General features: G+C 38.4%; 2 pseudogenes; both read left to right on the forward strand.

Moving 5' to 3' along the window:
* Nucleotides 1–5,408: 5,408 nt before the first annotated feature.
* Nucleotides 5,409–6,263, forward strand: LOC124977534 (ribulose-phosphate 3-epimerase-like; annotated as a pseudogene).
* A 29,901-nt stretch (nucleotides 6,264–36,164) lies between these two features.
* LOC124976580 (retinoic acid receptor alpha-like) lies at nucleotides 36,165–37,708 on the forward strand (annotated as a pseudogene).
* The last annotated feature ends 34,381 nt before the right edge of the window (nucleotides 37,709–72,089 follow it).

Consider the following 72,089-nt stretch of genomic DNA (forward strand, 5'->3'; position numbering starts at 1 on the left):
CATATTTGGAAACTGACTAGTTTTCTTATTTACAACTGCTGTTTAAAACATATTTTTCCTTTGAGAGAATTTTGAGGATATCAATTTAATTCTGGAAACATGAATTGTAAACTCTCTGAGGACAGCATGTTTGAGCAATTACTAAATTCCTGATTCACAAGCAGTGCCTCTAATCTACATCCACAGTTACGGCAAATAGTCTGCACATTTTCATGGGCTGAATTCCTACTGTGATATTATTTATTTATGTAGACCCTACCTTGTTCCATAAAGGGTTTAAGGAGCCTTTTAAAATACAGGATAAAGCAAGCAAGACAGAAATTAGATCAAGGAAAAATGTGTGTAGGAAAGTAAATCGGTGCCAGGAGTAAGGTTAGTACTAAAAAATGCATGCCAAGAAGTCGCAGTTCCTCGCAAAATTCTAAATCTGGGAAACACATGTGTTCCTGACCCATCTAACAGGCAATTCAAAGGGGAAAATCATGTTCTGTTATGACAGGCAGTATCTGGGTGGTAAAATCAGAATAGTTATGTAGAAACCACATAAACATATTGATAGAGAAATGAAAGAGATTTATTATATGGTCTTCACAAAACATTATTTTAAGGTAATAAATATCTAAATGAAAAACTATCTCACCTAAAACTACTGCTGCATGGGTGAGGAGGATCACCTCATTATTCTGAAGATAAACTGACTTATTCATCTAAAAGAAGGAGAAATGGGCAGCCCACAAAGTTGCAAGATAATGATATTAATTTTAGTAATTAAGATCAAAGTGACAAAGTAATTGTTTCTTTCTCTGAATACTTTTTTTGAATAATTGATTTTAAACACACACACACACACATAATGCACTAGGTAGTAACTAATATGGCTTTGAAAGAAATAATGTAAAGAATTTTATTTAAGAAAAAAAAAGAATTTTATTTTTCTATGTTAAAACAATGAAAAAAATTTAGATCCATGTGGCCCCCAAACACCCTGTTAAACAGTGCACAATGAACCATAACAACAAAGGCAATAATTTCATTTCATTTTTTGGATGTGTACAAAACAGAAACTTGAAGTGAAGTGACTTTTCCAACTTACAACTTGATCTGAATCAAGCTTAAGTCTGACTCCAAAGCCTATACTTACTGTATTGCCTCTAATGAGTAAATTAACCAATACTATATGATAATATCATATTCAAGTTATAAAAGGACTTTGGTTGTGATATTAAGCTATAGGTGTACAAGATATTGCCATTGGGAAATTGGTGATGAGTACACAGGACTTCTCTGTAATACTTCTTGCAAAGGAATGTGAATTTTCAACCACCTCAAAATCAAAAAGTTTTAAAACCACAATCTTTCCACTATTTGACAATAATTTTTCCTTTTTGAGGTCATAGGAGGGTGGGGATTCTAGTCTTGAGTTTGATCTTCATTCTTTAGAGAAAAGATAAGGTGAGAATAAAAATACTGAGAAACAGGACTTTGTGAAAAGGGAAATAAAATCTGCAGAGAGTGGTGTAGGCATGGACAAATTTTATGCATCTAAATAATAAATCCAAAAGAAATATACTTGGATTTAAGATAAATAAGAAAAAACTTTCCAATATCCTTTCTCATAATGAGACTAAATATTTGAAGTGTTACAAACACTAGTCATCTGTCTTATACAAAGAGTGTTCCCCTAGTTGGAAGACAGGCACAGCACATAACCTCTTTCACAGTTCCATGATGTGACTGGAGTCGTGGAAGGAAACAAAATGGAATATGAATGCTGATTCTGTCATTTTCTGGGCATGAAATTGAACAAATCAAGTAAACTTCTTGTGCCCATGTTTTCTCATTTACAAATAAGGACAAGGAAGTGTTATTCTTTGTAAACTGCAAAAAGTACTAGTTTGTAGGAGGCCCTGCGCGTGCGCGCGGCGCCTCCTCCCCGGACGTGCACGGTAGCCCCAGCAACCTCGCGCGTGAGGCGGCGCGGCGCGGCAATAGCCGCGTGGGCGAGCCGGTGGCGGCCCAGCGGGGACTTTCCAGCCGGCGGAGGTGGCGACCGCTGGGCCCTTCCCCGCCTCCGCCATGGGGCTGCCCGGGGAGCAGGACGCTGTGGCCCGGGGCGGAGAACGCGCCCGGTGCCCATGAGCGGTCAGGCCAGTGGCTGCGCTTGCGCTGCGGCCGAGAACCTCCTGCGTGAGGCCTCGGAGGAGGAAGACGCAGAAACTCCGGGCTCCTGAGGGCGCCCACGCGAGACCGGCACTTCACCCTGCAGTTCAGCCTGCAAGACCTGCAAAGAGAAGCATGCAAGGAAGCATCCCCCAAAAGTAGAAAAAAGAAGTTGGTCATTCCCAGTCCGCCTCCAATTCTTTCCCGCGGTGTCCTCGCAGCAGGCGACACTAGTTATTATGACTAGTTCAAAGAGTTCACAAAAGACTTACTGCATTTCTATGAACATGTGAGAGAGAACTTAAAAACCAGAAAAATGAGCAAACTATCTAAAAGATGTAATGAGATATTAGAAGCCTGAAAACCAACTTTCCCCAAAGAAAGGTAATAAGCCATCCTTTACCCCTAGTCTGCCAAAGTATTTGATATTCCAAATACTTTGAGTATTTGAGTGCAAAATTCAGTTTCCTCCAATATACTGTCAAAACCCTGGGGTGATTTTATCATTGCATACCCATATTGCATAACGCCTAACACAAAGTAGGTGATCAAAAAGTATTTATATCTGCTGGAAAGGGTTTATATCTCTAGAAATCTAAAGTTTAAATTTCAACATAATGCAAAGGATGATATTTTTTTTAAACAACTGATTACTGTGGTGGATGCTGCAGTGCAAAGCCCAGCTCCCCACTTCAGTACTGAAGTACGCATCTCCAAGGCCACAGGAGTGTGGAGCGTTGGTGGAACCTCGCTTTCAGTTAAGTCTCTTCCTAAACTAAAGAGAACCACATCATCCAAAATCATGCCTCCTTTCCCCAGGTATAAAGACCCATCTTCAAGTCTAAATTTCGGCCAGTTCTAAAGGGCCATCCCATTTCCAGAGTGTTCTGTGGGCTCAGTTGAAATCTCTGTTGCAACTGCATTGAAGTTCAACTTCTTCCACCCAATCCTACCGCCTTCACTTGCCCATAGGTGTTGAACCCTACATTAATGCCCAGTAAATCCCTGCATGTAAATGTCCACCTCAGGTCAGTTTCCTGGGAAAACTTACCTGTCCTATAAAAAAAAAAACAGTTAATTCTACCACTTCTGTTTCCAAGGAGTTGGAGATGTTCATGAGACATGCATCCATTCTGGTTAAGTGCTCTTAAGGGTGAAACCATACTGGAGAATCAGGCCTGCCTGAGTGCCAGCAGGAATTTAATACTGATATGAGGAAGATAGTAATTATTATTATGCTTTTTTGAGAAAGCTTAGCTTTCATTAAATCTCCCCATTTTTTTCTTCCCATGACATATGTATATATATATGTTAAGAAGACACCCAAGTCCTAAATTTTCTAGCTGCATTTTATGGACAGTGTGAAAAAGTAATTAACAATCAAAAAGAATCAGATTTATGATGTATTTTTCACACTCTATCTCTGGGTCACTGGAGTATAACAGAGAAGCTACCAGTTTACTTTCCAAGCTGAGATATTTAGACTGTTACTTTACACATTGAATAAGTGTTAAAATGGACAGGAGCAGGTCATTTTTATTGCATTCTGAAAGAGAACTTTTAATTGGAAGGAATAGTTTACTAAATGCCACTTACCGAATTGATCTTAATCTGTACAGGCTTATACATAAATTTTACTTCTTTAGTTATATTAAAGAAGCATCAACACTTTTCTTCTAGTTAAATAGCACAAGTTGAAAAATATTTGATGTCATGGAACTAATGACCAGGGTACTTCACAATTTGTGTGTCATTTAAAGTCAACATATTTAGGATTCACTAAATTTAGTTCATTCGACCAACAAATGTCATTGAAGAATATTGGTGTATCAAAACTGTGCCAGTCTTAAGAATATGAAAATGGAAAGCATGTTTACTTCTACTTGCAAAGCATTCTACCTGACAGAGGTTTGCTTCCCTGTCAGTTCATTCAATAGAGTCTGTCAGGCAGTAATTTTGAGCCAGAAGGGAAAACGAACAAACCAAGCTTAGTGGACTGTGTGTCTTTTCATGACTTTTTAATATTCTTAATGAGAACCAAATCACCAGCTCTGGAACTTTATTCTCTCTCTAAAATTTTAGGGGCTGTCAATTAGACATGCCTCCAATCTCCTTAGCAGGAAAAATGAGGTAGGAAAACATATTTTTAACTTCACAGCCCTGATTGAATATTTTTAGCAAAATCAAGTTTGGGTTCCAACAGGGCAATTCAATGGTCTCCATGGCAAAAGAAACATAGAGTTTTTTTTTTAATAGCACAGTACATTAAAACATTAGAAATTGCTCCTATGCTTTATCTACTGGAAGATACACTTTCATTACACTTAATCATTACCTTTTCCATCTCTCTGCACAAATAAAATGTCAAGGGAAGAGATATCTTTTACATGCACCATCATGAACAAAATGAAGAAAGATTTCATTTCCATAAAATATGAATAAATTTTAATTTAACTGGACAGCGCTGCTGAAACTTAGCCCAATATTTAACACAGAAATATGATCAGATGAGATAAGATGGATGAAAATGCTTGGTAAACCCAAAGAATTAGCAAAGATACATAATCATTACTAATCAGCTATGTGACAATTTTCGTGATGCCAAATAAGAGACTTTATGCTTTGGCAAGTGCTATAAAACCCGTCACGTGAAATCCTGTGTACCCAAGTCTGAGAATGATTGATGCTGACAAATTATAGGTCCCTCCTGAATAGTCTTCAAAGAGTGACATATTTTCAAAACAAGTAGGAACCACTCAGCTTTGGAGATGACAAAAACATATAATATGTGCTGTTAATTGCTGACATTTATGTAGAGTTGACACCAGATAACACTTATCATAGCAATTACTAATAGCAATTTGCATATCCAGAGCCCATAATGAAATTTCACTAAGTTTGATTTTTAAAAATGTATTATCAACTCTCATGTTGATGTCTCTTTTATTAACATAAAGTATACTACAGAGCTTCTCGACATCTTTTACTACATGTATAAAAGATGTTAGTGTTTGTACCCAGTCACTCCTGGGCACTATAAGGAAAGAGCGGATCCACATCTTAGTACACCTAAAACAAAGCAGGACATCAACTGAGCCTCATCAGTTTTTCAGAGATCACATGTTCTAGTTTACTCATAATTCACCAATCCATACTAAGCAAAGTGCGAGTCCCAGTATTTACAATTGGGGTAAAATCTCATTCTAAAAACTATCTCAGGGGGTAACTAGCACTACGGGGGCAGCACCATGGCGTCGGGCTGCAAGATTGGCCCATCCATCCTCAACAGTGACCTGGCCAATTTAGGGGCCAAGTGCCTCCAGATGCTAGACTGGGGCAGATTATCTGCACCTGGATGTAATGGATAGGCATCCTGCTCTGCAGTGAGGTGTATCCTGAATCCTGACCTTCCCCCTTCCCCCTTAGTTTTCATAGAAGGAACAGATGTCATTAAGGCATTTTGTTCCCAACATCACCTTTGGTCACCCTATGGTAGAAAGTCTCGAAAGCAGCTAGGCCAGGACCCTTTCTTTGACATGCACATGATGGTGTCCAAGCCGGAACAGTGGGTAAAGCCAATGGCTGTAGCAGGAGTCAATCAATATACCTTTCATCTCGAGGCTACTGAGAACCCAGGGGCTCTGATTAAAGACATCCGGGAAAATGGGATGAAGGTAGGCCTTGCCATCAAACCAGGAACTACAGTTGAGTATTTGGCACCATGGGCTAATCAAATAGATATGGCCTTGATTATGACAGTGGAACCTGGGTTTGGAGGGCAGAAATTCATGGAAGATATGATGCCAAAGGTTCATTGGTTGAGGACCCAGTTCCCATCTTTGGATATAGAGGTCGATGGTGGAGTAGGTCCTGACACTGTCCATAAACGTGCAGAGGCAGGAGCTAACATGATTGTGTCTGGCAGTGCCATTATGAGGAGTGAAGACCCCAGATCTGTGATCAACTTACTAAGAAATGTTTGCTCAGAAGCTGCTCAGAAACGGTCTCTTGATCGATGAACTCACAAGAAACCCTGTGTTTGTGCTCATGAAACCTTTTTACTGGAAAACAGGAATATTGACTATCAAATCATATCCAGTTGAGGCAATACTGCTTTTCTGAGCAATTATTCATTCCAATGATTAAAATCTGTGCAGAATGTTCTAAGAGGTTAAAAATTGGTGTGTACAACATTCTTTAGTGATCAAATTTAGAGGTTAGTGTGGTGGAAAACTGTTTTTACTAGAACTGATTTTTATAAAGAGTTAAAGTATGGGCTGTATTAAGGTTACGAAAAAGAAATGTGTCAACACCTAAGGTGATGTTAGCTACTATGAAAATTTTTTTTCTGTTTTTAAAAATAATGTTCTATTGTTTTCCAGCTGTTTTCCAAAAGCAAAGGAAGCCCTTATATTTTTCCTTATTCACGTCATTTTTTATTTGTTTATATGCTTGATAATATGAGTAGTGTGGAGCTAAAAAATACAAGCTTGGGCAGGACGGCATACTGTTGTCTTGGATCTGAAACATTTATGTTTCACTTATCACCTTAGATTGAATTCATTAAAAACTATAAAGATGATGTCCTGTGAAGCCCAGGGATTCTAAAATACAATCATAGATTTTCATCAAGGTATTTTGTTGAAGCACGTTATTCACTGATTCTTTTCTATTCTTGGTTTTCTTAATCTCATCCAGCTTTCTTAAGGACATTAAATAATGCTGTTGTGTTAGCTTTGCATAGATAATAAGCAAAGCCTTGGGTTTCCATTGGGCTGAATCCTGGCTCTGCCCTTCTAGCTGTTTGATCTTAGCATATCACCCAACCTTTTCACACTGCTAATTCATTTGCACATTGACTATAATAACCATGCAGAATTATGTTGGAGATTAAAAAAGATAATTGTTGATAAAAAAAAACTATCTCAAACTATTTCCATGTCTTTTTTAGTTAATTACAATGAACTATACAACAAACGATTCATGACGTTGTCAGTACTTGTTATCTATAACACAACACCTTCACTTTGTTGTTCTGTTGGGAAACACAGTGATGCTCCCACCAGAAAAATCTGGAGAGCAAGGAGTGTTAAGCTGGTCAGCCACTTCAGCAACTGCAAAGTGAAGATTTATTGCTTAATCCAGAAAAAAACAGCTCTTCCTTCCCACAGTGGGTCCAATAATGTGGGAGGATTTCCTGGGGACCATCTGGAGAAACTGTCTGAAGCTATATGAAGTCCATTCCAAGAAAATCCTATCCTGGAGGGAGGAGCAAGGAGACACCCACAGCGACCTTGGAGGGAGGGGCTGTTCCAGAACCAGGGACTGGAGGGGTGTTCCCAGAGCTAGAGGAGGCCACAGTGTCCACAAGAGGAGGGCCACTTTAAATATTTTCCAGGCGGGGTGGCACACCACCATCCTGTGCCACAGCCTGTCCGAGAGGGAGCATCCAGATCTCCTTCCATCCCTGCTCCCACACTTAGAGCTGGCAGATGGAGGAGGACATGTGTGTGAAACAGAAGCTTCTTCCTTAGGGGCCCTACAGGCCTTAGGTCCTTCAGGGAGAAATATTTCGTATTAAGTCACATTAAGAGTTTTGACCATTACTGGACATTGGACATTCTGGTTTCTGAGTTAAAACTATTTGTACCTTAATATGACTGTAGGACTTTCTCTTATGTAGAAATTGCGGGACCAAGATGGCAGACTAGAGGGAGGCTGCGTTCCTTGTTGCTCCATAATGCGGGTTTCAAGCAGAGTATATCTGTTTCTCGGTGAGGCAGTTTTTGCTGTTTATCGATCCCCTGGTGTTTGCCTATTTGTCTGCTGTGATGACCTGCAATCTGCCAGCATATCGACGCCTTTTTTGAGAGCAGATTGCTCACTGTCAGGCGTCTATCATCCGCCATTTGCCTGCCTCTCGCCTGTCCATCGCCTGCCTTACACCTATCCATCACCCACCGCCCGAGGTTCACCTCCCGATGGTCCGACAACAGTCAGCAAACTGATCACCAACTGCCAGTGGAGCACCAGCTGCCTGCTGTTGCCTGGAAGTTCACTGTCACAGTACCTGCAGGTTTGATTACACGTGGCTACTGCCATTTTGAGACAACAGCCAGGCCCCGTAGGACCCCTAGCCGGCCTGACTGAGCCCCATCTCCAGGATCCCTCAGCCTGACTGATCACTCCCTGCCTCTGGGGCCCTCACATCGACTGACTGCTCCCTGCTGCCAGGACCCCCAGACCAACTGACTGCGCCCTATCACCGGGACCCCAGACTGACTGATTGCACCCGGCATCCAGGATCCCACAACCACACCAAACACACCGAACCTCCAGGACCCCTGCCAAACCAACTGCATCCAGTCTCCAGGACCTCCAGCTGACCACATCCACCCCTGAGCTGCAGCTGCCCATTTGCCAACACATTTCGAAGCCAGAGTGACCATCTTGGATATCCTGGAAGCCGGAGCTCCAATCTTTGGGTGGGACAAATCCCATCCTGAGACGCCTGCTGGAGACTTGAAGCTCATTGTCAGGTACCTCTCATGCATCAGGCTACTGACACTGGGAGGTTTCATTACTATATGACTGTTATACAGTAGATTTTCTTTTTTCTCCTTTTTAAAAAAATTTAAGTTTTTATTTCTTTACTTTTCTTGCTCTCTTTTCCTTTTGTTTACCTGTTCCCTCAGAGTCTCTTTCTCCCTTTTTTTGCATGCTAACATCCGATTTCTTTTGATTATACTCTCACCCTTTCTATTTTCTAGAACTTCTGTATATTCTTTTATTATTCCATTAACAGCCACATTCTACATCCCTCTGCATCCTCTTCATCCTCCATTCGAAACTGCAGACCTTATTGCAAACCTGTTTGTTTTACTGAAGATAATATTTGAACTCATTTTGTTTATTATGACAATTTTGTTATTGTCCCCATAGGGGCTTTTTGGTCTAGGATTGCATAGTGTCTGATTTGGGTACTGCTAATATTGATCTCCCCTTAAAGAAAGGGTTTTGGAAACCTATAGGGCCACTATAAGCCTATAGGGGGAAATCTGCAATACCCCAGATCTGCACTGCTAGAGGGGTAGATACATGAACAACATGAAAAAACAAGGGAAGAAAATGATCCAAACAAATCTAGATTCTATAGTAATAGAATCCAATGACAGTATGTTAGACGAAATGTCAGAAAAGGACTTCAGATTATACATGATTAAGATGATTCGCGAAGCAAAGGATGAGATAAGAGAGCAAATGCAGGCAATGAATGATAATACCAATAAGCTGAAAGAGCACCTGCAGGAAGCAAAAGATCATTTCAACAAAGAGATAGAGATTCTCAAAAAAAAAACCAAACGGAAATCCTTGAAATGAAGGAGACAATAAACCAAATAAAAAACTCAATGGAAAGCACCACCAACAGACTAGACCACTTGGAAGACAGAACCTCAGACAATGAAGACAAAATATTTGATCTTGAAAATAAAGTTGCCCAAACAGAGAAGATGGTAAGAAATCATGAACAGAATCTCCAAGAACTGTGGGACATCATAAAAAGACCAAATTTAAGAATTATTGGGATTGAGGAAGGCACAGAGATACAAACCAAAGGAATGAACAACTTATTCAATGAAATAATATCAGAAAATTTCCCAAGCCTGAACAATGAAATGGAAAATCAAATACAAGAGGCTTACAGAATACCAAATGCACAGAATCACAACAAATCCACACCAAGGCACATTATAATGAAAATGCCTAACATTCAAAATAAAGATAGGATTTTGAAGGCCGCGAGAGAAAAGCATCAGATTACATATAGGGGGAGACCAATACGGATAGCAGCCAACTTCTCAACCCAGACTCTAAAAGCTAGAAGGGCCTGGAACAACGTATTTCAAACTCTGAAAGAACATGGTTGCCAACCAAGAATCCTATACCCAGCAAAACTAACCTTCATATTAGAAATTGCTAGGAAAGACCTGACCAGATTTCATCCAGGGAACAGAAAGATCCCTCCAGGAAGAACATTTTAAAGGCACATACAAAATTTGTATTTTGACCATTCATATATACATGGAGCAGGACTTCCCATTTTTGTGGTTGTACATGATGTAGAGTTGCACTGGTCATGTATTCATATGTGAACATAGGAAAGTTATGACTGATTCATTTTACTGTCTTTCCCATTCCCATCCACTCTCTTTTCCCCCTACTTGGTCCTATCCAATCCAGTGAACCTCCCCTATCACTACCCACTGCCCTGTCTATTGTGAGTCAGCATCAGCACCCCAGAGAGAACATTTGATTTTGGTTTTAGGGGACTGGCTTATTTTACCTAGCAAGATAGTCTCCAGTTCCATCCATTTACTGGCAAATGCCATAATTTATTCTTCTTTATGGCTGAGTAATATTTCATTGTGTATATAATGTTAGCCAGATGTTAGGGGCAGTTTTGGTTCATCGATAACTCCCAGAAAAACGCTCCACAGATACAGGTCTCACACGAGGAACTTTATTTTATGCGGATGATTCACATCCGCTCAGGGAAAAGGGAAGAAGGAAAAGAAGAAGATGGCGCAGGGTTTCTCCTCAGATATCGGAATTTCGCAGGCTGGGAGGAACCAATCATGGAGGAGAATTATTACAGACTGACTGATGGACCAATGACATATTAGAACGTGATGTGGGAGGCAGGAAGATTACGGCAACGTAAGCTGGAAATTCCTGTAACGGGAGAGGCGGGCGTAACGCAGATTGACGGGTGGTTGGGAGGCCAAATTCCTTACATATAACTTATTTTCATTATCCAGGTTGAAGAGCACCTGAATTGGTTCCATATCTTAGCTATTGTGAATTAGGCTGCTATAAACACTGATGAGGCTGCGTCACTATAGTATGCTGATTTTAAGTTCTTTGAGATATATGCTGAGGAGTGAGATAATTGGGTCAAATAATGGTTCTACTCCAAGTTTTCTGAGGAATCTCAATTTCCAGAATGGTTGCACCAGTTTGCAATCCCACCAGCAATGTATGAGTGTATCTTTATCCCCATATCCTCACCAGCATTTATTGTTGCTTGTTTTCTTGATAATTGCCATTCTGACTAGAGTAAGATGGAATCTCAGTGTAGTTTTAATTTGCATTTCTCTTAATTGCAAGTGATATTGAAATTTTTCATATATTTTTGACCATTCATATTTCTTCTGTGAAGTACCTGTTCAGTTCCTTTGTCACTTATTGATTTTTCTTTTTCTTTTCTTTTTTTTTTTTTTTGTGTGTGTGTGTTAAGTTTTTTGAGTTCTTTATATATCCTAGAGATTAATATACATGATGTACAGGTGGCAAAGATTTTCTCACATTCTGTAGGCTCTCTCTTCACATTCTTAAGTGTTTCCTTTGCTGTAAAGAAGCTTTTTAGTTTGATACCATCCCAGTTCTTGACTCTTGATTTTGCTTCTCATGCTTTAGGAGTCTTTTTTTTTTTTTTTTTTTTTGAAGATTCATTTTATTAACAGTTACTACAAACAGTAAGACAGCTCAGTTAGCTAACCAAGTACAAAATCAACATACACAAATCAGTAGTTTACATATATTCAAACAATTTTTGGAAGATTTAATGGAAGAAAAGATTTCATATATAACAGTAATAAAAAATATATTAATATGTTTGTCAATAAAAATGTGAGACCTGTTAAAAGTAAAAATTAAAATACCACTGAAGGCAAAAAAATAGCCTTTCTACAAATAGAAGGACCATATTTTTGTGTAAATTAATTTGTAAATTTAACAAAATCTCAATGAAAACTTAACAGTTTTAAGCTATATCACCTGATGCTAAATTTAGTGAAAAAAATAAACATAGAAGTGGGACCAGCACTAAAACACATTAAGGCATTTTTAAAAGCCTAAATAATTTTAGAGTATCATTCTGGTTTATTAGCAAAACAGAATGCCCAGAAGTAAGTACACTCAGATACATATAGAAATTGAATGTATAAAGAGGACATAATCTCAAATCACTGAGGAAAAAGAAGTAATCAATAAATGTTATAAGGATAAATAAAGTAATATCCCTGTCTTACTTCATGTACCATGATAAATTCCATATGTACCAAAAATATTTTTAAATAACACAATCATTAAATAATAAGAAGAAAACTTGAAATTTTTTTCTTTACAAATCTGGAGTTAGCAAGAACTATCTAAATTTTCATGACTCAAAATCCCCAAGTCATAAATTATTTCACTGGTACTTTTTGTTACATAAAAATCAATTTTTTATGGAAAGAAACTTTTAAAAAAGACAACTAAGGGAGACATTTACAGCTCATATCACAAAGAGTTATCCTTTCTAACATGTAAATTGACAAAATCATAACCCTTTCAAAACATATAAAAAGGAAAAAAAATTTGCTATTAATAAACAACAAGCTAGTTAACTTCCCTAAAGAGAAATGTAAATTAAAACAGCAGATGAGAGACCTCTCTCTCCATTGGCAAAAATCCAGTTAGTTAACATACTCTATTGATAGGACTCTGGAGGGGAAAGCATTTTCTCATGCATTCTGACAGTGGTGTGTTAAAGTCACCCAGAATTATTGTGTTGTGGTCTGTTTCATTCCTGGAATTGAGAAGGATTTGTTTGATGTACATGGATGTGCCATTGTTTGGAGCATAAATATTTATGATTGTTATGTCTTCCTGATTTATGCTTCCCTTAAGCAATATGAAATGTCCTTCTTTATCCCTTCTGACTAACTTTGGCTTGAAGTCCACTTTATCTGATATGAGGATGGAAACCCCCACTTTATTACTGAGTCCTTGTGTGTGGTATGTTTACTCCCATCCTTCCACCTTTAGTCTGTGGATTGTCTTTTTCTATGAGGTGAGTCTCTTGAAGGGGGCATGTTATTGGGTCTTTCTTTTTAATCCAAACTACCAGTCTATGTCTTTTGATTGATGAGTTTAGGCCATTAACATTTGGGGTTATTATTGAGATTTTATTTGTATTCCCAGTCATTTTGGCTTATTTTTGGTTTTTAACTTGTCTTGGTTTCTCCTTTGATTGGCTTTACCTTTAGTGTAGTTCCTCCCTTTGCTGACCTACATTGTTGTTTTTCATTTTCTCCTCATGGAATATTCTGCTGAGAATGTTCTGTAGCATTCTATTTAATTAATTCTAATAGGCTTTCTATTTGTAAATTCTTTTAACTTTTGTTTATCATGGAAGGATTTTATGTCATCTTCAAAACTGAAGGTTAGTTTTGCTGGGTATAAGATTCTGGTTGGCAACCATGTTCTTTCAGAGCTTGAAATATGCTTTTCCAGGCCCTTGCTTTAGGAGTCTTTTGAAAAATTTGGTTCCTAAGCCACCATAATGGAGAGTTGTGCTGACTTTTTCCTCTAGTAGGTGCAGGGTCTCTGGTCTAATGCCTAGGTTCTTGATCTGCTTTGACTTGAGTTTTGTGCAAGGTGAGAATGATTTACTTTCATTTTGCTGAATATGGATTTCCAGTTTTCCCAGAACCATTTGTTGAATAGGTTATCTTTTCTCCAATGTATGCTTATGACACCTTTGTCTAATATGTCATAACTCTATTTATGTGATTTGTCTCTCTGTATTCATGTCTGTTTTGGTACCAATACCATGCTGGTTTTGTTACTATAGCTCTGCAGTATACTTTAATGTCTGGTATTGTGATGCCTCCTGCTTCACTTTTCTTGCTGAGAATTGCTTTGGCTATGCTAGGCCTCTTATTTTTCCAAATGAATTAATGACTACTTTTTCCATTTCTATGAAGAATGTCATTGAAATTTTAATAGGGTTGCACTAAATCTGTATAGCACTTTTGGTAGTATGGCCATTTTGACAATATTAATTCTGCCTATCCAAGAACATGGGAGATATTTCCATCTTCTAAGGTCTTCTTCAACTTTTTTCTTTAGTGTTCTGCAGTTTTCATTGTAGAGGTCTTTCATCACTTTTGCTAGATTGATTTCCAAATGTTTTATATTTTTTCAAGGCTATTGTAAATGGGACAGTTTTCCCAATTTCTCCTTCAGGCCATTCATCACTGGGGTATAGGAATGCAACGGATTTTCGGGTAGTAATTTTATATCCTGCTACTTTGCTGAATTCATTTATGAGTTCTAGAAGCTTTCTGGTGGAGTTTGTTTTCTGGTTTTTAGATAGATTATATATATTTAATGGATAGTATGCACACACACAAAAATAGCCAGCCTAGTGGATGTAAATTGGTATCTCATTGTGATTCACATTTCTCTTATCATTAGTGATGTTAAGGATTTTTCATATGCCTATTGGTCATATGTGTATCTTCTTTAGGGAAATGTGTATTGAAATTCATAAAGCAAAAGATATTATAGGGATTAGAAAAAAGGGAAGGGGGAAAGAAAGGGAGAGAGACAAGAGGGAGATAAGGAAAGAAAACTTTTTTGGGGGGTTGTTCTTAATAAGAACCACATCTGTCTAGCAGTATAAAACAGTTCACATTTGAAATCTTTTTTTGTGGGGGAGGGTGGTAGGACAGGGTCTGTGTCTCTCCTTACAAAGGGGAAAAAAAAACAACCTAACTACTTTGTAATCCTGTTAAGCTCTGTGATTTTGGAGTCATACAACCACACAGATAATTAGAGGTACAGGGAACCTTAACATGTCAGAAGATAAGGAGCTCTATTGCCCCAAACACTAGCCATCAATCTCATGTGGCTCTCAAGCACTTAGAATGTGGCTAATCCTGACTAAGAGGTTCTGTAACTATAAAATTTACATTAGGTTTTGAAGACGGAATTTCAAAATAATACATTCCAATTATTTTTAAATTGATTATACTTTGAAATTATAATATTCTATATTCTAGATCTATTGAGTTCAATAAACTATATAATTAAATTTCATTCCACCTGTTTCTTATACCTCTTCTCATGTGACTATTGAAAAATTCTAAATGACATACATAGATTTGATTTATGACTTACATTATACTTCTGTTGGGCTGTGCTGATCTAAATAATTGTGATTAAGTAGACCACTTCTATGAATGTAGAGACTTAAGTGAACTTAAAAACAAGAAATTTTCTACATAACTCAAAATTATTTTTCAATAGCAAACTATTTTCATTACTATTATATTACGAGAATTGTCCAAAAATCTCTGCCTGCTGGATTTCATAGGCATTTCTTTGCCTTTTCAGAACTAAATTTCTGGAACCTCTTTAGACTGTGGATCCCAAGCAAGGAAGTAATAATGTTTCAAATATATGAATAATACAGATAACTGATATAGAAATAATATGTGAAATAACTAAAGAACTTCTGCCAATAAATAAGAAAACATGGAAAAATGAAACCAGCACAGGAGAGGAAACTAAATGACCAATAGACTAATAAAAAAGAAACCATACACCAAACTAACACACCAAATTTTAATGTCAAGAATTCTCCCACTCCAAGACCTTCACATTTAATATTTCCTCCATTCCCAAATGTCCACATAACTTACATCCTCATTTCACTCAGGTCTCTGCTCAAATGTCACTTCTAGGATGGTTTTCCTAGTCTAGAAAGGCCCACCCATCCCACCACCCCATCTCTGTGCCTTACTATCCCTCACCCTACTTTGCATCCTCCATGGCCTTATCACTACCCCGACCCCACCTGTCTGCTATATTATATATGTGTTGTAGAGAGTCTTGTGTCTCCCCAACTGGACTAGAGGCTTCAAAAGGAAAAAGACATTTTTATTGCAACATTACTAGGCCTAAGATGCTGAATTCCCATATTAGCTACACAATAAAAGGTCAAAATATATTCTAGCCAGGTGTTGGCAAAGATGTGGGGAAAGAGGAACTTCCAATCTGCTGGGGAGAGTGCAAACGGCTGTTACATCTGAAAGATGCCAGTGGACAAAATCTACTCAGGTGTACATGCCCAGGGCACAATAATCACCCTTCCAGGAATATATTCTAAAGACTTCAGCACAAGTGCTGGTGGAGGAGGGATACACAATGACACAAAGGCATTAAGGTAAAGCTTCATAGCACACACACAAGAAATAGTGCCTATTCATAATAGAAATACATAAGCATAAATGAATGAATGGTACGCAGGCAGCTCTAAAGGCCTACCCCTCCCCTAGGTGAAAGACACCACAGAAGGTCAAGAGTATTTATCTCCTGAAAGATAATTATAACGATTTGAAGCAAATCAGCCATGACATTAAATTTATGTAACAAAATGTGTTACATTACTCTCTGCATTATTTAAAATATTTTATAATTTTATTACTGTAAAATCAGACAAATCAGTGAGTTCTCCTTTTCCCTGTGAAAGCAAGTTTCTGATAAGAAATAAAAAATAATTACAAGTTATACTATTTCAATCAGAGACTGGTAATACATTTTCCTTCAGCCTGTTATCTGAGAAATGCTATAAAATCTCCAAACCCAATATTAACAAGATTTTTGTCTTCAAGATATATTTTGCAAACAACAATCAACTTTTGACTTGGAGAAGTTTCTCCAAACTTTCTTCTTATTTGAAATATCTACTTCGGTTACAATTTTATTTCACTGTTTTCTGCAATAATAATATCTTCCTATAAGCACTGTAAAGCTGAAAATAAATGTATTCCTGAGGTAATCCTCCCTGGACTCAGATTCCTAGTTAAAACATGTTAAACATGTTACTCTGTGTGGTCCTGTTTTTAATTAGAGGAGTAGGAATTTACTGACAAAGACTCCCCACTCCCCAACCTCCCCTCTACACATATATTTAAATAAATAAATAAATGATGACTTTTTTAAAAACACAGGAGGTAGGACATTTTAAAAACCTATAAAATACCTATAAATGTTCATCAAGCCAGTACCAACAGACTTCATACCTCTGTGCCCTGCATTGCAACACAAACTGAGAAATCTGAAATTCTTTCGAAATTCACCCTTCACCTCTCAGATGCACACTGGTGGTGTTAGCTTTCACATTTCCTACTCAGTGGATGGCTCATCCAATCTCCATCTCTCTCCTTTCACCTTACCCTCCTTGCTCCTACTTCAAATTCAGTGTCCCTAAGCTGGGGCATCTCTCCCCAGTTGGAGCAATCTGAATCCAAGGCAATATATTTAAGTTCTCACATAATTGGTTGAATTGTGAAAATTTTTTACCATCTGTATTTTAAAATCTATCACATGGGAAATAAGCAGATGGATTATATGAGCAGCTACTGATTTAATGATTGTGCTAATTGTGTCGAATCACAAAGCTCTTCTAGATCCTTCTCCAACCATTCCATCAAATCTTATTATAAAGCAACTTTCTGAGTTTGAGAACAGTTCTAAAAGAAATAATTCTTCTAAAAGCTCTTGCTGTCCCCTAAGTTAGGAAAGAATAAATGCATATCCCTTTCACATATGAGGTTGACTACACAACACTTAGAAAAAGAAGGTGAGGGATTTCATTCATAAAATTCCTTTTTAAAATGTGATTGCTATATTTGAAAAAAATAATGATTGTCAGGTACTCTGACTATAATGTTTTGTGTAAACATCTTTTTTTTTTTTTTAAAGTTTGTGAACTAATCAGACTGGTCTTCAAACCCTGGAAGGAGACCTCATGTGAGAAGCTCTCCAACCTCATGCAGCACTGCCACAGGGAAGAAATCTCCCCTCATGAATATTCAGTGAACACCACCAAGTGCTGCAACAGACTGAGACAGAGAAGGAGAAAGACAAATGGTCCATCAAATCAGAAGAAAACCTCTTTCCATGATTTATGAAAAAGAGAAATATTGAATCTGGTGCGTTATAAGGTTTTATGTCTTTTAAGTCAGCCCATGAATAGCTCTTTTCCTCTGGAATATTCCAATTTGCTTTTTCCTTTTGTAATACTGCTTTTAAGCATTAACAATCAGTTGTGGATGCCAAAATTATTGGGTATTTAAAATATTCCAATATGTATGTCAGCACATCCAGGAAAGACTCCAGGAAAGAGGCGCTACTAACTGAGCAGTACTGCTGGGGCCACTACCTGCCATTCTTCCTTCTGCTTAGGCATACTGCCCACCCTGTCTCATTTTCAACTATTTAGCCAATGTCCTTAAAGTCTTTTCAACATTATCAAGTGATGTACAGAAATTAGACTGAATTAGATCTATTTTTTGTTTTACTGAGCACTTATTCTGTGCCAGTCTGAACATATACATAGGATCTTACATCTATCCTCATATAAAGTACCCAGTGTCATTGTAAAGCAGATACATTAAGGTCTCCATTTTACAGATGAAAAATTGGAGTTCAGTGAGGACCTACTCAAAGTCACACTGCTGGTGAATGGCAGAGACTGGATGTGTGAACAAGTCAGACTCCAAATCTTGAACTGGAAAGCACACTGCCTCCCGCACTTTGCAGACTGCGTGCATTAGGGCCTTTACCATGGCACTCTATCAGCAGCTATGCTCTTCTAGGCTCAGAGCCTTCCCTCCATGCTTTAGTCACATATGATACCCTTCTTACTCTTTGGGACAAAGCAGAGTTACTAGCCTAAAGTATTCAAGTTAGCTCTATAGTTAGTCCCCAGGAACCCAATCATAACTGACCAGTTGAGAAACCCAGGCGAATCAGAAAACCATACCTTTCACAATCCACTAAGAAGAGAGTGGTCAAAAATACCATAGAAAGGGGACAGCAAGGGATAAATGAACTATATCCACTAGAATTATATAAAAAGATAAATTAGAAGACCAAATTATTTAGCATCCGCATTTGACCACATTTAAAAGAGCTGCTACAAAACAAGTGCCTTGGATAGGAAAAAATCTACTTCAAAAATGTTTGCCAATAAAATTTTTAGGACAAAAAGTGAAGAATACTGGAATAAATAAGAACAGGATTTCAAAATAGGAAAAATATCTAACTGCATAAACTTAACATAATGCCAAATATATCCTTATCCAAATTTGTCTTTCATTTATCTTACTTACCAACCACCTTCAAAATATAATGAAAGTTCAGCCACAAAATCAACTTAGAAAGGAGAATTACCTGGCCTAACTGCATAGATTGATTTAATAGCAAAGTACTTTCCAGCAAAGACATTTATATGCTATCTGGAAGAACTTTCAGCTCTTCATTTTATATTTTACCAGCAATTGATTTATTATAGGGAAAAGATTCAATCTTTCCTCTTACTCTCAGCAAGAAGTGTCAGCAATATTATTTTTTAAAAAAAGAAAAGATATGATTCTGTTACTGTAGTATGCTAATTTTAAATCCTTTGGGTATAAATTGAGGAGTGGGATAAATGGGTCAAAAGGTGGGTACATTCCAAGTTTTCTGAGGATTCTCCACACTGCTTTCCAGAGTGACTGCACCAATTTGCAACTCCACCTGCAATGTAAAAGTGTGCCTTTTTCCCCACATCCATGCCAACATCTATTATTGTTTCTGTTCTTGATAATAGTCATTCTAATTGAGTGAGATGAATCTTAGAGAGTTGTTTCAATTTGCATTTCTCTAATTACTAGAGATATTGAATGTAAAAATTTTTTGAAAAAGAAAAGATAGACCTTATTTGGTGTGATCCAGTAGGAAATTAGCTTCAACGGTTTCCACTGAATCTGTCAGGGTATGGTATTCACCTTCTGAATACGCTTATCTCCTTCCTCTTTTTGGCCTGTTTCTGCTGCCCCGCAAGAACTCTGGCCCATAATCCTGCTCTAGAAACTACCAGCTTTGGAACCTAACTCGTTCTTCTGCTCTTATACACACTTGGTTTAGGTGTTCACTGCCTAACGCTTAACCTGGAACATCAGGTCCTTTATAGAAGAACCTATTGACTTTTGTTTTTCCAGAACCAGCACAAAATTAGCACTTAAAAAATAACTGTTAACTGGATGATGGAATATTGTAGGAGTTCCAAATGACTTGGATGGAGAACACAATTTTAGGTCATCAAAGGTCCTTGACACCAAATAAAATGAGACAATTTAAAGATGGAGGTTTGACTGATGGGTTTTCTTCCCCTTCTTTGGTGCAATAGGGTTCGTTTGTTTCCTATCACTTTCTAGAAGAATTTAAACATTAGGCTGGTTACTCAGAAGGAAGCTTCTTTTGAGATTGTCAGTTATTTGGGTTCCAGTTTTAATGGGTCACTAGTTCAAATGTTAAAGACTAAGAAAAAAAATAATTGAACTTGAAGAAAAAGTAGAAAGAAGAAAATACCTCTCTTGGGCCTAACATGTGCAAAGCCCTGGGTTCAATCCCCAGTACCAAAAAAAAAAAGAAAGAAAGAAAAGACCTCTTGAAGAAACAAGTAGTTCACCTACATTAAAAGGAAGAAATGGGGTAGGATAATATACAAGAGTGAGGGAGTACAAGGGGACCTTGGAAGTCCTGAAGTAGTCCAAGGAAAGTAGTCCAGGAAAGGTGAAGGTCACAGCCTCATAGGAGCTGGGCAAGCAGACTGGCAAGTGACCATTAGGCCCAGAAACTAACAAAGGAGCAGAATGTTTCAGTATTCAGAATGTCTAGCCTATATTCAGCAAGAATGCCCCATTGCCCTTGCCAAGCAATGACATTAACTGTTCTTTTTTTTTTTTTTTTTTTTTTCTTGAAGGTGGACACAATACCTTTATTTTATTTTTATGTGGTGCTGGGGATTAAACCCAGGGCCTCACGCATGCTAGGTGAGTGCTCTACCACTGAGCCACAACCCTAGCCCTTAAGTTCTGTGGTCAGAACTTCACTTGATTTTTAACCAGTACCTCAACCACTGATTGCCCTGTATGGAAAGTTTTCAACCCTCATTAACACAAATATCCCCCATAAAGGTGGTGGGACCCTGGACATTTGGTGTGTGGGGACAATTATCTGTACTTAAGGAAGAATGAAATGAGCAATGGGTAATAGGATCCCCCATTCCAAAATCACAAAACACTGAACCACCTATTCTCAATGACAGGTACTTGAGGCTTCAGTAGTAACAATTTCTTTGTAGCTCCCTAGTGGGGTTGCTCAGAAAATGTGGGAGCTCAAATGCATATGCTATCTTTTATTCCTTCCTAAAATGTCACCATGCTAGAACCAAAAGAAGAGGAGAGAGGATAACAACAGACAGGAGATAATTTTGGAAGATGGCAATTGGATGGACTAGTGGTAACTGACTTATTCAAGCAGAGAAATTAATATTGGAAAGCCAATAACAAGTAAGCTGGTTGAAGCTCCAGAATCCTAGGAAGTATGCAGAATTTGAGACACTGCTTACTACAGAGGGAGAAGTGTGAGGGGCAAAGCTGAAAACAAGAACATGGTTAAAAATCTAAATAGAGAGCTGTTATTTACCAAGATCCCTTTTCCCACCCCACGCAGCCAGCCAACTTCCCCTATCCTGCCTCATGAGGAAAATGGAGGTTCACTCTAGATAAATCAAACCAAGGATTCCCTTTTCCCTATCAACTCCTAGAACACTAGGAGTCAGGAAATTGTGGAATCCCTTCATGGGGTTGATCAGTTTAAATGAAAAAAAAAAAAAAGCTGATATCATGAGATCTGGTGTCTTTTGCAAAGTAAACTACTAGATCTTTTTGCCCAGCAAACAAGCCCAGCCAGTTCTTTACCTCAAATTATTGCTTCCCTCTTAGATATAAACAGTAAGTCACCCATCACTAGCCTTTTGAGGAAAGCCTCAGTGTGAAAGAGTCCTAAACAAACAACAAAAAAAAAAAAATTAAAGGGAACTCAGTAAAGAGAAAATAAAGAGAGAAAAAGAAGTCAAAGAGGGCATCTCTGCCTTGTTCCAGTTTTTAGGGGAAACGCTTTCAGTTTTTCACCATTTAGAATGGTATTGGCCATGGGCTTAGCGTAGATTGCCTTTATAATGTTAAGGAATGTTCCCACTACCCCAATTTTTTCTAGTGTTTTGAGCATGAAGGGATGCTGTATTTTATCGAATGCTTTTTCTGCATCTATTGAAATAATCATGTGATTCTTAACTTTAAGTCTGTTGATATGGTGAATGACATTTATTGATTTCCGTATGTTGAACCAACCTTGCATCCCTGGGATAAAACCCACTTGATTGTGGTGCACTATCTTTTTAATATATATTTGTATGCGATTTGCTAAAATTCTGTTGAGAATTTTTGCATCGATGTTCATTAAGGATATTGGTCTGAAATTTTCCTTCCTCAATGTGTCTCTGTCTGGTTTAGGTATCAGGGTGATATTGGCTTCATAGAACGAGTTTGGGAGAGTTCCCTCCTCTTCTATTTCATGGAATAGTTTGAGGAGTATTGGAATGAGCTCTTCTTTAAAGGTTTTGTAGAACTCGGCTGAGAACCCATCTGGTCCCGGACTTTTCTTTGTTGGTAGGCTTTTGATGACCTCTTCTATTTCATTGCTTGAAATTGGTTTATTTAAGTTGTGTATGTCCTCCTCGTTCAGTTTAGGTAATTCATAAGTCTCTAGAAATTTGTTGATGTCTTCGAGGTTTTCTGTTTTGTTGGAGTATAGATTTTCAAAATAGCTTCTAATTATGTTTTGTATTTCACTTGTGTCTGTTGTGATGTTTCCTTGTTCATTCCGAATTTTAGTAATTTGAGTTTTCTCCCTCTTTCTTTTTGTTAGTGTGGCTAAGGGTTTATCAAGTTTATTTATTTTTTCAAAGAACCAACTATTTATTTTGTTAATTTTTCCAATTTTTTCTTTTGTTTTGATTTCATTGATTTCGGCTCTGATTTTAACTATTTCCTGTCTTCTACTACTTTTGGTATTGGTCTGCTCTTCTTTTTCTAGCGCTTTAAGCTGTAGTGTTAAGGCGTTTATTTGTTGATTTCTACTTCTTTTTTTGAATGCACCCCATGAAATAAATCTTCCTCTAAGTACTGCTTTCATAGTGTCCCAGAGATTTTGATATGATGTGTCTTTGTTCTCGTTTACTTCTAAGAATTTTTTTAGTTCCCTCCTGATGTCTTCTGTTATCCATTCATCATATAATAGTGTATTATTTAATCTCCAGGTATTGGAGAAGTTTCTGTTTTTTATTCTGTCATTTATTTCTAATTTCAATCCATTATGATCTGATAGAGTACAAGGTAGTATCTCTATCTTCTTGTATTTGCTAACAGTAGCTTTGTGGCATAATATATGGTCTATTTTAGAGAAGGATCCATGTGCTGCTGAGAAGAAAGTGTATTCATTCTTTGTTGGATGGTATATTCTATATATGTCCGTTAAGTCTAAGTTGTTGATTGTGTTGTTGAAATCTGTAGTTTCTTTATTCAATTTTTGTTTGGACGATCTATCCAGTGGTGAGAGAGGTGTGTTAAAATCGCCTAGTATTATTGTGTTGTGGTCTATTTGATTTCTGGAATTGAGAAGGACTTGTTTGACGTACATGGATGAGCCAATGTTCGGGGCATACATATTTATGATTGTTATGTCTTGCTGATTTATGCTTCCCTTAAGCAGTATGTAATGTCCTTTATCCCTTCTGACTAGTTTTGGCTTGAAGTCCACATTATCTGAAATGAGGATGGATACTCCAGCTTTTTTGCTGTGTCCGTGTGCATGGTATGTTTTTCCCCATCCTTTCACCTTTAGTTTATGGGTGTCTCTTTCTATGAGATGAGTCTCTTGCAGGCAGCATATTGTTGGATTTTTCTTTTTAATCCAATCTGCCAGTCTATGTCTTTTTATTGATGAGTTCAGGCCATTAACATTCAGGGTTATTATTGTGATATGATTTGTATTCCCAGTCATTTGACTCATTTTTGTTTTTGACATGATTTGGTTTCTCCTTTATTTGGCTATTCCTTTAGGCTAGCACCTCCTGTTGCTGATTTGCATCATTGTTTTTCATCTCTTCCTCATGGAATATTTTGCTGAGAATGTTCTGTAATGCTGGCTTTCTTTTTGTAAATTCCTTTAGCTTTTGTTTATCATGGAAGGATCTTATTTCATCGTCAAATTTGAAGGTAAGTTTTGCTGGGTATAAGATTCTTGGTTGGCATCCGTTTTCTTTCAGGGTTTGGTATATGTTGTTCCAGGCCCTTCTAGCTTTTAGGGTCTGGATTGAAAAATCTGCTGATATTCTCATTGGTTTTCCTCTGAATGTAATTTGATTCTTTTCTCTCGTGGCCTTTAAAATTCTGTCTTTGTTTTGTATGTTAGGTATTTTCATAATAATGTGCCTTGGTGTGGGTCTGTTGTAATTTTGTATGTTTGGAGTTCTATAAGCCTCTTGTACTTGGTTTTCCATTTCATTCTTCAAATTTGGGAAATTTTCTGATATTATTTCATTGAATAGATTGTTCATTCCTTTGGTTTGTTTCTCTAAGCCTTCCTCAATCCCAATAATTCTTAAATTTGGCCTTTTCATGATATCCCATAATTCTTGTAGATTCTGTTCATGATTTCTTACCATCTTCTCTGTTTGGCCAACTTTGTTTTCAAGATTAAATAATTTGTCTTCAATGTCTGAGGTCTGTCTTCCAGGTGTTCTATCCTATTGGTTATGCTTTCTATGGAGTTTTTAACTTGGTTTATTGTTTCCTTCATTTCAAGTATTTCAGTTTGCTTTTTTTTCAGTATCTCTAACTCTTTATTGAAATGATCTCTTGCTTCCCGTATTTGGTCTTTTAACTGTTGATTGGTGCGATCATTTAATGCCTGCATTTGCTCTTTCATCTCCTCCTTCAATGCCTGCATTTGCTCTTTCATCTCCTCATTTGCTTCCCTGATCGTTTTAATTACGTACATTCTGAACTCCCTTTCTGACATTTCTTCTGCTGTGCTGTCATTGGGTTTTATTGATTTAGTATCTAGGTTTGTTTGGGACATTTTCTTCCCTTGTTTTCTCATATTGGTCAGCTGTCAGTGGGACCCTGAGATATTGCAGATTTCTGCTATTGGCTTATAGTGTCCCAGTAGATTTCCAGTGTATCACCTCCCAGCCTTCAGTAGCCTGATGTCTTGGAGGAATTTGATAATGCAGTGCATCCGAAGAAAGCTGCCCCTAACCCCCTACTGGTTGCAGGGTTTGGAGCTGGCTCTGTGCAGAAAGGCTCTCACTGGGGGCCTGCACCGTGCAGCTGGCCATGTGGAAGGAGCCCACCACCGGAGTGTGGAAGGCTACCTGGGGAAGACTCTAGCTGCCCTGCCCTGCTCTGATAAGCCACCCCTATCTGTGCCTGCCACCCGGGCCGAGCTTTACCCAGTGGGCAGACTCACCTGTGGCTCTATTTCAGTCCGAGTCTCTCAATGCCTCCCCTTCTTAACTCCTGGGTTCTGGAGCGACTGGGGGTGCAGTCACCCTCTAGGCCGCCATCTTGGATCCCCCCATGAAAAGAGCCTGTGGCCGGAGTGGGCAGAGCCGCCTGAAGAGATCTCTGGCTGCCCTGCCCTGATCCCAGAGGCTGCTTGCGGATCGAAGCTCTCTGTTGGTTCGGGGACTTGTGGCTGGTTCTATGTAGAAAGCCTCTCACTGGACGGTCTGGTCTGAGAAGCTAGCCTTGAAAGGCACCTCCCACTGCAGGGGTCCAGGCTACTTGGGGAAGTCTCTGGCTGCCCTATCCTGGTCCCTGAAGCTGCTTGCGTGCCGGAGTACGCTGCGCTGCGCTGGCTCCAGGACTTGGAGCTTGTTCTGGTCAGAAAGGCTCTCACTAGTGGGCCGGTTCCGTTCCGAGAACCTGGAGAAGCTGGCTGTGTGGGCGGGGCCCACCTCCAGAGTGCTTGAAACTTTAAAAAAGAAGAAACTTTAAAATTTTAGCAAAAGAGCTGGGAGTTTTAAAAAGCTTTTTTTTTTTTTTTTTTTTTTTTTTTTTTGCCTATTTCTTCCAAAAGGTTTGAAACCAGCAAAACATGAACAATAGGAATAAGATCACTGGAAATGACAGAGAGAACAGAGAAAAAAAAACTATTAAAGAAATAATTCCCAGAATTAAAGAATATGGGTTTTCAAACTGCAAGATTACACTTGGTGTCAAGGATTATTTTGTACTTTTAGATCTACCGTAACGTCTAGATCCTGATAGCTTTAGATTAAAAGATTCCATTCAAAATTTAAGCATTGCAAAAGGATCAGGTTTTTCAACAACCATACTTAGAAGCTGAATGACACTGTCTTTAAATATGACAGAAAATTGTGTCCAATTTAGGATTCTATATCCAGCCAAACTATCAGGTATGAAAATAAACAAAACATTTTAAAATATATAAGCTTTCAAAAAATAAATTACCTTCCATGCATCATCCTCAGAAGCTACAGGAGAGTGTACTTCACTAAAACAAATTGTTTATTATGTTCTCTTGGTTTCCTTGTAATACCTGCAGTGGTATCTTCTCTTTCATCTTATCAATTTGTGTTCACTCACTTCTTCCCTCCTCCCCCCATCCCTGTCTCTCTCTGACTCTTGCTAGAGGTCTATTTTATTAATGTTTACAACAAATCAACTTTTACTTCATTAATTTTATTTGGTTTTTTTCCCTTATTTTTCTCTCTAAGTTCTGCTTTCTCTTCTTTTTTGAGATTTGTAAGGCAGAAATTTGTAACACTGGTATTAAAACTTTCTTCTTCCCTAATATGTGTATTTAAAGGTTGAACCTTTCCTCTGGACTATTGTTAGCTGTATCCCACAGCTTTTGATATACATTTCCATAATCATTCATTTAAAAATATTTTCCAGTTCCTCAATGTGATGTCTTTTCTGATCCATGGTGTTATGGTTTGGATCTGGATTGTGCCCCAAAGGTTTATGTGTCATAGATTAGTTCCCCAAGGCAGCAGGGTTCAGAGTCGGGCCCCTGGGAAGTGACTGGTTCATGAGGACTCTGACCTCATTGAGAAATTCTTCATTTGAATGAACTACTGGGAAGTGGTAGAAAATGTAGGCGGTGGGTCCTAGTAGAAGGGAGTAGGTCCTTGGAGGCATGCCCTGGGGACTATATCTTGTTTCTAAATCCTTCCTCTTTTTTTCTCTCTCCTCCTTCCTCTCCCCCTCCTCCTCCTTCCTCCTCTTCCTTCTCTTCCTCTTCCTCTTTCCTCCTCTTCCTTCCTCTTCCTCCTTCCTCCTTCCATCTTCCTTCCTTCCTTCTTTCTTCCTCTCCGTCTCTACCACCCCCCCACACATACACACACACGCACACTGCCTACCTGCCAGGAGCTGAGTGGCTTTCATCTGCCATGCCTTCTGCCATGATGTTCTGCCTCACATCAGGCCCAAAACAATGGAGCCCGCTGACCATGGATTAAAACCTCTGAAACTGTGAGTCAAAATAAATCTTTCCTCCTGCAAGTTGTTTTTCTCAGGGTTTTCTTTTTTTTTCCACAGCAGTGAAAAGCTGACTAACATACATAGGTTACTTAGAAGAGTATTATTTAATTTCCAAATAATGAGAGATTCCTCTGGTATCTTATTATTATTGATTTCCAATTTAATTCATTATGGTCAGAAAGTCTGTAAAATTTCAATCTTTTAAAATCTATTTGGACTTAGGACTGGGAATATGTTTTGATGATCTGAGAAATTCCTTGTGCATTTCAAAATAATGTCTGTTCTGCCATTTTCAGCATCAGTGCCCTATGTCAATTAGGCCATGTTAGTAAATAGTATTTTTCAGATCTTCTCTCCTCTTACTTATTTTTGTCTACTTGGAGAGAGTCATTACAAATTTTTAAGTGGGGCTGGGGTTGTGGTTTAGCGGTAAAACACTTGCCTAGCACATGTGAGGCATTGGGTTGGATCCTCAGCACCACATTAAATAAATAAATAAATAAATAAATAAATAAATAAATAAATAAATGTATTGTGTCCATCTACAACTTTAAAAACACTAAAAATAATCTTTAATTCATATTGTATTTAGTTGCTGTCCCATCTTCAAATAGTTGTTTTTCATATTTTATTCAGTTTATCATGGGTAACTATAAATTAATTTGATACAAGCTGCTCCCTCATCATCAGAAGCAATAAGCTAAGTTTTGATTTTGAGTAAAATTTTTATATTCTAAAGTTTGACTCAGATTTGCAACTTTGCTGTCTCATTCTCCATAACCTGCTTCTGCCACAATCCCCTTCCCACGACATCATGAAAGGATCCAATACCAAGGTACATCATTTTAATTACTGGATTTTAAGAACTACTTTCTTTGCATTTTACCTCTGTGAAAAGTATCATATTGCCCTTTAACCAAAATATCTTCAAAGGTATTTTTGAAAATAGATGAATAGATGAAAGCCCCTTCTGCTTTGTCTTCTGTTCTCCTGACATGGGATCCTGGATTGAGGGAGGGTTTCCCTTTCTCCTTGGGAGCAGGGTGTACCATGGACATCACCCCAGATCTAAACCAAGCCCCCTGCCGGCCCCATGCCTGCCCCTGCCCGCCCTGTTCCAGGTGGGGCGTCTGAGACTCGCCAATCTCGCCCAGTCCCCCAGTGGAAATTCTCTCATTTCACTATACGGCCCAATTTCCACCTCATCTCTCTAAAGGGAAAAGGAAGCAATTATGAGAGCACATAAAAGATAAGAAGACCCTGTCCAATTGTGGAAAATATCTTCTAGAAATCCCAGAAAATAGCAAGTTCATAACCATAACAGGGGTTGGTCATGAAAGGACTACAAGGTAATATAAGAGATCAATGTCTGGTAATCAGAAACATTGAAAAGGCAGTGCTGAGATTTAAAGGGGGGAATTCTGGAGAGAAATAAGAACTGCCTGCTACTTTGGATCTATGCACTCATGCTGCACATTACAAAAATTCAAAACCATAAATCTCAAAAATCCCATATCATAAGTTATATCACCATCATAAAATGCAATTTTGCCAAAACATCTACTTTATCTGGCAGTATCCTAAAAGCTCGTAAAATATTTGAGTTGCAGACAGATATTTTTCCTAAAAATTGAAAATAACTTCATAACTCTGAGTTACTTTTTAGAGGAAGTAGAAGTAAAACATTTGCTACCTGTAGGGAAAAAAATATATATCTGTCCTATCCTCATCCCTCTGAAAAGCTTTCTTCCTAGCTGAGGGTGCTTCACAGGAGTACACAGCGAGGAGTAAGCTCTTAGCACATTTTATTACACCACATCCACTCTACAATGTTCTAAAGAGAGCAAAGAAGGGATAAGAAGTAGTCTAACTTGAAAAAAATCACACTAACTTCTTTCATGATGCTAATGAAAAGAGAAAAATAAATAGAAAAATCAGAGGGTGTGGTTCAACAGAGAACACTAGTAAATTCAGAACCTTAGAATTACCATATTAACTCTGTTACTGTCACAGTACATGATCAAGTCATTATCAATGTTTACATTTTTAATCCAATAATTAAAGATATAGATAGAGTATGAAACATGGGCTATTTCCTATCTCCAGTTCCTACCAGGTCCTGATACCACCCCTCCATTCTTCCCATGAAGACTTCTGAAAGTCTTGAAGAAGTTCAACTTTTTCATAATTTTGCCAAAATTGAGACTGGTAGACAATCTCTTCAAAAAAAAAAAAAAACCTATCTTAACCACAACCATCTCTTCCCTAGTCATTATCACTAGTTCTGTATTATATTTTCTCGTAGCACTTAGGTCAAAAATTATCTATTTTTTTATTATTTAGACTATAACTCCATGAGGGAATGCACTTTGTTTGGTTTCCTGTTGTGTCCCCAACACTCTGAAGTCATACCTCACCTAGCCTAGTAGAAACTGAACACACTCATTAAATGAATGAATAAATCTACTGGAATCCAGAAGGAATACATACTGAAGTAGAGTGAATGAATTCAGTATTTCTCAAACTAGGATCTTGAATTATCTGGTAATCCACTACAAGTGCAATCACACTAACCAGACCTCTCTGACCAGACCTAAAGACATTCACTGTACACTGTGACCATTCCATAACACTCCATTCCTCTCCTGGTAGTGTATGCAGCTGGATGACTTCTATGAGAAAAATTCAGTATTTTTGCAACTATTTCAGTTCTCTCTAGCCTACTCACATGGTTCAACATATTTAAGGATTCACACACTGGGCACTTAAAGTAAAAGTGGGATGGGTTCAATATAGTAGGAAAGTGGTTATAAAGAAACAAAAAAAAAAATTACGTCATGATGCATGAATTAACATAACCTATGAATTCCACTCTGGTTCTCAAAACAGGAGACCATCTAGGTACAGGGACATTCCCTCTCCTGGGTTGTACCTTGGCAGTTTGTATTCCCTTTTTTCTTTAGCAGGTAGAAGTATAAGACATCATCACAAATGAATGGATATAATGCCAACGGCAGCCTCATGCCATGAATGAGGTACACACACACACACACACACACACACACACACGCACTCTGGTCTGTTAGAGCAAAACTAGCCTCTCACTGACCCCTCTACCTTAGAGCCTTTTTTATGTCTGTGACCCAGGCAGAGGATAGCGTACCCACAACCTTCTACTGACTCAATTACTTTTTTCTAACTGAAAGGAATACATTTAATAAATTAGATTGTGTGTGTACATCCTGTTAAATTATTGTTTGATTTTTGAGCTAAAGTATATTTGGCGGGGGGGCAGGTACCACGGATTGAACTTAGGGGCACTCGACCACTAAGTCACATCCTCAGCCCTTATAGACTTATAAGGGCTGACTTATAAGGGCTCACTGAGTTGCTTAGGACCTTGCTAAATTGCTGAGGCTGACTTTGAACTCACAATCCTCCTGCCTTAGCCTCCCAAGTCGCTGGGAGTATAGGCATGTGTCCCCACACCCAGCCCAAAGTATATTCTTGAACTAAACTTGGGATATTATTATTGTCTCCATTTCCCTTTATTTTTTTCTTAATGGGGGAAAAAATCCATTTGTGAGGAAAAATGTTCATTCATAGGATGAAATCCAGTACAACTGTTTTTTAAACCCAACATCCAAAAATAGATTACCATATCAAAACTTTCCAAGTATATTGTCTATTGTTGCCATATAGCAAGCAGTAGTTTAGATATGCTGAAACCAATAGAATCTGTAAGTTATAAGTCAGTATACATTTAATGTGCTTACAATTTAGTTTCATCAAAAAAAAATTATGTCACATTAAATTAACTTTATTGATTTTTCTGGGGAGGTGTGTGTATTTATTCTGCTAATTTTCCTTGGTTTTAGATTTGTACATTTTGAGAAATAACATCATAAAAGCATTTCAAGTCAATGCTGGGGACTTATAAGAAATCAATTCTTTAACAGGGTCTCATACATTACTAATGTTTGCAAAATACAGATGATGATGCCATTTTAGGCTTAAATCCCATTTGGGAAAAGCATATATTTATTCTTCTCACATGTAGCATGAAAATAGAATGATCAGTGATGAACCCATTCTTCACTGTGGAACATAGCCCTTCTTTCTACCCAAAAGAAAACTGAAATACTGTCCCTATACCCACTATCTATCCCTTACTCAGAGACCTTCATACAAACCAAACAGTAAAACAGGCAGCTGACCCCTAGACAAAAGTGCTGACTTTTGAGGAAGCAAACCGCTGTTAAACTATCCATGTACTCCTACCCAGCTCTACCTCCACCTCCGCATACCGTCTTCCTACACACAGGGGGATTGAACTCCCAGAATAGCTCATCATTCTAAAATATTTATGTTCTCAAAAATAAACTTTTACAAAGGCAGCAATGCAGGACAGACCCTGGTCAATGGTGCTAGGGAAAGGCTGCAGCTTTTGCACAGCCTGTTGCCTTAAAGAATCAGACAAATACACACTGAATCAGAAGATGATCACAGCTGCCCCAGATAAATACCTAGACCACTGAGAACAGGGCTACATGCATCAACTTCCCTTGATGCTATCTGAGAGGAGGCTTTGACTGACACCTAGATCTGGGGAGGAGATCCAGTGGTAGAAACTGAAAGAAAAACAACAAAAGTAACATTGAACCTATCTTTTAAAACTTAAAAATAAAATAATCTTAAAGATGGAAAGGAAGAACTGTTTTCTGAAAAATCATTTGCTATGGAAACCAAATTAACATCCTAGAAAACTTTGATAATAAGGATATAGGGTACATCACAAGGTGAGAGTATGCTGAAGTGAAAAATGAGTAAGATTAACAGGAAAATATGAAAAAACAAAAATGAAAATGCACATATGAGGTAAGAAAATGAATAAGGCAATGAGGGTTTAAATGTACACTAGAGAAGAATTTATCCTGGAGAAAAACACATTAGTAATATGAACTACAAAACTGAAAATTCTTCCATAAGACAAAGGACAGGGACAAATAGCTGGAAACAATAAAGGCATGTTAGATAGTGAGGATGGAGAAAAAAACTCCAAATCAAAAACTATAGATAGACCCTAAGAGGAAATCAAAACAAGTGGCACAGACATGATAATTCAAGGAAAAAACAATTTAGCTGAAATGTATACATAACTGAAGATCTCATCATACTCCAAGTAAAATTAATAATGGACACATCCTGGCAATTTTTTAAATTGTAATCAAGTATCGAATAAGCATTTATGCAAAGAAATGAGTTAGTTACAAGTAAATACACAATAATATGCACAAATAAATAAATGTACACAGTTAAAACAATAGATAAATGTCTACATCATTTTAAGAAAGAAAAACTATCCTATACTACTCAGGCAGTGTATCATTAACATGTGAAGAAAACAGAAACACAGTCTCAGAAATGCCAGGTCTCATAAAATGTAACAATCAGGGACCTAAAATTACTTGTAATCCACTACCCCATAAAAGGTGAATAAAAATTAAAAGTTTAAGAATGTGGATGGGGGTAAAAGAAAAATTGGTGTGTGGTCCAACACACTTCACATTTATAAGGGGATGTTCATCATTTAACCCAGCTACTGCTGGTAAAGACAAACTTGCCAGTAGAGAGACTTTTAGTCTGCAAATACAAACTTCACCTCAGACTTTCACCCCTCCTATGGACATAATGCTTCCCTGGTGGTAATGATCCATAGCTTCTTGTCTACAATGTCAAAATCCAAGAAACTCTGAAACAGAGACACTTCATTATAAATTACTTGGTGGCAAAGTAAACTGATGCATGTTATTGATTGCTTTTAATCCCATCATTTTACTGCATAAATACAGATTACAACCTATTGCCACATACCTTGCTGAATTATATGTACTATTATCCTTTCTGAAATCCAAAATCATTTGCAACTCCAGAACACATTGCAAGATTGCAAATAAGAGATCATGAAACTCAAATAGATCAGCTCATATGAATGGTTCATTTTACAGCAAGCCCAGCCAGTTTATTCATTAATACCATACCCTGCCTCTCAGGACACTCTGAACTCCCAAGAGAACTGATTTTTTTTTGTTGTTATGAGCACCAATATCTTCAGTTTTAGAAGACATTCAGGGAGAAGGAGTTATGCCTGCCTCTCCTTCATGAAAACCTACCCTACTCGCACATGCTGGAGCTGGAGGATGGCTACTTGAGCCCCTTTGATAGGCGAAATGTTTCACCTCCGTGGCTCACTTCTTAACTATCTGTTTTTACACACCTTTGTCTCATATTTAACAATTATTATTATATCCAATCCACTAAGTCCTTGACCTTTAGCCTTGGCCATCTGACCCTAGGGAAAAGGCAGGTCTAATACAAGAAGTGTATCCTGCCAGATCTGTAGTGTACTCCAAGTATCTGGACAATCTAGGAGAGCAGTCAGTGGAGAACAGTGCTGAAATTTTGAACCCCTGATAGCATATTAATGTTTATCTAGGCTTTACTTCAACAATGAGGAGGAGAACCCTGGTTACAGATGAACCCTTAAACTTTCCCTCTATCCTAACAGTGTTGGAATTCTTTTTTAATCTCTAGCTCCAAATGTGTTGGCTCTGACTTACTCATTCTCAATCAATATTATTCACTTCTGATTTACCTTCGGTTATTGACCCAATTTTTTTTCTATGTGTTTTGGAGGTTTTAAAACTTCTTCTCAGCCAAAATACAAAATTAAATTTGCCTGTGCTCAGTGCTTCTCAGTCATAGGTAAGTCCTACTCTGTCTGTTGGGATTAGAACAAGCACTAGGACAAAAAAAAAAAAGAATTAAATAAAGTAACAGTTTATCTTTCTCTGCTAAAAGAAGTCTAATGATATACCATCCAAGATTAGTAATGCCATTCCATGGTCAAGAGGAAACCAAATGTCTTCTATCTGTAGGTTCTACTCTCTAATCATAAAACTTCCATCCTCTAGGTCATCTCATAGACAAAGATGACTGCTAGAACAACAGAGTTCACACACACCTTCCAGGCAGCAGAAGGAAGAAAAACAGAAAGTCAAAGAGGATGCAGATCTCAGCTTCTAACGAAGTTAGGAAGGCCAACTCAAAAGTCAACACCCACTCTCTCACAACTCAGTTACATTCAGCTAGCCACAAGGAAGACTAATCTGGCCAGCTGCCAGATATACACATACACACAAGCACATACATAAACACAGGATTTTGTTTGTTGGAAAAAGGAGTAATTAGACAGGTCAACTAGTAGTCTACTAGCAGGTTCTGCCATAGTCAACTACAAAGATGCCTCCATCCCAGCAGTAGGAAAACAGGTATTAATCCGAGTAAAACACCCACCTCTCAATTCATCCTTCTTCCAGATTCATACAAAGTACTGAGGAAGGTAAATTACTTAAATCACAATTTTCTCCTAATAAGTAAATAAAAGGCAAGAGATATGTTTGGGTAGGTTGAAAAAGATAATTGTATCTTTTTAGACATTTTACTATGAGTCATACATAAAGAGTTTGTGGGTGAAAGATCTATCGTCAACATCCAGGAAAGCTGCACATGGTCCTAGCCGTGACAGCTCGCTGCATTAGTCTGTCTTCTCCACTGCAGGACTTCTTGCCTTCTGCACTTTAGGCTTCTGGCCATTTGAGATGCTGCCCACACGGTGCTTCCCTGGAGTGTGGCAGCACTGGTCAGTGTTCCTGTGTGTTTGCCTCCTCCAGTGCAGATGACATCCTCTTGGCATTGTGACAGTGGGGTTCTTGGCAGCATCAGCTGAATGTCCAACACAATACTTCTTCAAAGTTTTGAGATATTTTTAAATAAATTAAAAATTTAAACTCAGAAAACACCTAACTTCATAGAACAAGATCACTAAATCCTCAAACCATAGTGTTTTATAGCAACTAGAAAAGAGTGGGAAGGGGTCTGAGAAATCTCTTCACCAAATTCACATGAGTTTGCAGATTTTTTAATTATCCAGCCCCTAGAAGACTCAACACATATAAACAGGCAATGTTAAAACATGTTATTCAAAAGTTGTACATGTTATGTATTTAAAAGTTATTTATTTCATCTTGTTTTATTATAAAACTATAAAATAAAATAATTAAAAAATAAGAGGCAGGTATGAAAACATCTATTAAAAACAATTAGCTCCACATGTGACTCACCATGGCTGCTGCCATCACCCCGCGCCCCCCAGCCGCGGCCCCCCGGACAGCTCCTCTCCCGGGACCCCACAACCCTGACGCCAAGCAGCGCCCAGGCGCCAGGTTAGGACAGACACCGTGCCCGCTGACTCAACAGACGTGTTGTGTCCCCCTGCTTCGAGCACCACAGGCCATGCCCCACCCCCAGCCGCCTAGCCGGGACCCATCAAGGAGTGGCAACCCTTTTGGTACCCTGAAGACCAACTCTGAACCTTCCCAGGAAAGTGACAGTTCACAGAACTGCTGACCAAAGGACTGAGTCTTGGGATATCCTCCAACCCTCCTGGCCTCCGACTAGGGTGGGTGCTCCAGAAGGTTGACATTGGTTTGAACATTGGACAGCAGCTTCAGGACAGAAGAGGGGGGTGGGCTGACCACCCAAACCCCCTCTAGGCTCAGGTACAATGTCCCAAGGAGGGGCAGCCTGAAGCCTGCCACAGCACCTGCCAGACTGTCTGCCTGTCCTTCTGACCTGCTGCTTGGCATGGCCAGCAACAGCAGCTCCCGCCCAACACCTGGGGGAGGGCACCTAAATGGGTACCCAGTGCCTCCCTACGCCTTCTTCTTCCCTCCTACGCTGAGTGGACTCTCCCCACCAGGTCCTCTGACCACTCTCCAGCACCAGCTTCCAGTTAGCGGATACAGCACACCATCCCCAGCCACCATCGAGACCCAGAGCAGCAGTTCCAACGAGATAGTGCCCAGCCCTCCCTCACCACCCCCTCTGCCTCACATCTACAAGCCTTGCTTTGTCTGTCAAGACAAATCCTCAGGCTGCCACTATGGAGTCAGGGCTGCAAGGGCTTCTTCCACCACAGTATCCAGAAGAACATGGTGTACACGTCACTGGGACAAGAACTGCATCATCAACAAGGTGACCCGGAACCGCTGCCAGTACTGCCAGCTGCAGAAGTGCTTCGAAGTGGGCATGTCCCGGGAGTCTGTGAGGAACGACTGAAACAAGAAGAAGAAGGAGGTGCCCAAGCCCAAGTACTCCAAGAGCTACACCTTGACGCCTGAGGTGGGGGAGCTCATTGAGAAGGTGTGCAAGGCCCACCAGGAAAACTTCCCTGCCCTCTGCCAGCTGAGCAAATATACTATGAATGACAGCTCAGAACAGCGTGTGTCTCTGGACATTGACCTCTGGGACAAGTTCTGTGAACTCTCCACCAAGTGCATCATTAAGACTGTGGAGTTCGCCAAGCAGCTGCCCAGTTTTACCACCCTCACCATTGCCGACCAGATCACCCTCCTCAAGGCTGCCTGTCTGGACATCCTGATCCTGGGGATCTGCACATGGTACACACCTGAGCAGGACACAATGACCTTCTCGGACGGGCTGACCCTGAATTGAACCCAGATGCACAACGCTGGCTTCGTCCCCCTCACGGACCTGGTCTTTGCCTTCACCAACCAGCTGCTGTCCCTGGAGATGGATGATGCTAAGACTGGTCTGCTCAGTGCCATCTGCCTCATCTGCGGAGACCAGCAGGACCTGGAGCAGCCAGACAGGGTAGACATGCTGCAGGAACCACTGCTTGAGGCGCTGAAGGTCTATGTGCGGAAACGGAGGCCCAGCCGTCCCCACATGTTCCCCAACATGCTGATGAAGATCACGGACCTGTGAAGCATCAGTGCCAAGGGGGCTGAGCGAGTGATCACCCTGAAGATGGAGATCCCAGGCTCCATGCCACCTCTTATCCAGGAAATGCTGGAGAACTCAGAGGGCTTGGACACTCTGAGCGGACAGCTGGGGGAAGGGACAGGGGTGGCCTGGCCCCCCGACCAGGCAGCTGTAGCCCCAGCCTCAACCCCAGCTCCAACAGAAGCAGCCCAGCCACCACTTGCCATGACCACCACACCCCTTGGACACAGCCCTGGCCCCATGTCCCGGCTCTCTCTGCCTCCTACCAACCATGCAACCCTGCCAGCCCTGACCCCTTCGGCCTCCCAGACAGAACTGGGGACCTTCCCAGGGGACAGGAGGGAGGAGGCAGCAACTTTTTGGACAAAGGCCTGGGCTTGTGATGGACTGCCCTGCTCTGCAGCCTGTGCTGATGTCAGGGGCCGGGCAGTGAGCTGAGAGAAGACCCAGGCCTGGACCGTGTGTTTGTGGAGACAGCCCTGGCCACCTTGCCATGTCTTCATCACCAGCAATGCCGGGACCTGGCTCCCCATCCTCCGAACTCAAGCCATTGCTCCCTGCTTGGAAACCTGCCCCTGCCTCAGTTGGTGACAGAGGGGTTGCCGGGTGGGGGGTTCCCCCTGTTATACCCTGCCATACCAACACCCAGGTATTAATTCTCACTGGTTTTGTTTTTTAATTTTTTTGTTTTGATTTTTTTAATAAGAATTTTCATTTTAAGCACATTTATACTGAAGGAATTTGTGCTGTGTATTGGGGGGAGCTGGATCCAGAACTGGAGGCGGGTGGGTCCTGGGGGAGGGGAGTGGCTCAGAAGAGCTCCCCCTCTCGCTCCGTGTCCCTGTCCCTCCAGCCCTCCTCCTCAGCCTTCCTCTTCAGTTATCTCTTTAATACTGTTATGTACTAACTTTCCAAGGCCTGTCTTCCCCTCAGCAGGGGGAGCATCCAGCCCCCTTTTCCCTTTGCCTAACTGCTGGGTGTGCAACCCTTAGGGGGGGGTCCTGGCCTTTGGCATCTGCCTCCACCCAATGGAAGTGGGGTAGGGGGAAGGGCTGGGGTCCCTGGGGACATGTAGAGTGAGTGCTCTACAATGTCTCTGTCTGGGCCCACATCATCCAAGCCCCCAGACCCACTGTGAAGGGGCCAGCCAGTGGTCTGAGTTGCCCCTGCCCCCAGCCTCACAGCCACCGGCACCCCCAAGGGGCCCCTGGACACACACACACACACACACACACACACACACACACACACGTGCTTGCGCAACAATTGACGGGCTGATACACTTAGCCTGAGTTCCTCCATTTCCCTGGCCTGTCCCCCAATCCTGGCTTGCCCCACACCTGTGCTCCCTTCTTTTCCTGCAGGACAGGTATATGGGGAATCCCCTTCCCTTACCCCTGCACCTCTGGACTGGGAGAGCTGGCTCTGCCCAGCCCTCCTGGCCCCGGGGCTGGGGACTCATCCCCGGAGCCTGCTGGCGCACCTGCTACTGTTGGACTTTCCACTGAGATCTACTGGATAAAGAATAAAGTTATATTTATTCTAAAAAAAAAAAAATTATATTATAAAATAACCTATTTTCAGTCTATAGATTTACCAACTCTTGAATTGCATATAAATGAAACTATATTCTTTCCCTTTGCATAATGTTTTCAAGAATTGTATCTCAATTATATCTCAAAATATTGTTCTGTTAATGACTTCCTGGTTAAAATAGACTTGAGGCCAAGCTCAAATGGGGTGGGAGGGTTTAAGCGTGGGATGGGGCAAGGGAAAGCTGTTTTGATATAAACAAAACTAATGCACTTTGGGGGTGTTTTAGTATTTTTCTGGGGATAGAAGGTGTGGGTATTGGGATGTCCCTGTAGATTAGTTCCAGAATGGGATATCTGTACATAATGTATTAGCAGGCTTGTTTGACTCCTGTAAACCTCTTCAAGAGTAACCTGTTACTACAAGTCCTGTTTGGAAACCCCACTTACAAATCCCGGTTTTGATAAGTGTCAGTGCAGCAGACATTTGACTCTCATGATTGTATCTCCTTTTCATGATTACTGTACCAACCCATGTCTTTTTGGGGAGGGATGAAAAGATATTTGAAACTAAAATGCTTAGAAATTAAAAATATGTATATTGTTATTTTAAAATCAATTAAGTAATGATATAAACTGATTTAAAAGAAACAATCTACAACAAATTTAAGACAGTTAAAAGCAAAATTATGATTAAAAGAAAACTTCAGGAGAAAACTAGCAAGAAATGCCACAGAAACACTTATTAATTTCAGATAACTCAAGGCCCAAAAGGACTAAATGTTAAGGAAAGTTTTATTGAAGAAAGTACAAGTACAATAAAGATGACATGAACTGTTAACAAGCACTAGAACTCAAGGAAAACTGTGAGAATTATACAACTCTCTCAATCTCTAATCAACCAAGTAGAGAAAAGGACACATTCAAAGCAATTAATAAGACTAAATTCATGAACATATATCATAACCTCAGTCCTTCTCAGAGAATAAATCTGCATTGTACAGTGAAACAATATAAAAGCAATCATATTCTAAACCATAAAGACAAACTTAAGAAATTCCAAAAAGGAGAAACTGAACTGGCCATATTTTCTGAATAGAAAACAATAAAGCTAGAATTTAATAATAAAAGTATGAGCAAAAACAAAAGTCATTTGGGAAAAAGATTAATGTCTCCATATAAAAACTAGAGTGAATAAGAAATTCAATCCCCAAACAGATTACTCAGAAATTAAAAAGACTTCACTGTTTTATCAAAACCTAAGGTATATGACAAAACTTATACTCAGAAGCAAATGTAACCTTTTTTTTTTTTTTTTTTTTTTTTTTTGCAGTACTGGGGATCGAACTCAGGACCTTGTGCTTGCGAGGCAAGCACTCTACCAGTTGAGCTATCTCCCCAGCCCTTGTAACCTTAAATTTATGTTTTGATTTAATTATAAAGAAGGAAAATAAATTAAGCATACAAATAAAATATCTAAATAAAGAAAACAATGAAAATGAAATAATAAAATAAACATAAAAGTCAATTTAAAAAGAAATACAGAAATAACTTAGAAAATAAACTCAAGACCTGGTTTTTCTTTTTTAATTTTTTTATTTTAGTTGTTGATGAACCTTTATTTTATTCATTTATTCACATGCAGTTCTGAGAATTAAGCCCAGTGCCTCACACGTGAGGCAAGTCTCTACCACTGAGCCCCAACCTGGTTTTTCAATAAACAAAATGTACATATCCTTGGCAAATTTATTTAAGAAAGAAAACAAATGAGATAGTATGAGAATAGAGAGTCAACCAATACAGAAAAAACTAGAAAAACTAAGAGAAATGGCATATAATATTGTAAGATATTATAAATATGTGATAAACTAGTAAAAGAGAATTTCTCAACATACTATTTACCAAACCCAAAATCAACATCATCCCTAATTGTAAAACACTAGAAACAATCCCACTGTAAACATGAGAATTTTGCTATCTCCCTTACTATTTAACATTGTTCTAAAAATATCAGCTAATAAAATGAGCACGAAACAGAAATGAGATAAAATTATTGAAAAGTTAGACACAAAATTATTGTTAATTGCAAGTAATATTATCAAATACCTAGGAGAAAAAAAAACAGAGAAACAACTGTAAATTTCATAAAGTTGATGATAGATAGTTATGGCCAGGTAAAATACATATACTAATATTAATAGCATTCCTATATATCAGAAATAAGGGACTACAATTGATAAGGAGAGAAATTTTGCCCTCATAATAGGAAAAATATATTTTTAAACACCTAGAAATGAAATAATAAGAACAACAACCACAGATGACATTTATTGAACCTGAAAAGAAACAGAGAAAGAATGGCCAGAGAAACAGAATTGAGGTGGTTTATTTTAGGGATTTTTTTTTCTTTCATAAAAGAGGTCATGAGAAGGTGAATAAGCCTTGAAAATGACATGTTACATGTACCTGGGAGATGTTATGGTTTGTCCCCAGGGTTGATATGCTAGAGGCTTGGTTCCCCATGTGGAGATGTTAAGTTGCAGGGTCTTTAGTAAGTGGGCCCTAAGGAGAAGTAGTCAAGCCTTCGAGGTATTCCTTGGAAGGGATTAATATAGTAGTTCTCATAGGAACACTGTTACTATCTGGCTTCATCTTGCTATATGATCTCTCCCTCTTGCACACTCTCCACCATTGTGATGCCATGAACCATGAGGTTATGCAGCCAGGGAGGCCCTCACCAGAGTCAGTTCCATGGTGTTTGAACCATCAGCATCAAAAGCAGCAAGCCTGCTGAATTCAGACTGAGATATCAAAAGAACTTTTTCCTTCATGATTGAGCCAGCCTCAGGTATTTTGTTATAAGTTATGGAAAACAGACTAATACAGGAGGGAGAGCTGAGTTGCCAAAACTCATATAAGTTAAATTTATTAATTTATCTCCCCAGATTCCTGTTCACTTTACACATTTTACTAATATTTGTTCATTCTCCCTGACATGATCTTGTGCCATGGCAAATTATAGTCAAGGAAATACTATTACCTTGTTTGTCTAATTGTGTGAAAACCAGAATAAAAGAAAGTAATTTGACTATATCTACATCAATAAAGTAATTGGAACAAGTATTCACATATTCATTTGTCAATTACACATAAAAATTTATTGCATCAAACATGCAAATAATGGTTTCTTCAACATGCACTGCTAGTGTGAATTTGGTCAAAATAAAATATATAGTAGAAGATGAACATTTTCTTTGCAAAATTATACATGGAAGAGAGTAGATGGAAAAAAATATTTTTGAAATTTTTGCTTTTCTGGTGTTGTTTCCACAAGAATATCAAAGATGGCCATGGTGGACTATGATTTATTCATTCAGTCCCATCAGGAAAAGTTGCCTTTGCAAATGTGAGTATAGATCACATCAAATCACTTCAGTTTGGGCCCAGTAGATATGCATAGAATCAAGATTTCATGAAAATAAAGAAAAATTTATCAGTGTTATTATGTACCAGCCACTAAGCTATTAGCAGTAGGATCTGTACAGATAGAAGGCAGTCAAGATTAGAATATCTCTTTTTGTCATAAGAGAAAAGTAAAAAGAATTCTTATGTTCAAGACAGACTGTTCAATTCTTTTTTTTTTTCTTTGCTCCTCTTTTCACTCTTTTAATTAGTGACCTTTTATCACTTCTTTCCTTTCAGTACTGTTATTAAAGTGATGGAGGGGGTCACACTTTAAGGTGCAAAGCTATAAAAGATATCTCTTATAGTGTCATCTTTCTGTGATGTTCTTAATTAAAAAGTAGGAACTTCACAGGATTTTAGGCGATGATGCCAATTTAGGCTTAAATCCCACTTGGGAAAAATATATATTTATTCTTCTTGAACATAGCATGAAGCTGTTCAAACTTAGAAGATAGTACAGATCAGGTCTCCAGGAAGAGCACTTGAAGGTGGAGATTTGCAGGGGTGGTCAGCTAAGGTGTGCTCACAAAATGGATATTTGTAGAAAAGAAAAAAAGACTGGGCAGAGGAAGAAGATGAACATTGAAGCAATCTCAAAAGAAGCCTCAGGGAATCACATAAGAAGCTCTGGAACAAGTCTGTTCCTGCAGTATCATCCTATGTTAGGAAAAAACAGAGGCTTCATGCCCATATGAGGACCAAGTGTGGGATGTGGACTGCCCTCCCTACCAGGGATGGGGTGACTTTGGCCAAGGCAACTGTCTTCCACCAAGGGTGAGTCCTAGAGACTCAGCCAAGAGCTATCAACACCGGCAATTGGGGAATCTTGGCATTGCAACATAGTGTTCACCAATCCACTACCCAGGGCATTAGTAAACAACAATTTTTTTAAAACCCAAAGCTTCTGTACAAGAGCCATGTCACAGACCTTACTGGGCTAAGAAGCAAAAGAACTATATGCTACTCTTCTGCTAAAAAAAAAAAAAAAAAAAAAAAAAATAGTTTTGGAAAGCAAGTTTTCCTGTTTTCATCTATAATCAGAGTTTTGACAAGAGACTCATCTATGATCTCTTCTACAACACTAATTTTTGTGTCTTAATATTCAACAAGATCAAGAGGAAAAGATTTCAAATGTATTCATGCCTCATAAAGAGTTCAGCTTCACTTAGATTTTAGCACTGTGGATCCTATTATTTCCCAGTTAAATTAGATCCCAAAACTCCAAAGTTATTTTCAAGTCCCTTTGATAGTATTAGTACAGGAACATTTTAACTAAATCTAAGAGTAATATTTAAGTCCCAGAAGAGGAAGAATGAAGATGATTAATCATCAAATTCTTGTACTTAAACTAGAATCCCAAGCTGCTGAATTCAGGCTGAGATATCAAAAGAACTTCTTTAATCTTAACTAACTCCATCATCATCAGTTTTTCCAAAGGAATAAAATTACTAGTGAATCCATAATGAATATCATTATCCCTGCAAAACTTAGTGTGCTACGTTTCTTCTACTGAGAAGCAGCAGAATAGTCACACTGCCTCCTTTATTGTCTTCCTCCGTTCTTTGAAAAGGTCATTAACCACATCTGGGGGTCTCCTCTACTCAGAATAGCCAACTGATGGACATATAAGGTCAACTGCCCTCCAAACATATGAAAGTCAGCCATCTTTATTTGGACACTTTAATGTAATTGCCCAGGAGAGGTGCAAAAGAAAACCAAAATGACTACATTGGATTTATTGTCTCACTCTATTAGGACTTGTGTAGCATCTTTGTCCCTTAGAGGAACAAAATGGAAAGGGCTAAAAATAGAGAACATTGATCTTTTCCTGGCACTAAGCTTCATGAAGAATAGCTTTTTTGCAAAAGAGCAGCTTTATTTCATCTAGTTAAGTATTCCACATCATGTGTGAACATAGCAATTCTTTAAGATGCCCCATTCCTAGCACTTCCTTTTATTTTTTTGATACCAACTTGAATATTAATGATTCATGCCAAAAAGAGGAGGCCGAAAATACATAGTTAGATATAGAATGACTCCTCTCTTTGTCATAAGCAGGAAGCTAGCTTAAACTGATTTTAAACTGTCTTTGAACATGAAAAAACAGAATGTCTAAGCCATTGATTTTAACAGACCTTGTACATTGTTTACATCTGTGAATTCCATTTTTAGTTATTTGCAACAATTTCCTATTATAACATAACACACTGGCGTGTTTCCTGCAATTTTAGTCATACGTTTTCATTTTCTACTAGAATGTTTACATCTACTTGTATATGATCATACCTCAATCTCAGAACTCTTCTCAAATGCATAATAAGATTATGCATTTTGGTAGGAAGGAAATGCTATGTGTTATTAAACAATAGCCATACTCCTAAGTATATCCCATCAAGTTTCCAAAACAAAAAAAGCCACACAAATAGTCCTGGATGACTGATGAACCAACAAAGAACAAAACCAATAAATTTTATGATAAATAAGTTCCTTCTAAGTAGCAAATAGTTTGCTTTTGTTCAAGGAATTAACCCATGCCATGACCAAGGCAAAGATATTGAAGGAGCCAGTTGCACAGACTACATGTCCAAGGAGTCACTTATGATATGCCACACATCTACCTCAAGGCTCCTACTCTTAATATCTTCAAGGGCTGCCTTAAGGTCTGCATACAGCCATCATGATCAGAGAAATGTACTGGAACCAGGGGCAGTAAACATGGGACACAGAAATGCAATATACTGGTATAAAAATATGGGAGAAAACTGGTTGCTAAGAAAAAAGGAGATACACTGGTTGGCAGAGCAGAATGAGGTTTTTGAAAGGAGGAATGGAGAGACTAGGCTTTACTAAAATGCAGGTGTACATGGAGATTCCTTGATAAGGAAGGAGCGTAAAGGATACACAGGCTACTCAGGGTGCCAGCTGGAAAAGCCACACAATGACAAGGAGTGGGCCAAACTCTGCAACCTCGTGTGTCACAGAGGGGCTAGAAAGCACTTTGGTCCCAAGGATCATACTGGGCTACACAGAGCTAACTCTGATTTCTTGTCAAAAGCCTGCATCTGATCTGTACTGCATCCCTGAAGTCAAGACTAAACCAGGAATTAGAATCAACTCTTCCTACTGTTGTGGGTTTGTGTCCTCCACCAAAATATTTTTGAGTCTGTGACTTTGTCCTTATTTGGAAATAGAGTTTTTGCAGATCAAGTTAATCAAGTTCAGATGAGGTTCAACTGGCATCCTTGTAGGAAGAGGGGCAGAGGTAAACACAAGCACAGAGGGGTACAATCGCACAGAGGGGTACAATCACACAGCGAGAGTGCCCTGTGATCGCAGCAACATGCCTACAAGCCCAGAAACACCAAAATTGATGGCAACTGCCAGAAGCCAAGAAAAGGCCAGGAAATATCCTTTTAGATCCTTTGGAGAGAACGTGGTCCTGCCAACACCAGGATTTGGGGTTTCTGACTTCCAAGACTAGAAGAAAACAAATTTCTGTTGTTTCAAGTCACAAAGTTTGAATAATTTTTTATGGCAGCCCCAGGAAACTAATAGACAAGCTACAAAAATGGAAATGGGAGAAGGAGATGGCAGTGCACTGAGGAAACTTAGAGAAAAGATCATGAAACAAGCAGCTTTTGATCTCTGCCTAACAGCTGAGAAAGTTGAGAAGAGGAGAGCAGAAGGACAACCCAGTAGACAAATCCTTAATGACTAGGGAGGAGGAGCAGTGAAAAAAAGACAAGTCATGTTTCCCAGATACCATGAAGTCCAATTTTACCTTGCCACAAAGTATGTGTACAGTACAGGGAAGAATTCATTGAATTTACTTTACTAGAAAGTTAAATCAAGGCCAGGTTGAACAGAACAAACTAAGGAGCTCAGACTTATCCACAATTAATTGATCTCATTTTGCAAAAATGTGTTTTGATCAGAGCAAAGATTAGGAAGATGAATTTGGCAGCATATACAGAGTACCTTGGGAAAGGAGAGAGACTGGAAAAAAGTGAATATCAGTGAGAAAACTACTGCAATAGTCCAAGCAATAATAATAATTAAATGCCTGATAAAATAGTTTAGAGGGAATAGAAAAGGAGAAGAGAAAGAAGTTTAAGTTTGATTGAGATGTAAGTGATAGTTCCCAACACTTGATTTCATGGGATGTAAAGTGTCCTACTTTGAGCACTGTCATTGTCCAGCTGTGCCTAATCTTGAGTCACTCCATTGTGAGTACAAGTGCAATGACAGAATGACTCTACACCTTGTTTGTTCAAGTAAATCACCACCATCTGCACAGCACAACCAAAAGGGACAAACTGATAAAGTAAATGTGCTAATAAAAATGACCACCTGTGAACTTCTTAAACTGAATCATAAGCTTATGAATGCATGGGCATATCAACCCCATATCAGAAAAACCAGACCCACAAACTTATCAAACACACCAGAATGCTCACCTGAGACCCACAAGAGGAGGAGCTCCCCAGCACTGCCTGCCACAACACACAGACCTGTCATCAGACCATCCAGAGAACACATCATGAGGTTGACAGACAACAAGCCTCCAACTCTCTGTCCTGGGGCTTCCGCTGGGCTGGAATTCCCTTCTTGACATGAGGTGGACTGTCTGCCCTCAGGACCCTACTCAGAATCTAAGTTCCAGGCTCTGCATGAGTTCTGGTGATCTTACCCACCTGCAGAGACTCTGTTGCATCTGTATCTGCTCTTTGTCTTTGCTCTCAGTGTGACCTCCTAAAACTTTTTGGCTAATTAACCCTTTCTTCATCTTAGTTTTTATACGTGTTATATATTTTTGTGTATGTATTGTGTAAATGTAACGTGCGACTTGGGTGTCATAGATGTTAGAAATTAAGATTGCAAGGGAATAAAAGAACTTGTAGTTGCCTAGACTGTGATTACCAGGTAACTCACAAGTACTTGGTGACTAGCCACTGATGACAGTGATATGGCTTATGAATTTATTGTTATTCAATAAACTCTGACATTGTGTAAGAAACAAATGTGTTTGGTCAGTGTTGATGGCATAGCTCACTTACCATATAAAGACCATATTTGTTTCTTCCACATGAAAAAATAACAGCCTGGGTGTCTAAGATGAGAGAGGCAACAGTACTTAGAAACAGTTAAGTCAGAGAGAGATGGAGTGAGAGAAAATGTGAGTGTGAAAAGATGGTTTATGCCAGGCTAAACTGGATTTTTTCTTGCTACACAAGGATATTGCACTCTTGCTTGAGAAGTCTCAAAGCCAGTTCATATCTCAGCCTGAGCTACTAGAACTCAACTGGGAGTTAAGGCAAAGGAGAAAATGGATAATGAAGAAAGCCCAGAAACATGTTTGATAGCACCTCAAGAGGGCACAGGCGTGAACCCCTTGAGACAGCTGGAAGCAGTCCTGGTGAGAGATACAACCAGCGTTGGTGTATCACAGGCAGACCTTCTCCAAAGTCAAGAGCACAGTTCATCTTCTCTGAGGGAATCACAGAAAGAGTAAAGATACCGAGAATGGAAAATAGATCAAGGACTTTCAGGAGGTTCATAGATTGCTGCTCTTTCTAGTTCGAAAGGGGAAATAAAGCTGGCATAATTCCCCAAGTGTACATATTCTGTTAAGTTAATATATATAACAGGAAACACTGTAAATAACAATGACTTTTTAGAAAGGAATCTTTAAATTTCTAGGTCAAAGTTCACTAATATTTATTAAGGGCATTAAGGTATCTAGTTACAGTTCAAAGTATGTATTCTGGAAAACTATATTAACCACATTTGAAAATTCTTTTTCTAAGCAACAAAAATGGAAATTTCTCATTTGTTAAATGAATGCAGATGCAGAAATTACCCATTAGCAGGAAAAAGAGTTACAGAACATGTTTCTGGAAAAGCGTGGCTTCCTTCATTAAATGACATCTTCTGTTTGACCCTGGAATAAGTGAAAAATATGTGACCCCTACCTATAATAAAGATTATGGGGGAAAAAATAAGGAAATCTATCAATAAATAGATTAAACAAGGAAGAACAAGATGCTGTGGCAGAAAATAATGTGGGCGTCTATTTTAGATAGGGTGGGTCACAGAATCCCTCTGAGAAACTGACATGTAAGTGGAGAAAGAGCCAACCTTAGAAGAAATAGGGGGAAGAGTGTTCCACCAATATGAATGATGTGAGACCCCACATCAGAAAGGCACTCAGGACACCCAAGGACCTGCAGGAAAAACCACCCAGCTAGAGGAATGTGAGGGAGGACCAGAGGCACAAGATGGAGCTGCAAAGAACAGCATGACCAAGACTGTAAGAGTGCTGGATAGGATTTCACAGAGTTTGAAACTATTTCTAACAGAGATTTCCCACTGTACTCAGAAACTGAAGAATTTTAAACTGGGACCATGATCCAACTTCCTTGCTTTAAAAAATTATCTTTTTGCCCTATGAATAAGAAATACCACAGAACTTTGAAAATTCAGATTTCTCAGAAAATGGCTAGAATGGAAGGTGGAAGACTTGTCCCATCATCCAGGTGAAAGCTGAGGTCAAGAGAAGTGGATACATTCAAGAGACATTTGAGATAGAACTGATGGGAAAGAGGGGTAGATTGGAATAGAGAAGTGATGAAAGGAAGGAATTGGGACTGATTCCCAGTGTAGCAACTTGGACAACTGCCTAGATGATGGTGCCTGTAAGTAGCCAGAGAAGTCAGAGCAGGTTTGAGAAAGGGAATCAAGAGCTTGGTTTTGAGCAAATCAGAATTGGAATGACCGTGAGCATGTTCTTGAGGCACTGAGTTGTATACGTGAGTTTGAGACTGGAAAAGAGATTTTGGTTGTGCATATACCATAGGACAAATATGTAGATAAAGAAGAAAAATGTCCACATAGAAACGAGGAGGAGGAAGAGAAAACTGCCAGGAGTCATTATTGCTGCCAGCACGTGTGCCCCAACACACCCACTCTGAACAAAGTCCATCCCCACTGGCCTAGAGTTAAACATGGTCCTGAAATTACCAGCATCCCTTCCTGTTTTCTTTATACCTTCACCACCCAGAGGTTCACACCTCCCAGCATGCAGAGTTCACCTACTTCTGGCATCAAGGTTGGGCTAGCCACATAAAATGAGATGGAAAACATATGTTTTATTTTCTATTTCCTAGAATAGGATGGGTAAGATTGGAATTATTTCCTCCTTAAAGTGTTTGATAGGAATCACAGAGAAAGCATTAATGAGCTTGGAGTTTTCTTAATTGGACAGTTTTCAATTACTGATTCAGCTTCCTTAACAGTTATAGAAATACTCTGGTTGAATCTCAATTGTTGATCCTAAGGCAAAAAAGCAGTCAAATACTGACGGAACACAATTTTTATAAGCTTAATATATATACATATATTTATATATGTACATGTATACACACATATGAATGTACATATATGTACTTAATATATTGTATATATATTAAGCTCATAAAAATTTTATATATACAACATATATAATTTTAATATAATTATACACAATTTGAATATATAATAATGCATATATATATGTATTAGTTGCTTTATATATACATATATGTATACACATTCTTTTTAGGGGGAATTAAAAGAACAGTAGATTGGGTTTGGTTGCATTAAATTATTATTATTAAATTTACATTTTCAGAATCTGTATCAGATTATTCAATGAAAGGCACTGGATAGCTGACCAGAAAAGGCAAGATTAAATTTTTACCATAGATAATGTACTGAACTGTTTACATTCCTCTCTGAATTTGTTCAGCCAAGAGTTTCTGCTGAGTGGTGCTACTGGCAACTCTACTAAGACCATCTTGTACTGATTACACTGTCGAAAGCCACGAAGAGGAATGCCCTGGCTGGCATCTACTTCACTGGCTCACTCCTCTGGGCCTTTGCTCATGCAGAAGATGCTGCTCTTCCAATTTGATTCCAGATTCCCAAGTCAGTACTAGAGGGACCACCTGGCACAGGCTAGATATGCAGGATCACTGACATCCACAAGGAACATGCTGACTAACAAAATATGAAAGCTGCAACATTTTTTTCCTCTTTCTCTTCCTAATCTGAGACTGATTTGAGGCACAGAAATTCTATAGCCTCTGTGCAAATGTTTCATGAAACCAAGAAGCCTCCTGAATACATTTCAAACCTCTGGCCCACTAAGCAACGCACCTCACTGTGTTTTCTACCCCTCCTTGCTTGCCACTACCTCTCTCCTCTCACTCATAACCCTAAGAGTGTGGATGACAATTAAGTATTAACATGTAAGTTTGTGCCTCTCTGACCAATTCTAAGGAATCCAGGCTAGAGTAGATAATCAAGTATTATTATGTATTTTAGGTTAAAAATATCAGTTCTCACTTTTGTCAGGGGGCGCTGTCTTACCTCATACACTCATCATTACAATTACTGTCTCACAAACACACTTAACTCCATTGCTTCTTTCTTTGCCCATGCTTGCCTGTCAAAACCCAAGCATCTTTGTCCTTTCCTTTTTCACATTTCTTCTTTCCTTCCTCTTTCTGTTTTAAAATTCCTTTTTAAATGTGAAATATCATACTCATGTAAAATTGACTGAGGCACAAATGTATGTTTTAGCAATCACAAACTACCCAAATCAAGAAATAGAATATCGTCAGGACCCCTGAAGCCATAACATACACCCCATACTGATGAAAATTTCACTCTCAGACTCCCAGAGTAAAGCATTTTCCTAGTTTTGGTTATTAATGTCTATCAGTAATTCATGACAGTAGCAAATGGCATGACAGTTGCATGAAAGCAAACTGCCTTTCTTTGACACCCAGAAGCAGAGGTTCTCTAACACCCAAGTAAGACCTGAAGCTTTGTGATGATTCTGTGCACAACTTAAGACCAAAAGTTTAAACAAAATAATCCAACTCCTTTGTCCAGGGAATCACAAAATCTTCAATCACCATAATAAGAAAAGGATGTCACATTTACTTTTTATAATTTGGGTTTCCTTGTATGATGCCAGTTTCATCCTCAGGAACATACTCCGTGACAAAAAGAATGTGGAAACAAAGGGTGATTCCAGCCAAAAAGCAGACCGAAGACAGAGAGTTCTGTTCCAGAATCCGCAATTAGCTCACCACTACTCTAAGGAAATGCTTACATTTTCTCTTTATCAGCAAAATAATAGATCTACAACATCATCAACAAATCCAACAACCAAGGCAGGCAGACAGGTATTGATCTGCCTTCCTGAGGACCAGGGGCTTCAATGAGTCAGAGTTCTGGGAAGCTGTCCTTTAAATACTTGTTTTACAACTAACCTATGACATTCTTCTGGCTCTTTCTCTCGGGGCCTTGGGGGTTTGCAGGTGGGATATGTGGAAATTTTCACCTGTCAAGGAGCAAGAGTGCATTTTTTTCTTCTGCAAAAATAATGGGGAAAAGACTCAAATCAGCAGGGAACTTTTTTTAATTTTTAAAATTATCCTCACCACCCCCTCCCCAGTTCCACCCCATAATAGCCCTATATATATATATATCCTCCCACACCTTTTTCATACAAAGTGAAACACAAATACACATGTACAGAGTTTCTAGGTTATTCGTGTATCCACAAATGGAACCTTCTTAAAACATAATATTCTGCAAATCACTTTTACTGGTTTTACATATATTATGGACATAACTCTAGATCAATAAAAATATAACAGATTTATTCTTACTAATAGTTGGATAATATACCATAGTCTGGATGCCATATAATGTTGTTAAACATTTCCATATTGAAGTACATTTGGATTGCTTTTTACAAATAATGCATCAATAAACTTCTTATGTACTAGAGTTTTTATTTTATAGGACAGATTTCCAAAAAGGGAATCCTGAGTCAAAGAGTACCTATATAGCTTACTTCTTAAATATTATAGTAATTTATAGTCCTACTATAGAAAGAAATGAGCATATATTCTCTCAGTGGCTACTGTTACTCTTTAATATTTGCCAAACTGATAGATGAAAAATGGTATCTCATGGTTACTTAATTTGCATTTCCCTAATAACTTATGAGATTTAATATCTCTTGTATGGTATTTATTCTATTTTTATTGGTTTGTTTAGCCTTTTAATTTCCTAACTTATGTTTAATTTTTGTTATCAAGTCATGGGAGATCTTTGAAGATAGAGTCTTTCATTTAGCAAATGGTAATATCCCTCAAAACTTTCCCACAAATTTCTACATGATACAAATTTTCTTCTCTCTATGGTTCTCTTTTACTGTTGCTTATGATGTGCTTGCATACCTTTTTTAGAATTTTTATGCAATTGTCATAAAAACTACGACTTTCCCACCAAAATTCATGCTACCTCCTTATTTGACAGATGGCTAAACTGTACTTCCCTGCTCCCTTGCATTAGTTGTAGCCTAAAGAGTCACTTTTGCCAATGTACTATAAACATGAACACTGTAGATCTCTTCCCAGATTGAGGTCTTAAAACAGGCTGCAGATATAGCTCAGTGGTAGGGCACTCACCTAACATAAGTGAAACCCCGGCTTCAATTCCCAGTACTATACAAAACAAACAAAATTAAAAAACACAAATGAATGAAAAACAGCCATACCCCTCCATGGTCTCACCTGGACATGACCTCCCAGTTTTGCATGGAGAGAATAATATACCCTAGGAGATGACAAAGTCACATGTTTCAGTCAGGGTTCAATTAGAAATTGGGTGGGGGAATTAATATAAAGAATTATTAAACTGATAAATGATGGATCGTAAGATACAGTCATCCCTATCTATCTATAAGGAATTGGTTCCAGAACCCATGTGGATATTAAAATTCAGAGTGCTCAAGTTCCTAATATAAAATGGCATACTACTGGCATATAACTTACACACATGCTCCTACATATTTAAAATCTTCTCTAGATTACTTAAAATACTTAATATAATGTAAATGTTCTATATAACAGTATAGTTGTCATACTAGTTTATTCAGGGAATAATGACAGAAAAAAATCATACATGTTCAGCACAGGCATAATTTTCTTTGCAAATATTTTGGATCCCTAGTAGGTGGGATCCACAGATGCAGGACCCATGGATATAGAGGACCAACTGCATAAGGAAACACAACAGTACTCTATGGCTGAAGAAGAGTGACCACAAAAGACCAAACTTAGAAGGCAGTACCCGGGTCCCTAGGGTCCAGACCTGGCTGAGAAGTATAGCTCAGCCCAGTAGATAGCAGAAAATTTCATTCATTTGCCCAAGCCAGAGCTTTCGTAGTCACTAGACAAGCAGAAAGCAATCCCTCAGAGAGAAGCCAGCACAGGCATCAGCAGTGAGTGGCCTGGTGGCCCAGCATACAGAGGGATGAGGGCCCAGGGCACAGGTCTACAAAGGGAATTGCATCACCTGTGTAGGCAGGAAGCATTCGGGAACTGATTTCACATGAACTGGACCACAGAATGTCATCACTGGACCAGTCTGAGGCCATGAGGTTGCCAGGGAACTTATTCTGGGTGCATGCTTAGGGCAGAACTATACTGGTTGTCCTCACACCACACTGCTGACCCTGTGTAGCTGCCAGAAACAGCAGGGGAAGCCCCTTTCTTAAGCAGTGTCCCTCCAGCACCCTCTACTGAAAAAGTTTAACCCCCACTGTAAAAAGAAAATGCCAAAAGAATTCAGTTCACTATCATGGAGCCCTAGTAAAGCACAAACGTGGAGCTTACAGGCAGTAAATTGGTGACTGGCACGTTGCAATTTGTCAACATGGGAGGAGCCTGAGTTCCTGAATTGACCATACAATGCACCAGCAGTCCACCACTACCTGAGTACAGGTGAGCCTGCTGTGCTCACCTCAAATATGTTACAGGGGAGCCAATGAGTCCCTATATTCTTTGAACCACAGCTCTTTGCAACTGCAGTTTGGTTTTTATCCCAATTAATTCAGTAGTCAAATATGCCAGTCTTTTATTTTATGGCTTCTGAATTTCCTGCCTAGTTTAGGAAAAATCCTGTAGCTTGATTTTTAAAAATAGAGAGCAGATTTATAGCTGATTAGGAAAAGACTAGTCAAAATATAACAAATATTGCCACTTTGGTTGACTAGTCAACAGCAACTTCCTGATACAGACAAGCAAAGAGGAAATATAGAGACAAAGGAACAATGTGTAAGTGAAGAACCACAATTACAAACCACACTCTGGCTCCTTTGAGTAGTTTCTGTACACTTTTCAAGGTACTGACTAAAGCAACTGCAGAAAGGGAGGGATTTTATAGAAAACAATCAAAATAATTAGTTCCTTTAATAGATTAAATGTCTCAACCACTGTACATAAACATTGTTTATTAAGCAAGAGGCTCAAGCAGTTGGAAACATGAAAGGCAGGGTCAGTAGAAAGTTCTACTCTGTCTTCCTCCAGGGGTTATTCTCAGCTACCGCTCAGATCTAATGTTAGGATTGCTACAGCCTCTGCACTTGTCTGTCATCCTCCTTTTCTCTAGCATCTTTTTTTTTTTTTTCTATCTTGTGAGAAGGGAATGTGGACCTTTTAGATAAAGTCAGCCAACATTTAGAGTTGTGCTGTGTGTGCACATTGTATTGCCTGCCCACTGTGGAAAAATATAAAGGAAAAACAGACCCTCGTCCTGATCCAAAAGCATTTATGGGCTATCAGGGAATCTGAACAACACGTGAGCAATACAGAACAGACAGACCAAAAAAACACATCACTAATAAAATCACCAGTTGTAACAAGTGCCCACCAGTTGTAAAAACAATGAAGAGATGCAAAATGAACACATTTCAAATCCCCTTTCTTGTGCATGCCAAAAGAAATCATAGCGTGCGTGTGTGTATGTATATGTATATATGAATATATATGTGTATATATGTATATATGAATAATGATTGACTAATTTAGGTCATCAAAAAGATAGGGAAATATTCATATTATCTGAAGGCAGTAGTGATAAATGTTGATGTTGGTGCTTTTTGCATTTAATGAATTTATTAGGTTTCATTCACTTGTTCTAAACAATAACATAAAATCCACCAGCCAATGTCATCTGTTTTGTTTTGTTCTAGAATGCCGTTCTGGAAATCTGGGCTTAAGTTTGGGAGTAACTGAAAACAAAATCACCTACCCTTGCTCAACATTTTAATCACACCCTCACACTTTTCTACCTTCCTCCCTGGAGGAATTCCCTATATTCCCTCCCTGGAGGGAATTCCCTACAGTCCCACCTGCCTGGTTCCTGCTATCCTTCAGCTGGGGTTCAAATGTACTCCTCTAGCTGCATTAATTCTCCCAGCAACTGTGTCGTCGTTGCACTTTGGAAACACTGCATGTTTGTCTTCATCTCCTGCTGACCCACGGCCAGGATTTTTATCTTAGACATTGATATTTCTACTGTGTGGCATTTTTAAATGGCCAATGAAAGTTTATTAAATGAATAAATTTTTCACTTTTGCTATATTGCCTCCACAGTCTAATGTCAGGAATTCAAGTTCTTAAAATGTTTCATGAAAAGATTAATAATATTCCAGTAAAAGAGCGTGTTGGTTTGTATTCAGAGCAGTGTGAAAAGTTCTGCCCATGGCGGCCTTGGGTTATGTCCTGGAGGTACGCTGCCCTCTGCTGGTGTCCTTTCAACAGGCGCATCTGTGGTGCCTGCAGGGTCTGGTGGGCCTTTGTTTAGCTGGTGATTCTGACTCCCCACAGCGCTGGGCAGCAGAAAACCATGTGACTGCTTTAGAAGGCCAGTGGTGCAGAATGTTAACTGTCATTTTACACTCTGAAGGATAGGTAGGATAACAAACAGGCAGTAGAGAATGGCAAATGTCTTTTAAGTATCTTACATGGGACTCTGAGCTGCTCAGAACACTTGTACCTTTCTGTCTCATCATTTGAAGTGTCTTTACACTGATCTTGCTACGACAACATAATTGTAGAGGAGAAACACTAGAGTTCCATGATCCCAAGGAACATGAAGAGCTTCAAAGTACTGACAGCCTCAATCTTCCACTCTACAAAAATATAAATTGGATTTATATTTATTGACATGAAATAGATTAATAATGTACTATATCAAAATAGCATGTTATACACATAGTACCTGTATACATCTATGTGTAGGTGGATCAGTACACACTCATGAATATGTGCTATTTTTCTAATTTTGTAAATACATATTTTATATGCATATATCTGTAGGAGGAAATGTCAGGAATAGATCGAAATGCTGGTGATTTTCAACATTAATTTTTTTTTTAATACTAGGGATTGAACCCAAGGCACTCTGCTACTGAGTTACTATTCATTTTTTTATTTTGAGACAAGGTCTAAATTGCTAAGGGTTTTGTTAAGTTGCTCAGACTGGCCTCATGCTTGAAATTCTGTCTCAGCCTCCCAATCACTGAGATTAGGGGTGTGTGCTACCATGCCTGGCCAGATAGTAAAAATTTTAGCCACTTCTAATATAATTTTTTATCATTTATCTGTATTTTCTAATTTTTCTAAATAATCAAATAAAATACATAAATAATTGGGTAATGAAAAAATTGAGTGAAAAATTCATAGATAGTAATGCCAGGAGAAACAGTCATAGTTAAGACCTAAAGTCAAAATTAAAACTATCCTGCCTAATGCAAGTAAAAATATACCCCCCCATGCAAATGAGAATAATAGATCTATAATTGTCAATTACAGGAAGAAATATGCCAAGCCCCAGAAGGCTGTCTTCTCGAGGAGAGGCAGGCCCTGTGAGACCCTGTTCAGCCCCATTTACCTGGCAATTAATAATTAAGCCAGGCTGTTCTTCATTAAGAAACCAATGAAGTCAGGCGCAGTGTTGCCCCAGAAATATGACTTGCCAAAAGGCTGCTTGAGGTACTCCAAAAAGAAACCAAACCACAGGCCCTTGCATACCCTAAGAATGCTCAAGAAATGGGGGGGGGGGTGGAAATGGCATGAATACTTGGCAAAGAAAGCTCAGCAATTTTCTTTTTAATTATTGAGATAAGAGAGTGAGTTTGGTTTCATTTAGCTGTTCAAATAGAAATCTATTTAAATATTTAAACAGGAAAGCCTCATGATCTACCATCCTGCCCTCCTGTAACAGCTATGGCCTTTCCACAGAGATAAATTTTATAGTGGATTTGGTTTGGGAAAACTTCTATTTTATGGGGTAGAAATTGATTTCGAGAGCCTTCAGTAGAGTAAAACACACACAATTGTGTATTTGCTCTGGGGGGTAAGTCCACACTCCCTCGCAGGACAAACGAAATCTCCTGCTGGTAAACACTAGGATGTTTGGTGTTTGAATTGCTTCTCTTTGAGAGATGTGGTCCTGATAATCTCTTTCACAAACCATTAAGGATCCAAACCCTCCACAAATGCCTGGCCCTTACTTCCGGTACATTGTCCTGCACTCCTATTTGGGCAAATAAAATTCAACATCAAAGCAACAAATATTTGTCATGTGCTGCCCCCATGGAAAATTTAACCTCTTAGAGGCATCCCAATTATCAGACAATCCGTGCTACTCTCTTCCATAACCAAACCCATTCCAGATATCCTTAAATTACAACACCCTTCAAGAAGCCATTCCATAGAAAGGAGAAGGGGTGTATGACAACATTTAACCTGTCTGAAGTTTTAGTTCCCAGGGTTTTACTCTGCCTAGAATGCCCATCCATTTTTTTATCCAGCAAAATCCTTGGACCTTGGGGTTCTAGTTTGATTGTCAGTACTGTGCCTTCCCCGAAGGAACAGCCTCCCCTAAAAATGTAAGTTGCAATCATTCCCTGATAATCATTCCCAGTTGCTGTGTACCTGCTTCGGACAGAGCTCTAACAATGTATTGCAATTTCTTGTTTACATGTCTGTCTTCCTCCTTTAGACTATGAGTTCCCAAGGAAACAGACTGTCTCCACATCATAATATTCCCAGTCCCTACTGCTCAGTAAATATGCTGAATGAATGAATAAATGAATGTAACAACCCCTGCAGAATCCAATCTGTTTGTATACTTTCATATGTACAATAAAGAGATTAACAGATCCAAAAAGACAGTGTGAGAGCTTTATTTGCACTCTTTTTACAATATGTGATAAATTGAAATTGAACAAGTACTATTTTAATTAATACTCAACAGAATGGCATTTATTAATATTTCTGAAGGGGGTAGTGTGAAAGCAACAATTTTCACTTCAGGATTTCTCATGGGGAAAATCAGCTTTTCACAAAGGTAGATTTTGTTAGCAGCTCAAACTCCTTTCACCAAAATCTGTTAAACCAAAACAGCCAGCCAAGACTGTTTCACATTTTGTCACCCAAAAAATGTGATTCTTTTTCTTGCTATGTTGTGAACTTTCCCACATTGCTTTCTTCAGATGTATGTGCCACAGGTGACAGAGAAAAGAAAAATCTCAGATATCATTGCTGATTCAACAGTGAGAGACCCTATAAAATTTTACGCTCATGATTAATTTAGCCTTTTATTTTTCTTTAATCATTTTTCTCTTCCCTGGGAAGCTGATACCTCCATAATCATGAATTGTACTTTTCCCCTAAACTCTTCTCTGTTATTATTCCTAAACATTCTATAAATTTTTTGCCCTAACTTTTGAGATTAATCTCTTGGTTGATTAAATTTATTTTTGTCTATATCCTGCTAGCCAACAGGAAATCTGAAAAATATATTCACTGATTCAAGTTCACAGCAGCACAAAATGCATTCCACAAAATAATACAAAACCATCTACAAATCAAAAGAAGCTTATGGGCTGGTAGTTATCAAAAGACCAAGACTGTACTAATCTATCATGTCATTTGATCACCTGTGAAACCATCGATTTGGGTATGTGGAAATACAAAGTAAAGTCATTGTCCCCATAATTCAGGAATTTTGTTGTTGTTTCTTCATCTAACCTATATTTTCTGAGTATTGTAGATGACCATGGGTGTTAGGTCTGCCTAAACAGTACTGAACTAATGAAAGATTTAGTTTTGGGGTTTTTTACCATACTAGGGATCAAATCCAGTTTTGATTCTAGGCAAGCACTGTACCACTGAGTTACACCCCCAATTCTTTTTCTATTTTATTGGAGACAAGATCTCACGATGTTGCCCAAGTTGGCCTCAAACTTGCGATCCTCTTGCCTCAACCTTTAAGAGTCACTAGGTCTACAGGGATGTGCCATCATATCTAGCTAGAAATGGCAGGCTTAAAACCTTTGCAACAACTAACATCCATCTTTGATAAGCTAATCAGTACACTTTGATTGTATGGACATTTCTGTTTTCAACCTAAAGTTTTGCTTAACCAATTCACCTTTAAAAGTCCACGACTAATGTCAGTCCTCAGGCAGTTCGTACATTCACAGAGTGGTTGAAATTTTGCAAAACAATCATTCTTGTTGTGCCTACTCTAGTTCCCAAGGATAAGAGTTAAAATTAATAATGTCTTGAAGTGCAAGATCTCCTAATGAAGTCACACCCAAAATCAATTTTCTAGTGTGCTGATTAGAGATCAATGTGAATTGATTTATGACTTTATCTGTAATAGACACAAGCAAAGCCTTTGATGGTTTCAAAAAAGAAAGACTACAGAATATGAAGCAACTTATGTTTCCTAAACCAGATGCATAACAAATTAGCTTTTATTCTATAAATGAGGATGAATACACCCCACCTGTGCATCCGTGGCAACCAACTAAACACTATAATTCCAAGTTAGAATTATTATGCAAAGTTGTATTTTTTTTTTCTTAACCTCTTTGGGGTTGTAAGTGGAACAAAAATAGCCTGTGTTCTGAATTTAGAAACAGAACAAGCAGATGTGCCAAAATACAGAACGTGATGGACAGCATAACATTAATCTTATTTCTGAACTTATTTCCCTCTTGGAAATTTTCTTCACAAAGAAAGATTTACCAAGGGAAAGTCCAGTCCTTATTGTGTAATAAAATATTCAGGAGGTTTATGTAGAGATAGGCGATGTAACAAAGTTAGAATATTTGGTGGTGATGCAGGTCAGGCAGTTCAGGAGATTTTTAAAAATCATATTAAAGATTTAAACCACTTTGATTTATCATAAATTTGATATATGATTTATCAAATTAGCAAAACATTTACTTTTAATAATGGGTTGAAGTTAATATTGCATCTACTATAGTTATGAATAATTTAAATTTGAATTTACATGTTTAATCATTTCTTGCTTTAAAAAAGTGAAATGCAATGTCAGGTTGACTGTTTCTCTGATTTCCATGTAAATTACCAGTGTTAATAAGTTTGTTTGTCACTTAACACAGCCTAGAATTTATTTAATTACTGAGTATTCCTTCTTACAGTTTTGAATTAATCTTATAAGCTCTTGGGAGGAAAAATTTTGCAGTGCTCTAATAGCTGGTTCCTTTGACATACTGGAGTAAAGATTAAGCTTTAATATATAACAAAAACTAGGATTATTTAAACAAAGATAAAGCCTCAAATCTATATTATTTCAAATGCTTTTTTCTTTACATTTAGTGTCAACACCATCATCTTAGAAGCTTAACACATTTTTGTTTGTGTTTTGTTCAGTACAGTTGACATGTTTGTTTTAGGTAAGACCTGTTTAATCTAGCAGTGATTCCTGCTCTATAAAAGAAGTGGGCCAGGTAAGGTGAGAGTAGAATAACACAGCTGTCCTTAGAACTGTGAGACGCCAGATGATAAAACAACAGGTGGTCAATTATCTTTACAAATATGTACCTGAAGACAGAGGAGAAACACTGAGCTCTAGACAGAAGCCCAGAGGTCATCAACCAGTCATGCTTTCTGGAGAGCTCTGTTTCAAAGGGGACATCTACACAGATGCAGAGAAAGTGAGCCCAAGACCACACATGGACCAGGCTTTTATGACACGTGGTCACATCCTGTCACCTCCATCCACACTTTTATTCTTACTCTTTACAAGAAGTGCCACTAAAATGTTCCTTTATTCATTCATTTCTTCATTCAGCACATGCCTGTTGAGCATAAAGCCTATGCAAGGCAAGGTGCCACGTGGTACCATGCACTACATGGGGCCCATGGCTCCCACTTGAGCCCCTCATGTAAGCAGCTGTCTGCACATGCTCAGAACCCCACAACCCAGGAAAAAGCATACTGGTTTCTCAAAATGTCAACATCAGGCACAAAAACTCCACAGAAACCATTCAAAATCAGGAAAACAACACTGAAGTTGTGTACATTGAATTTCTTCTTTTTATTATTTATTGGTACATTATAATTATGCATAATAGGGCAATTCATTGTGGTATATTTGTACATACACATAATGTAATTTTCTTATTAGACCTGCAGCCTGATTCTCTTTAAGCTAGCTATTTAATCTTCATTAGGGCAATCAAAACTTTCTTTAATGCCGTTCAAATCTTGGTGCACAAGTCAGGACTTACATTTTTATGGATAATTAAAGAAAAACAAGATTATTCTTTCAGCCTAAATAAGTTTAAAACCCTTTGTGCTTAAATTCTTGTGTGGCTCATGAGAAGTGCTGCGGCCAACATCCTCAAGCAGAGTCAAGAACCATGGTAGGCAAGAGTGAGGCAGGAAGCAGCAGTCCCCTGGAAGGCCCCATGAATTTTTTCATTCAATAATCCCCTGTGTTCTTCCCCTGGGTCAGGCTCTGTGCCATGTACTGGGGTATAAAGAATGACAGAACCACAAGATAAAAACTATCACAAGTTAAATTCCTGCCTTGAGTTGCTCATAAACACAGAATATGCAATGAAATGGGTATGTAGAGACCCATGTGAAGGACACTGCAAAATAGAGTAAAAAGAAACTGACCTAAGACGCAGATGCCGGATGCCAAGCCTGCCCACCCCCCTGCCCCACTACAGAGGGACACTGGACACTGCACCTGCACCAAATTGGACACTGCACCAAATTGTCAGCATACCCTCACTGGGGCTCCCCAGCTTCTTTGGAGGCTGGTGCAGGCATTTTGAATTATTCCCGAGGGTGTGGCCATCATCATTGGAAGGGCAGCTCCCTTCCTGAGACACCTACAGGAGACTGGAGGACCTTCGACAGGTCTATTTACTCACTTACATCCTACACCCTTCCCCAACCTCTTTGTTCACAACTAGAAATACTGTAAACAGTAATCAAACTCATCCTGTTTATTACAATAATTTTAAAGTCTTTCTAGGGGCTATCTGGTTCAGGGCTGCATTTTCTCTGTATTGGGTGCTACTAATATTGATCTCCCCTTCAAGGGAGAGGTCCTGAAAAACTGCAGGGTCATAGTAAGCCTGCAGGGGGAAAACTTCAGTACCTCTGATCTTCACTGCTACAAGGGAATACACAGAAACAATATGAAAAAACAGGGGAAGAAAGTGTCCCTAACAAACCAAGATGCTATTTTGATAGAATTCAATGACAGCATGGCAGTAGAAATGACAGAAAAAGAGTTTAGAATCTGCATAATTAAAATGATCCGTGAAGCAAAAGATGAGATAAGAGAGCAAATGCAGACAATGCATGATCATTCCAGTAAATAGTTAAAAAAGGAAATGCAGGAAGCAAAAGAATACTTCAATAAAGAGATAGAGATTCTAAAAAAAAAAAAAAGAAAAGAAAAGAAATACTTGAAATGAAAGAAACAATAAGCCATATTAAAAACTCAATAGAAAGCATCACCAACAGAACAGATCTCATGGGAGACAGAAACTCAGAAAATGAAGATAAAATATTTAATCTTGAAAATAAAGTTGAACAAACTGAGAAGATGTTAAGAAGTCATGAACAGATCCTCCAAGAATTATGGGATATCATGAAAAGATCAAATTTAAGAATTATTGGGATTCAGGAAGGCACGGAGATACAACAAAGGAATGAACAACCTGTTCAATGAAATAATATCAGAAAATTTCCCAAACCTGAAAAATGAAATGGGAAATCAAATACAAGAGGCTTACAGAACAGCAGGTGCACCAAATTACAACAGATCCACACAAAGGCACATAATAATGAAAATACCTCACATACAACATAAAGATAGGATTTTAAAGGCTGCAAGAGAAAAGCGTCTGATTACATATAAGGGGAAACCAATATGGATATCAGCAGATTTCTCAGCCAAGACCCTAAAAGCAAGAAGGGCCTGGAACAACATATTTCAAGCTCTGAAAGAACATGGATGCCAACCAAGAATCTTATACCCAGCAAAACTAACCTTCAGATTTAACAATGAAATAAAATCTTTTGACCATAAACATAAGTTAAAAGAATTTACAAATAGAAAACCTGCACTACAAAACATTCTCAGCAAAATATTTCGTGAGGAGGAACTGAAAAACAACAATACAAATCAGCAAAGGGAGGAACTACACTAAAGGTAAAGTCAATCAAAGGAGAAACCAAGACAAGTTAAAAAACAAAAATAAGCCCAAATGACCAGGAATACAAATCATATCACAATAATAACCCTGAATGTTAATGGCCTAAACTCAATAATCAAAAGACATGGACTGGCAGATTGAATTAAAAAGAAAGACCCAACAATATGCCCCCTTCAAGAAATTCATCTCATAGAAAAGACATCCACAGACAAAAGGTGAAAGGATGGGGAAAAACATACCATGCACATGACCCAGTAAAAAAATAAAAGCAGGGGTCTCCATCTTCATATCAGATAAAGTGGACTTCAAACCTAAGTTAGTCAGAAGGGATAAAGAAGGACATTTCATACTACTTAAGGGAAGCATAAAACAGCAGACATAACAATTTTAAATATTTATGCCCCAAACAATGGAGCATCTATGTATATCAAACAAACCCTTCTCAATTTTAAGAATAAAATAGACCAAAACACAATAATAGTGGGGCACTTTAACACACTGTTCTTGCCACTGGATAGATCCTCCAAACAAAAACTGAACAAAGAAACTATAGAACTAAATAATGCAATCAATGATATAGACTTAATGGACATTTACAGAGTATTTCATCAGTCATTCAGCAAATATACATTCTTCTCAGCAGCTCATGGATCCTTCTCCAAAATAGATCATATACTATGCCACAAAGAAGCTATTAGTAAATAAAAAAAAAAAATAGAGATCCTACTTCGTATCCTAACAGACCATAATGGAATGCAATAAGAAATCAATGATAAAATAACAAACAAAAACTACTCCTATACCTGAAGACTAAATAATACACTACTGAATGATGCAATAACAGAAGACATCAGGGAAGAAATTTTTAAAAATTCTTAGAGGTAAATGAGAACAATGACACAACATATCAAAAACTCTGGGACACTCTGAAAGCAGTACTAAAAGTTCATTGCACTGAGCTCATATATTAAAAAAATAAAAAGTCAACAACTAAATGACCTAACATTATATCTCAAAGTCCTAGAAAAAGAACAGATTGACACCAAAATGTAGAAAACAGGAAATAATTAAAATCAGAGCTGAAATCAATGAAATTGAAACAAGAGAAACAATTCAATAAGTTGAAAAAACAGAAAGTTGGTTCTTTGAAAACGTAAACAAAATTGATAAACCTCTAGCCACACTAATAAAGAGGAGAGAAAAAACTCAAATTACTAGAATTCGTGATGAAAAAGGAAATATCATGACAGACACCACCAAAATACATAACATAATTAGAAGCTACTTTGAAAATCTACACTGTTACAAAATAGAAAATATTGAAGACATTGACAAATTTTTAGAGACATATGAAACTCCCAAACTGAATCAGGAAGACATACACAATTTAAACAGATTAATTTCAAACACCAAAATAGAAGAAACCATCAAAAGTCCAACAACCAAGAAAAGCCCAGGACCAGATGGATTCTCAGCCGAGTTCTACAAGACCTTTAAAGAAAAACTGATACCAATACTCCTCAAAGTCTTCCAGGAAATAGAAAAGGAGGGAACCCTTCTAAACTAATTCTATGAGGCTAGTATCCCTCTGATACCAAAAGCAGACAAAGACTCATCAAGGAAAGAAAACTTTAGACCAATATCCCTGATGAACATAGATATAAAAATCCTTAACAAAATACTGGCAAATCACATACAAAAATATATGAAAAAGATAGTGCATCATGACCAAGTAGGGTTTATCCCAGGGATGCAAGATTGGTTCAACATCTGGAAATCAACAAATGTAATTTATCACATCAATAGACTTAAAGTTAAGAATCATATGATTATTTCAATAGATACTGAGAAAGCATTTAATAAAATACAGCACCCCTTCATGCTTAAAACACTAGAAAAAATAGGAACGTAGGAACATATCTCAACATTGTAAAGGCTGTCTATGCTAAGCCCACAGTCAACATCATTCTTAATGGAGAAAACTGAAAGCATTTCCTCTAAAAACTGCAACAAGACAGGGATGCCCTCTTTCACCACTTCTATTCAACATCATCCTTGAAACACGAGCCAAACAATTAGGCAGACCAAAGAAATTAAAGGAATACAAATAGGAAAAGAAGAACTCAAGCCACTGCTATTTGCTGATAACATGATTTTATATTTAGAGGATCCAAAAAACTCCACTAGAAAACTTCTAGAACTAATAAATGAATTCAGAAAAATAGCAGGATATAAAATCAATACACATAAATCTAATGCATTTCTATTCATAAGTGAAGAATCCTCTGAAAGAGAAATTAGATAAACCATTCCATTCATAATAGCCTTAAAAAAAAAATACTTTGGAATCAATCTAACAAAAGAGGCGAAAGACCTCTACAATGAAAACTACAAAACACTAAAGAAAGAAATTGAAGAAAACCTTAGAAGATGGAAAAATCTCCCATGTTCTCCCATTGTCAAAATGACCATTCTACCAAAGGCACTACACAGATTCAATGCAATTCCAATTAAAATTCCAATGATATTCTTCATAGAAATAGAGAAAGCAATCAGGAACTTCATCTGGAAGAACAAGAGACCTCAAATAGCCAAAACAATCCTGAGCAGAAAAAGTGAGGCAGGAGGTATCACAATACCAGACCTTAAACCATCTACAGAGCAATAGTAACAAAAACAGCATGGTATTGGCACCAAAATACACAGGCAGACCAATGGTACAGAATAAAAGACAGAGATGAACCCACATAAATAGTCACCTCATACTAGACAAAGGAGCCAAAAACATACAATGGAGAAAAGATAGCCTGTTCAACAAATGGTGCTGGAAAAACTGGAAATCCATAGGCAGGAAAATGAAACTAAACCTTTATCTCTCACCCTGCACAAAACTCAACTCAAAAGGGATCAAGGACTTATGAATTATACCAGAGAACCTGCTCCTAATAGAAGACAAAGTAGGCCCAAATCTTCATCATGTTGGCTTAGGATCAGACTTCCTTAACACAAGAAATCAAAGCAAGAATCAATAAATGGGATGGACTCAAACTAAAAAGTTTTTTCTCAGCAAAGAATACAATCAATAACGTGAAAAGAGAGCCACAGAGTGGGAGAAAATCTTTTCCACACCCACTTCAGATAGAGCACTTATCTCCAAAATTTATAAAGAACTTACAAAACTTTACACCAAAAAATACAAAGAACCTAATCAATAAATGGGTCAAGAAACTGGACAGACACTTTATAGAAGAACGCATACAGGTAGTTAATAAATATATGAAAAAGTGCTTAACATCTCTAGTAATTAGAGAAATGCAAATTAAAACAACTCTAAGATTTCATCTCACTCCAATTAGAATGGTTATTAACAAGAACACAAACAATAATAGATGTTGGTGTGAATGTGGGGAAAAGGCACACTCATACATTGCTGGTGGAGTTGCAGATCGGTGCAGCCACTCTGGAAAGCAGTGTTGAGAATCCTCAGAAAACTTGGAATGGACCCACCATATGACCCAGCTATCCCACTCCTCGGTTTATACCTAAAAGACCTAAAATCAGCATACTACAGTAACACAGCCATATCAATGTTTATAGCAGCTCAATTCACAATAGCTAGATTGTGGAACCAACCTAGGTGCCCTTCAACAGATGAATGGACAAAGAAACTGTGGTATATATACACAAGGAATATTATTCAGTCACAAAGAAGAATAATATTATGGCATTTGCAAATTAGAGAATATCATACTAAGTGAAATAAGCCAATTCCAAAAAACCAATGGCCAAATGTTTTCCCTGATAAGTGGAGAAAGATATATAATGGGGGAGTGGGGGGTGGGAGAGTGAGAGAAGAATGGAAGAACTTCAGGTTATGTAGAAGGAAATGAGAGGGAGGTGGGTATAAAAAAATGGTGGAATGAGAGACATCATTACCCTATGTCCATGTATGACTACATGAATGGTATGAATCTACATCGTGTACAACCATAGAAACAAAATGATGTACAATGAATTGTGTACAATGAATCAAAATGCAGTCTGTAAAAATTTAAAAATAAATAAATAATTTTAAAAAAGAAAAAGAAACATAAAAGTGGGATAGAAGCCGTCAGAGAGCCTTTCACAGAGTGACTATTGAACCAAATCCTCAAACAAGTGCAGCTTTCTGGGTGAGCAAGAGTGGAAAGCAGAGGTAGCACCTCGCATTTAAGCATGAGCATGCGGATATGGTTAGAGGCTGTGGCAGGGGACAGGTGAAAGGTAAACAAAGGCAGACCACAAAAACTTTTCATTCATTACAAAGGGTAAGCTGGAGATTTAGGCTGGGGATCACTTAATCAATTTGGGTATGGAGCTAGAGGTATAAAATTGGGAGTGTTTGATTTATGGGTTGAATTTTAAAATGGAATACATTATTTAGATAGAACTTGAGACGTCAGAAGAGAAGCTGAGAAACTAACCCTTTTAAGCACTGTCATTTAAGAAGCAATGGAGAGAACTAAAAGTCCACAGAGGGTTTTTTGTTTGTTTGTTTTTTGTGGTACTGGGACTCAAACTCAGAGCCTTAGTGATTGCAAGGCAAGCACCCTACCAGCTGTGCTATCTCCCCAGCCCACCACAGAGGGGTTTTTAAATGAGCAGCTAAAAGCAAGAAAGCCAGAAACAAGGAAGAACTCACAAAAAGTGTTTGAGAAAGAAGTCTCTAATAATGCCACAAAGAGGTCAGGTAACATAAGAAAATAAGGGTTCAGTAGACTCAGCAAACCAATGATTGCTGGTAGAAGGGGAGGGAAGTCAGATTGCAGGAAGCTGACGAATAACCAGAAAGTGAGAGCATGAAAATCCAACCAGGACTTCATGAAGAAGTGTGAGGTTAGTGAGGACAGAGGACCAAGAAGCTCTGTTTGTTTGTTTGCTTGCTGAGATTTGGGAGGTCTTTCTTTTTAGTTATACATGACCACAGGATTCACTTTGACATGATTTTAAAGGCACAGAATACAGCCACTCTGGAAAGCAGTGTGGAGACTCCTTAGAAAACTTGGAATGGAACCACCATTTGACCCAGCTATCCCACTCCTTGGCCTATACCCAAAGGACTTAAAATCAGCATATTACAGAGATACAGCCACATCAATGTTCATAGCTGCTCAGTTCACAATAGCCAGATTGTGGAACCAACCTAGATGTCCTTCAATTGATGAATGGATAAAGAAACTGTGGTGTATATATATATATATATACAATGGAATATTACTCAGCCATAAAGAATGATAAAATTATGGCATTTTCAGGCAAATGGATGAAATTGGAGAATATCATGCTAGGTGAGATAAGCCAATCTCAAAAAACCAAAGGACGAATGATATCGCTAATAAGTGGATGATGACACATAACGGGGGGTGGGAGGGGTTAGTGTTAGGGTTAGAGTTAGGGTTAGGGAAGGGGGCAAGAATGGAGGAAGGAAGGACTGTATAGAGGGAAAAGAGGGGTGGGAGGGGTGGGGGGAAGGGAAAAAGTAACAGAATGAATCAAACAACATTACCCTATGTAAATTTATGATTACACAAATGGTATGCCTTTACACCATGTACAAACAGAGAAACAACATGCATCCCATTTGTTTACAATAAAATAATTTTTAAAAAAAGGCACAGAATATAATTTGTTCTGATTCAGTTCCCAGCACTTCCCCTCCTCTTCTCCTCCCTCCTCCCCCTGTTCCCTTTCCTCTCCTCTACAGATCTTTCTGCTATTTAGTTTTTTTTTTTTTTAATGAGTGTCTTGTGGTGAGAGTCACTGTGGTATATTCATTTATGTACCTAGTAAAGTTACGTCAGATTCATTCCACTATCTTTCCCTAGCCCCTCCTTCCACCCTTCCCTTCTTTCCCCTCTTTTCTACCCCACTAATCTTTCTTCTGTTTTTATCCCCCTAGTTACTTTGTATTAACTTCCACATGTCAGAGAAAACATTCCACCTTTGACTTTTGGGGACTGGCTTGTTTCAGTTAGCATGATAGTCTCCAGTTCCATCCATTTACCAGCAAATGTCATAAAGTCATTTTTTAAGACCGAGTAATACTCCATTGTGTGTGTATGTGTGTGCATCACATTTTCTTTATCCACTCATCTGTTGAAGAGCACCTAGGTTGGCTCCATACCTTGGCTACTGTGAAGTGAGCTGCTATAAACATTGATGTGGCTACATCACTGGATTATGCTGATTTTAAATCTTTTGGATACATACTAAGGAGTGGGAGAGCTGGATCATATGGTGCTTCCATTCCTAGTTTTCTTGAGAAATCTCTGTACTACTTTCCAGAGTGATTTTTAAGATGCATGAAACAGGGCTGGGCATGTAGCTCAGTAGTAGAACCTCTGCCTAACATGCGAGGGCCTGGGTTCAAACCATAGTACCATAAAAAAAGAGATGAAAGAGGAATGAAACAAGCACAGCACCAAGGGGAAGAAGAGTTAGTTCAAAACACAGGATACTTAAAACAGGTCACTGCAGGAATAGAGTGTCCAAGCAGTAAGGACCGATAGGACACACAATGTCAGGAGAACTAATCTTGGATTCTGGGGAAAGCGGAGAAGAAAAATAAGTGTACAAGTGGAAACCATTCTGAAAAAAAATCAGTGGTAGAAGTGGCAAGTGCTCACACACACCTGGTGAGGAGAAAGGTAGAGGGCAGGAGATAAGAGAAAAGTCTTAGAATTTGGGACCTGTGGTGAAGGGAGTAGGAGAGCTGACAAAGGCTCCTACGAGAGTCACCTGGCAGCTTGGAGGGGTCCTTTATGGACTGGAGACTCTCTCTCTTGACATTAATCCACCATGTTTTGGGTTTCTATTGAGATTCAGAGACAACTCCATTGGGTTGATCCAGGATTTGACAGTGCATGGTAAATGGACAAGAGAAGTTTGAAAAACAAAGGTGGAAGAGAGAAGAAAAGTGTTCCAACTGAGGCATGTGACTCAGGAGGGAGATGTCAAGGAACTGGAAGTCTTCACAAGATCAAGGACCAAAGCCATAGAACTTAGAACGAAAGCAGACGGATGAAAAGACGGAAGGTAACGGTTCCGAAGTAGATGAGTGATCACATCCAAGGTGTGGCCACAAAAGTGAGTTCTGGAAGCAAAGCAAAGGTAGATAAAGGCATTGAGATAAAACAACTCCAAGTTAAGATACAGGTTAAGTTTCCAGGGACTTTATTTATTAATGTACCAGGCATAACAACCTAACAACCCTATGAAGTTGGATCTATTAGTATCATCATCCACATTTTATAGATGAGGAAAACTGACACACCAAAAGTTTAAGCAACTTCCTAAAAGTCACACAGCTATTAGCTATTCTAGAAGGCACAGGAATTCAAACCCGGACGATCTGGATCCAGAGTCCTTCCTCTGCACACTGCATTATGCTACTGCTTTCCCTAGAGTGACAGCAGAAAGTCCTCTGGAGGGCATGGGCAGCACAGCCTAAATCAGATGTTTTTGTAGGAAGATGGGAGACGAATGGTCATCTAAATTGTAACTAAAGGCTCTTCTTACTATTAGCAGCATTAATCAGCATTTATTGAGTTTCCACTGTGTGCCAGTTTGTGCTATTTTAAAGCAATTGATCCTGGCTCTGGAGTCAGGATTTCATTTCTTCATATTTCTTCTCTGAAATTTGCACAAAAGGTTTTTATTATTAAAAAAAAAAAAACTAAAATGATACCCTGATATTCAGCCTGCTGGGTAGCTGAATCTTAAGTTAATTGATTCTATAAAAATCCACAGCTTAGCAGCCAAATATATTCATCTGAGAAATAACTGAACAATTCACAGTAGAATCAAATGGTTCTGCACACAAAGGAATAAACAGTTGGTAATAGTTAACCTCACAACCCACCTGCCAAAACTGAGACTCTCCATCCAACACTACTCAACCTGGCCAGCCTACAAAAATTTATACTGTATCTTAGAACATCCTAAGGAAAATACCAAGAGATCAGACTCTTTTTTAGTTCAAATTTGAAATGGCTGCTATAACAGTGTGGCTACATGGAAGAGTTTCTCCTTGTTCAAATATTCAACCACATCATGTTGCTTTTGTCCAACCATTTTCAATGTCATTTACTGAGAATTATACCAAGAATTGTGGCTTAACTGACAGCCTTGCATAAATTTTCTGATACCCAAGTTACTGGTAGAAGTAAGATGTCACAACATATTTTATTCAATATTTGTGGTAATAAACTTCAGAATATGACATACCATAATTTTTCTGTTAAAAAAGGATAGACTTGCCTGCATTTATATTTTTATAGCCTCCTGTAAACAACAGTTACAATTTTATCAGTCTTCCCA

The sequence above is a fragment of the Sciurus carolinensis genome, chromosome 2 (genome assembly GCF_902686445.1).
Source record: "Sciurus carolinensis chromosome 2, mSciCar1.2, whole genome shotgun sequence".
NCBI lineage: Eukaryota > Metazoa > Chordata > Mammalia > Rodentia > Sciuridae > Sciurus > Sciurus carolinensis.